At 36.4% G+C, this 72,089-nt stretch overlaps 1 protein-coding gene across 2 annotated transcripts; it reads right to left on the bottom strand.

The window, feature by feature from the left end:
• Window positions 1-25,407: 25,407 nt before the first annotated feature.
• PCDH10 (protocadherin 10) lies at window positions 25,408-65,240 on the bottom strand. 2 transcript variants are annotated; one of them, XM_027102837.1, is made up of 5 exons: window positions 61,826-65,240; window positions 60,144-60,202; window positions 59,478-59,584; window positions 51,181-51,486; window positions 25,408-26,877 (listed from the first exon to the last, which is right to left on the bottom strand). In XM_027102837.1, exons 1-5 carry the CDS (start codon window positions 64,439-64,441, stop codon window positions 26,858-26,860), a joined length of 3,108 nt encoding a protein of 1,035 aa, XP_026958638.1. In that variant the 5' UTR covers window positions 64,442-65,240; the 3' UTR covers window positions 25,408-26,857. The 2 variants fall into 2 exon arrangements, with proteins under 2 accessions (XP_026958638.1, XP_026958637.1); XM_027102836.1 differs by lacking the exon at window positions 25,408-26,877 and adding an exon at window positions 45,502-45,612 and having other exon boundaries at window positions 61,826-65,167.
• Window positions 65,241-72,089: the final 6,849 nt, after the last annotated feature.

Below are 72,089 nucleotides of genomic sequence, written 5' to 3'. Positions count from 1 at the left end.
CATCTAAACATATATAACATACGACAGTAAAAAGTAATATGGATCTTATACTTATTGTATGTTATGTTTAATAATATAAATTTCATATGAATTAAAGCATGGAATGTGCCAACAATCCAGTGTGGAAAGTTAAATCATTAGCTGCATATTGCAAAGAAGAAAGTCATAGTACAGATTAGTTAAGTGATTTTTCAAAAAATCACACAGATTTAAAGTATTATAAAATGGATTTTACCCCAGACCATCTAATTTCATAACCTGATTTGACATGTGTATAAAAGGCACTGCCTGTGGATTTCTGCTACTAGTTTGCTATACGACTTTAATTCACACTCCTCAGGGCTTAATTTTCCTCATCTGCAAAATATGTAACATGGTAAATCAACATTTCCCAAAGTACGTGCCTCTAAACTCTCCTTTTGAAATACTAATTTTGTGGGAAAAAAAGATATTCATAGTCAATGGTTAGGAATACTAGGCTGAATGTCCATTTGAAAATGAAGATTCCTATACTTCTCCCTTTTCCCCCACCCTCAATCTAAGTGAGGGTTCATGGAACGTAATTTAGTAATTTTAGATAAGGGGATCTCAAATCCTATTTTACTCCAATGTACTCTACTGTACGCTATTCTATATTATTTTATTTATTTTCAATATTGTGACCATCCAGTCCCTATCTCATTTTACACACGCACACATATACGCCCACACATATTTAATGTAGTGTGAGATATACTATTACAGCTTGAAGATGTAAGAAAAAGCATACAACCTGCAAGTTAAATCTTAAAGTCTTTTTATCATTTCTGATGCTCGGACCATAAGCTTTGTTTAAACCACAAGGCTTTGTGGTTTAAATGTGAGAGGAATTTATAGTTTCTCTTTAAAATTCAGTATGTAATAGATCTATTTTGTACATTTCTAATGAAACATTATTTGCTTAATTGCTTCATTTTATTTTATCTTTTCCCCATACTATTTAAGGTAGTTAACAGCAGGGGTCCTTCAGGCAGCCGTTATCTCCCAGCTCCAACACTCCGTAGCCTTATAATTAAGAAATAGTCAAGTACATAAGCTTTTCATAGTTTCATCATCTGTAAATGGGTTAAAAATGTCATCTTTTTCATGTAAGTGTTGTGATAACAAGCACAGTACTTGTCACGGATGGAACACTCAGTAAGCATTAGCTTTTACTGTAACTTCAGAACTACCTTAGTTTTGATTTTAAGGAGAGTCCTCTATGCTTATCTTGGTTTGTGCTACAGTTGGGAATTGTATAAAAATTCATGGTAGAGACATTTTTTGTCATCTTTGTCAAGAAAAGTTTTCTTGCAACACCTGCCAGTTTAACTTAGAAGCTACTATTCCCCATCCCTAGTAGCAAGAAACATTTTAGTAGACTGTTCAGAATGTTGTTGGCAGGGTGTTGTTTGTTTTTTATTTCTACCCAGAACTTCCACTGAACAGGAAAAGTCATGTGAATGTACGGGATGAGTATGTCTCCGTCCCCAGATCATAAAAGATTCTCCTTATAAAATGGAGGCTGTTTTGTCTGACATCATTTCCAACTATACTTCGATTCGTGACCCTCTTTAGCTATGAGAACTGATTTGAGTCTCCAAATTAACTGCAAAACTTTACCAAGGTCACATCATTTTAAGTAGTAGAACTAGAATAAAATCCATTTTGGAATAATTTCAGAGACGTCATGCTGTCCTTTATGCGTTGTCTATATATTTCCTACAGCATCAAAGTTAATGGAGAGCAGTACTCACCTAATGAATACATTGAGTTATTTGTTTAAAGCCTTTGATTTTTTTCAAATCCATGCTGATTATTTCAGAAAAGAAACATTTTAGATTTTTTAAATTGCAGTGTCAGAGCTAATTAACAATTATGTTTTTCTCAACTACTACTTGTTTTATCATCGTTTCCTTTCATATATACTTTGCAAATTAATAAGTGGTTCGCTTTGCAAAGTGCCAAACATGGCAAAATTTCCTAGACTAGGCTGAATATGTAAGTATTACATGCATCACCTACTCAATTCGACTTGAATCAGTATTAGTTTCAAAGTGTATATTTTGTTAAAAAAAGTTTTATCCCCCTCTTGTTCTGATTTCAATTATACTTAATATCTGCACATTCAAAAACACCAGAATTTTAGGGCATTTTTATCTTCAATTTTAAGACATATTCCTTTCTACTTGACAAACCCAGATGAGGTGGATATTCCATTCTTTTGTTTGCATTATAATTTTAGGAGAGGATATACACTTTAAGTAGGAAAAAAAAATCTTTATTCATGGTGGATACAAAGGGACAATTCTAAGAGTTACTTTTACTTAACTCATAGCAGTCAGGATATTAAATGTTCACAGGACATACTCTTTCAGCATAAAGTTAGGTTTTTCTTAGAATCTGTTTTTAAATAAAGGCAGTGTTGGTTTCAAGATTTTAAACATTCAAACATCCACTGTGTTTCTTTTATCTTCTTGCTGGTGATAAGTAAGAATGTGGGTGCTTTAAATCCTTTTGACGCGTCTGTCACTAGCACAATAAACTCTCCTCCTGTGCTGAAGAGGCCCTTGTCTGTCGCTGGGATCCCTCTGGAGGTGAAGATTGCCATGTGGGTTTTCTATCGACTTCCCAAAATGTAACCTCCTCATCTAGGCTGCCATCTCTAGCGTGACAGATTGGGTAGATGATTCCATCATCGGATCACACTGTGTTTTACCATTTGCAGCCAGGTGTCATCTTTGGAGAAGAGAGTTAAGCTTTTGTCAGAGAGTATTTCTCTTGTTTCACTTAACATCGACTCACCTTTTGGTTTGAAAGAATAAAAAATACAAACTGATAAGGCTATCCCCAGGCAGAGTTTTCATCCTACTCAAGGCAGTCGCAGCAGTTATAAAGATCCTTCAATAATCTGTCAAAAACTGACATCACTGTGTAAAGAGCTGTTCATTTCTATATCTCATTTTGGATTGATGTACGTGCAGTTTTATATCCTTCGGTTCGATATAATATTTGGCCTTTCATGTTCTCAGTTTCAGCTACAGGGAATTCAAAGCTATTTCAAAGCATAATTATACCAATCTGCATATAAAAGGCTATATGTCCTACAGAGGGTTGGATGGAAAAGTAAACTCTTTCAAAGAAGAAAATTAGAAGTATTTCCCACAACTAAAATTCACTACAGTTAATACATTTTTTATCTGATAAGAAGTTTTTTGGGTTTTTTTTTTAAGCCAATAGAAGATTAATCCAGAAAATGATGGGGACTTTTTTGTGAGGTAGGGAGGAGAAGAGGAATGGAGACCTGAAAATTGAGGAGGAAAGCAAAGGAATGGTACAAGTACATTATACAAATCATTTGTGAAAATGGTCACATCGCACAAGAAAAATCAGTACTTACAATCCTGTAGCAGACAATAGGATTCTCACTTATATATTGTATTAGTTATCTATTGCTGCATAACAATATACCCCAAAACATATTATTATATCATAATTGGTGTGGTTCAAAATCCTTGGTGCAGCTTACCTGGCTGGCTCTGGCTATGGTCTCTCTTGAGATCCACAGTCAAACTCTTGGCAGGAGACATGGTCGGTTGCCTTTGAAGATGCAACTTAGGCAGAGGGTCTGCTTCCAAGCTCACTCACATGATGGTTGATAGACCTCATTCTCTTGCCACCTGTGTCTTACCTCAGAGCTGCCTCTATGACATCTCCACAAGCAATCCAAAAGAGAATGAGAAAGGAAACAAGAAGGTCCCCAAGATGGAAACCATCGCCTTTTTATAACTAACGTCAGAAGTGACATCTCCTCACTCCACCACATTCTACTTCTTAGAAGTGGGTTACTCTATCCCACCCACCTTCAAGGGAAGAGGACTACTCAAGCATGTGAATACCAGGAGGTAGAAATCATTATGGACCATCCCAGAGGCTGCCTACCCCACATAGATATACTCATATTAAGTTGCTTCGGGTACTTTTTGACACTACAAAAGACTTTTCAAATTTCAAGCCCTGTAAATGAAACTGAAAGTAATTGCTATTACACAACTTTTGCAGTTTTATTTTGTTCCAATTATTTGCTCTCCAATTATAATCTTGCTAGTTATAGAAAGTTTCATAACTTGAAAATGATGAGTACAGTTACTTAAATCTTTAAAATAATTGTTTTTATCTTTTTTTACCATGAAAAAATTGAGATTAAATAAACCTCACAGGGCTTCCCTGGTGGCGCAGTGGTTAAGAATCTGCCTGCTAATGCAGGGAACACGGGTTCGGGCCCTGGTCTGGGAAGATCCCCCATGCCGTGGAGCAACTAGGCCCGTGAGCCACAACTACTGAGCCTGCGCGTCTGGAGCCTGTGCTCCGCAACAAGAGAGGCCGCGATAGTGAGAGGCCTGTGCACCGCGATGAACAGTGGCCCCCGCTTGCCACAACTAGAGAAAACCCTTGCACAGAAACGAAGACCCAACACAGCCAAAACTAAAAAATAAAATTAATTTAAAAACTGCAAAAAAACCTCACAAACATAATTGTGTAAATTCTGGAGCTAACAAGATACTTAGCACCGAAGTTATGTAGCATATGGTTATCCTAGTCCCAAACAGTAAAATGTGTCTGTATGTGCCAGCTCTTAATTACCAGCTCCTTAACACTCAGGTGTCAATTGCTGGTGGCAAAGGCAATACCCAAATGGCCTAGTTTCTGTCATGCACAGTGTAATTAAATTGACCTCAAGTACTGAAGCTTGCAAGTTGCCTGATACTATTTGGACACTAATTTCAGGCACTATTCAAAGTAGAGTAATATGGTGAATAAACCAATGTAATGAAAGAAAAGCTCTATTGGGGTTTAAAGTGTATTTTCATATGTAATTAATCTTTCAGACAATTGTATAAATAATCACCATTCTAATCTATGTCAAATATAACAATGCATATCACATATTTGATATTAACCTTATTGAACTAAAACTCCACTCAATCTCAAGATAAGGATAAATTTGTTACCCATCAAAGTGAAAAATAAATTACTATAATAGTTGCATTTGGGGAAAATGGAATTACATATGATATTTTGTGATCTCATTTATTGATTTGTAATGAGAGAAATGAATTATTTATATTTGTATTTAGATTATCAATTTCCAAATATGATCCAACATGAAACATATAAGTGATATAGCCTTAACAACAACAAAAATATGCTAGCAATATTATATATTATAGTATAGTATATTATATATACTATACAAACTCCCACGGATCTAATGAATCTTCGTGACATTCTCTGTCATACTTTGCTCATGAGCCCAAAGCTCATTTTCAAGCTTCCAGTTAAAGATAGAAAGAAAGTGAATCCATGCACTAACCTTCACTCTTCCCAAAACTTCACTAAATCAAAAGAAAAATTTAAAGGTAAAACCTACAAAAACAAATAAAAGACAAATAAAAAAGTGAAGAAAACAACTGTGACAATATTTTGGAAGTTCGGAAGTAGATCAATACATTATAATTGGGCTTCCCTGGTGGCCCAGTGGTTGGGAGTCCGCCTGCCAACGGAGGGGACGCGGGTTCGTGTCCCGGTCCAGGAAGATCCCACATGCCGCGGAGCGGCTGGGCCCGTAAGCCATGGCCGCTGAGCCTGCGCGTCCGGAGCCTGTGCTCTGCAACGGGAGAGGCCACAACAGTGAGAGGCCTGCATACCGCAAAAAAAAAAAAATAAAAAAAATAAAAAATAAATTATAATTGACTCTGTGGTTTTGAAAATATTTAATCTTTAGCTGGAATTTTAGAGTATGAAGAAGAAATCTGATTTATCCCACAGAAAATTCCAAAGGCTCAGGAATTGAGAGAACAAATTATTTATGAAGTGAGAGTGAATATAAAAATAAAAAGAACGATAAAAAATGTCATTAAGAAGCAATTAGACCTCCAAGTTGCCCTCATGGACAGTGCACATATAGGTGATCAATTATCCCCTCTGGTTAGAAGACAGGAGATTTATTCTTTAAGGAGGTTAAAAGAGAGATTCCTAGATTGGAAGGCAGCAGGCACTGTTTAATGTGAGATCATCATACCAAGAAAACTTTGGATCTTGCATCTTTTCTCAATTAGCTTTCAGAATGCAAATGCCCAAGCTTATACCTCCATGCAGAAGCCACCAAGACATTTATCTTGGTGCTTAAACCAAGAAAAAATATACCTAACATATTGATATTGGCGATTCCTTAATTATATGGTCCAGCCAGATCACCCTACAAAAAAAGATATGTCACAAGCCCTCCAAAGAAGCACAGAGCTGTCAGGATTTTCTGAGTACTGTTCTTAATTCTGAGAAGACAGCCAAGTACCACAGGACATTTGCAAAAAATCTCTACCATATTCCTGGAAACACTATTCAGGGAAAATAAAATGTAATACGAACCATCATCAACACCCTGAGATGAATAAGAGAATATATTTCATACCTGAAAAAGTTCAAAATAGCTTAAAAGAGAAATATTCAGAAAACAAAAGGAACTCTTAGATTTAAAATAATAATAAAATAATTAAATAACAAGCTTAATAGAATGTTGGAAGAGAACCTGAGAAAATCTCCCAGAAAGTAGATTTTAAAAATACAGAAAATATGGAAGAAAAAGTGATGAAAATTTGTAGGTCAGTGGAGGAGTTTCAACTTACAAATAAGGAATTGAAAGAGATGCAGAAAATAGGAAATGAAAGGAATAATTCAGAAAAATTCCCCAAAACTGAAAGTCTTCAGTTTAAAGATCAAGCTACTAAGTACCTGCAATGTGGTTGAAAATGATGATGTCTTGATTACTATAGCTTTGTAGTATAGTCTGAAGTCAAGGAGCCTGATTCCTCCAGCTCCATTTTTCTTTCTCAAGATTGCTTTGGCTGTTTGAGGTCTTTTGTGTTTCCATACAAATTGTGAAATTTTTTGTTCTAGTTCTGTGAAAAATGCCATTGGTAGTTTGATACGGATTGCATTGAATCTGTAGACTGCATTGGGTGATATAGTCGTTTTCACAATGTTGATTCTTCCAATTCAAGAACATGGTATATCTCTCCATCTGTTTGTATCATCTTTAATTTCTTTCATCAGTGTCTTATAGTTTCTTGAATACAGGGCTTTTGTCTCCTTAGGTAGGTTTATTCCTAGGTATTTTATTCCTTTTGTTGCAGTGGTAAATGGGAGTGTTTCCTTAATTTCACTTTCAGAATTTTCAACATTAGTGTATAGGAATGCAAGAGATTTCTGTGCATTAATTTTGTATCTGCAATCCTACCAAATTCATTGATTAGATCTAGTAGTTTTCTGGTAACATCTTTAGGATTCTCTATGTATAGTATCATGTCATCTGCAAACAGTGACAGTTTTGCTTCTTCTTTTCCGATTTGGATTCCTTTTATTTCTTTTTCTTCTCTGATTGTTGTGGCTAAAACTTCCAAAGCTATGTTGAATAATAATGGTGGCAGTGGGCAACCTTGTCTTGTACCTGATCTCAGAGGAAATGGTTTCAGTTTTTCACCATGGAGAACGATGTTGGCTGTGGGTTTGTGACATATGGCCTTTATTATGTTAAGGTAAGTTCCCTCTATGCCTACTTTCTGGAGAGTTTTTATCATAAATTGGTGTTGAATTTTGTTGAAAGCTTTATCTGTATCTATTGAGTTGATTATATGGTTTTTATCCTTCAATTTGTTAATATGGTGTATCACATTGATTGATTTGCATATATTGAAGAATCCTTGCATTCCTGGGATAAACCCCACTTATAGTGTACAATCCCATTAATATGCTGTTGGATTCTGTTTGCTAGTATTTTGTTGACGACTTTTGCATCTATGTTCATCAGTGATATTGGCCTGTAGTTTTCTTTTTTTGCCTGGTTTTGGTATCAGGGTGATGGTGGCCTCATAGAATGAGTTTGGGAGTGTTCCCCCTCTGCTATATTTTAGAAGAGTTTGAGAAGGATAAGTGTTAGTGCTTCTCTAAATGTGTGATAGATTTCGCCTATGAAGCCATCTGGTCCTCAGCGTTATTTTGTTGGAAGATTTTTAATCACAGTTTCAATTTCAGTGCCTGTGATTGGTCTGTTTTTATTTTCTATTTCTTCCTGGTTCAGTCTTGGAAGGTTGTGCTTTTCTAATAATTTGTCCACTTCTTCCAGGTTGTCCATTTTATTGGCATATAGTTGCTCGTAGTAATCTCTCATGATCCTTTGTGTTTCCGCAGTATCAGTTGTTATTTCTCCTTTTTCATTTCTATTGATTTGAGTCTTCTCCCTTTTTTTCTTGATGAGTCTGGTTAATGATTTATCAATTTTGTTTATCTTCTCAAAGAAATAGCTTTTAGTTTTATTGATCTTTGCTATCGTTTCCTTCTTTTTTTTTTTTTTTTTGCGGTACGCGGGCTTCTCACTGCTGTGGCCTCTCCCGTTGTGGAGCACAGGCTCCGGACGCACAGGCTCAGCGGCCATGGCTCACGGGCCCAGCCGCTTCGCTGCACGCGGGATCCTCCCGGACCGGGGCACGAACCCATGTCCCCCTCATCAGCAGGCGGACTCTCAACCACTGCGCCACCAGGGAAGCCCCCTTCATTTTTTTTCATTTATTTCTGATCTGATCTTTATGATTTCTTTCCTTCTGCTAACTTCGGGGGTTGTTTTGTTCTACTTTCTCTAATTGCTTTAGGTGTAACGTTAGGTTGTTTATTTTAGATTTTTCTTGTTTCTTGAGGTAGGATTGTATTGCTATAAACTTCCCTCTTACAACTGCTTTTGCTGCATCCCATAGGTTTTGGGTTGTCGTGTTTTCATTGTCAATTTTTTCTAGGTATTTTTTGATTTCTTCAGTGATCTCTTGGTTATTTAGTAGCATATTGTTTAGCTGCCATGTGTTTGTATATTTTATAGTTTTTTTTCCTGTAATTGATATTTAGTCTCATAGCGTTGTGGTCAGAAAAGATACTTGATACCATTTCAATTTTTTTAAATTTACCAAGGCTTGATTTGTGACCCAAGATATGATCTATCCTGGAGAATGTTCCATAAGCACTTGAGAAGAAAATGCATTCTGTTGTTTTTGGATGGAATGTCCTATAAGTATCAATTAAGTCCATCTTGTTTAATATATCATTTAAAGCTTGTGTTTCCTTATTTATTTTCATTTTGGATGATCTATCCATTGATGAAAGTGGGGTGTTAAAGTCCCCTACTATGATTGTGTTACTGTCGATTTCCCCTTTTATGGCTGTTAGCATTTGCCTTATGTATTGAGGTGCTCCTGTGTTGGATGCATAAATATTTACAATTGTGATACCTTCTTCTTGGATTGATCCCTTGATCATTATGTAGCATCTTTCTTTGTCCTTGTAATAGTCTTTATTTTAAAGTCTATTCTGTCTGATATGAGAATTGCTACTCCGTCTTTCTTTGATTTCTATTTGCCTGGAATATCTTTTTCCATCCCCTCACTTTCAGTCTGTATGTGTCCCTTGGTCTGAAGTGGGTGTCTGGTAGACAGCATATATATGGGTCTTGTTTTTGTATCCATTCAGCCAGTCTACGTCTCTTGGTTGGAACATTTAATCCATTTACATTTAAGGTAATTATGGATATGTATGTTCCTATTACCATTTTCTTAATTGTTTTGAGTTTGTTTCTGTAGGTCTTTTCCTTCTCTTGTGTTTCCTGCCTAGAGAAGTTCCTTTAGCATTTGTTGTAAAGCTGGTTTGGTGGTGCTGAATTCTCTTAGCTTTTGCTTATCTGTAAAGGTTTTAATTTCTCCATCGAATCTGAATGAGATCCTTGCTGAGTAGAGTAATCTTGGTTGTAGGTTTTTCCCATTCATCGCTTTAAATATGTCCTGCCACTCCCTTCTGGCTTGCAGACTTTCTGCTGAAAGATCAGCTGTTAACCTTATGGGGATTCCCTTGTGTGTTTGTTATTTTTCCCTTGCTGCCTTTAATATGTTTTCTTTGTATCTAATTTTTGATAGTTTGATTAATATGTGTCTTGGCATGTTTCTCCTTGAATTTATCCTTTATGGGACTCTCTGCGCTTCCTGGACTTGATTGACTATTTCCTTTCCCATGTTAGGGAAGTTTTCAACTATAATCTCTTCAAATATTTTCTCAGACACTTTCTTTTTCTGTTCTTCTTCTGGAACCTCTATAATTCGAATGTTGGTGCATTTAATGTTGTCCCAGAGGTCTCTGAGACTGTCCTCGATTCTTTTCATTCTTTTTTCTTTATTCTGCTCTGTGGTAGTTATTTCCACTATTTTATCTTACAGGTCACTTATCCGTTCTTCTGCCTCAGTTATTCTGCTATTGGTTCCCTCTAGAGAATTTTTAATTTCATTTATTGTGTTGTTCATCACTGTTTGTTTCATCTTTAGTTCTTCTAGATCCTTTTTAAACGTTTCTTGTGTTTTCTCCATTCTATTTCCAAGATTTTGTATCATCTTTATTATCATTACTCTGAATTCTTCTTCAGGTAGACTGCCTATTTCCTCTTCATTTGTTTGGTCTGGTGGGTTTTTACCTTGCTCCTTCATCTGCTGTGTGCTTCTCTGTCTTCTCATTTTGTTTAACTTACTGTGTTTGGGGTCTCCTTTTCACAGGCTGCAGGTTTGTAGCTCCTCTTGCTTTTGGTGTGTGCTCCCAGTGGGTAAGGTTGGTTCAGTGGCTTGTGTAGGCTTCCTGGTGGAAGGGTCTGGTGCCTGTGTTCTGATGGGCAGGGCTGGATCTTGTCTTTCTGGTGGGCAGGGCCACGTCCAGTGGTGGGCTTGGGGGTGTCTGTGAACATAGTATGAATTTAGGCAGCCTCTCTGCTAATGGGTGGGGCTGTGTTCCTGTCTTGCTAGTTGTTTGGCATTGGGTGTCCAGCACTGGAATCACTGGCCGTTGGCCGGTGGGCTGTTGGGTCTTAGCGTTGAGATGGAGATCTCTGGGAGAGCTCTTGCCAATTGATATTACTTGGGGCTGGGAGGTCTCTGATGGTCCAATGTCCTGATCTTGGCTCTCTCACCTCAGAGGCTCTGGCCTGACACCAGGCCAGAGCACCAAGACCCTTTCAGCCACATTTCTCAGAAGAAAAGGGAGGAAAAAAAGAAAGAAAATAAATAAATTAATAAAGAAAAAAAAAATTATCAAAAATAATAATAAAAAGAAGAGAACAATCAAACCAATAAACAAATCCACCAATGTTAAGAAGAGCTAAACATGAAACTAAGATAAATATGAATATCAGAAACAAATCAGTCTCAGACAGCAAACTCCAAGTCTACAGTTGCTCCCAAAGTCCACCACCATAATTTTGGGATGATTTGTTGTCTATTCAGGTATTCCACAGATGCAGGGTACGTCAATTGACTGTGGGGATTTAATCTGCTGCTCCTGTGGCTGCTGAGAGAGGTTTCCCTTTCTCGTCTTTGTTCGCACAGCTCCCGGGGTTCAGCTTTGGATTTGGCCCCGCCTCTGCGTGTGCGTCGCCCTCAGGCATCTGTTTCCGCCCAGACAGGAGGGTGTTAAAGCAGCGGCTGATTAGGGGGCTCTTGCTTATTCAGGCCAGGGGAGGGAGGGGTACAGTAGTTATTATTGGAATGCAGGTTGAGCCTGCGGTGACAGAGGCCTGTGTGACGTTGCACCAGCCTGAGACGCGCCGTGCGTTCTCCCAGGGTAGTTGTCCCTGGATCACAGGACCCTGGCAGTGCCGGGCTGCACAGTCTCCCAGGGGGGTGGTATGGATAGTCACCTGTGCTTGCACACAGGATTTTGGTGGCTGCAGGAGCAGCCTTAGCATCTCATGCCCATCTCTGTGGTCTGAGCTGATAGCCATGGCTCGAGCCCATCCTGTGAACCTCGTTTAGGCGGTGTCTGAATCCCCCCTCCTCGCGCACCCTGAAACAATGGTCTCTTGCCTTTTCGGCAGGTCCAGACCTTTTCCTGGACTCCCTCCTGGCTAGCTGTGGCGCACTAGCCCCCTTCAGGCTGTGTTCACGCAGCCAACCCCAGTCCTCTCCCTGGGATCTGATCTCCGAAGCCCAAACCTCAGCTCCCAGCCCCCACCCGCCCCAGCGGGTGAGCAGACAAGCCTCTCGGGCTGGTGAGTGCTGGTCGGCACCGATCCTCTGTGCGGGAATCTCTCCGCTTTGCCCTCCGCACCCCTGTTGCTGCGCTCTCCTCCGTGGCTCCGAAGCTACACCCCATTCGCGCCAGTGAGGGGTCTTCCTAGTGTGTGGAAACCTTTCCTCCTTCACAGCTCCCTCCCAGAGGTACAGGTCCCGTCTCTATTCTTTTGTCTGTCTTTTCTTTTTACTTTTGCCCTACCCAGGTATGTGGGGAGTTTCTTGCCTTTTGGGAAGTCTGAGGTCTTCTGCCAGCATTCCGTAGGTGTTCTGTAGGAGTTATTCCACATGTAGGTGTATTTTTGATGTATTTGTGGGGAGGAAGGTGATCTCCACGTCTTATTCCTCCACCATCTTGAAGGTCCACCCCCCAACTTGGAAGTATTTTTGATACCAGGTTTTTTTTTATATATATATTTAGTTAGTTAGTTAGTTGCACCAGGTCTTAGTTGTGGCAGGTAGGCTCCTTAGTTGCGGCTCACCAGCTCCTTAGTTGTGGCATGCGAACTCTTAGTTGCAGCATGCATGTGGGATCTACTTCCTTGACCAGGGATCGATCCCAGGCCCCTACATTGGGAGTGTGGAATTTTATCCACTGTGCCACCAGGGAAGTCCCCTGAAAATGCTTTTGTTCTCAAGAGAACAACAATTGTTGTTAGCTGACTATACCTATGCACGATGTTCTGTGACGTTCAGTCTGTCTTTGGCAGATGGTCTCTGGGACTTCTGCCTTTAAAAAAAGAGGCAACATAGCCCCTTAACTGGTCATTTGGTGCTTGAGTCCCCCTTACCATGGATAAGCTAGAGCTTTCTCGCCACTGAGTCTAACTTGGTAACCATCACTAGCTGCTTGGGGCCGGCATATAGACATTATTTGTGATTGTACACCCTTAGGAGGAACCCAGGGATGGCTCACTGTAAATTTTGTGGAAAAGGAGATCACCACCGAAGGGAGATTTAAGAATGACACCCAAATCACCTAACAAGAATTATTTAGGCAAGGTAGCTACCTGTGCTACTGCTTCCCTTGCTGCTGTCCTGTGTATTTTCCTGACCCCCAGGGGTATCCAGGTACATATCTGTGGAAACCTGTGGCCCAGGCACTGATAAAAAACCATAATAATAATGAGAAGTGGAAAGAGCATTGGGTACCAGCCCCTTCCAAAACAATGGAGGCAATGACACAGCTGTTCTTCCAATCAAAGGCCGTGCCTGGTCTCAGTGTTGCTGGTTATCAGTAGGCCAAAGGGCTAATCTGATCCCAGCATTTGATTACCCAGCAAACACCTCAGACAAAATGACCTTCCTGGAGGTGGACCCTGACTGTGGACTTTGCCTGACACTCCCTGGAGGAGGAGATGGCTGTCTACAAGTGGGCAGCTTAGCCTCCAAACTCTTTCCTTTCAACAGCCCGTGAGGTCTGCTGCAAGGGTGATCTGATGTAGACAGAAACTGAAAGCCATGAGTACTTTACATGACTATAAATCCAAAATATTATGAGAAAATTGTACAGAGAGAAAAAGAAAAGGAAAAGGAGGAAGCCCATAGGAATATAGCAGAGGCTGATTTTGAGCAATTGACCCCTGGGTTTTGGGCCCAGAAGCCTTCTGCTATGCCACTCTTTTAGCTGCTTCTCTGTTTCAACAAAGATCTTAATTCTCAGGATTATAGGGAAAAACACCCGTGACATCCCTATGGCAGAGGAAGGGGATCCTTAAATTCTATAATACAGTCATTGCCTTGGGTGAGGCTACAATACTGATGATACTGAGTGGAGACTTTCTAGAATAAAGAAATTATAAATATGAGCAGGATAGAAAGAACCCCTCCCCCCATCACAACCACCACCACCAAGTGAATCCAGTGGCAAGGGAAAAAAATAAAAGGGGAAGGAAGGAAGTAGGAAGGAAGGAAGGAAGGAAGAGACAGAGGGCCTTCAAGTATTAAAACTTTATATAAGACCTAATAAGTGAAGGAGTGACTATCTCCCCTGCTTCTCCATTTAACAGTGCAAATTGGCCTGTTCTTAAACCTGGCAAGAATGAATGGCATCTCATGGTGGATTACCACAACCTTAATGCTGTGGTTCATTTCAAGAAGACTCCCACACTCAATGCCCAATATTTTTTTAAATTACTGATTCAATCCTATCAGCAGCCAGTACCAAATTTGCTATTATAGATTTGGCTACTATGTTCAATGCCTATTTCAACAACCTCTAAGCCACAGTTTGCCCTCACCTCCAAAGTAACACAATACACCTTTATCAGGCTACCCATGGGACCTCAGCAGCCTTGCTATCACACATGGTCTTTGCTGCTAAGATAAGAATTGCACGCACCCTTCTCCAGGAACACAGGTATTATATTACCTTGATGACATCTTCTGAGCAGATTTGTTAGACACATATGTTTAGGGCATACAAATTCTCACAAAATGGGTATGGGCCATTGCCCTCTACATAGTGGTAGGCCCTGTAACTTCTGTTAAATTCCTGAAAATCCTTTGGTAAACTGAGGACTGCTCCATCCTGACACTGAAAGAAACAGCAATTGATCCTTCTCAGCACATACAATGTTTATACAACCCAACATCTTTTAGATCTTTGGGAGATCTGGAGGCAACATATTACTGATTTACAAATTTTACTTAAGCCCATTTATGCAGTTACTTGCAAATTGCCCACCTTTATTGGGGAACCCTCAAACAAAATGGTCAAGAGTCTGTCCAATTTGAAATCCGCAGTTACTCCCTTAAGTGTATTCAGGGATTCCCAGGGATTCCTTCACTGTAGAGACTGTAGCAACCTCTTCTCATGGCTCCTGGAGTCTCTGGACCACCTATGAAGGCCATAAATTTCCTATGAATTCTCATACAGGAGGCTGCCCTTCTTGGCCTTGCGCTATATACCATTAGAGTGGTGACTGTTGGCCACGTGCTAAGCTCTTCTGAAAACAGTCTCTCACAAACCCTGGACATCTATGCTTCTACTCCAAGCTGGCCCTTATGCCTCAGGTTATGGAAGCAACCAGGAGTCTACCAGCTCTGTACAGTGACCATGGCCTCCTTTCTATAGGCTGGACCCAAACTCGGACCCTCTGACATATCCACCTGCAGGATGGGATAGCCTCACTTCTCCTCAGTCCCTTGTCAGATGTCACAGTGCTAGAGGAGGTCAACGAACTCCCAGACCCCTTGGCAACCTGGAGAGTCCCTTGGGAGCAACTGAGTGACCATTAATGGGACTTTATACACTTTACAGACCATATTGTTACCGTTACATATGATGGAGCTCAGTGGAATGTTGCTGCTTTCCATTCCTAATCCAGGATGTCCCTGATAAATTACAGGATGTAAGAGCCAGCACAGTTGCCCACACATCAGACAATCATCTTAACACCAGAGACCCAGGCCAGTAAATGACCCCATTTACTATACAGTACATTTTTATTAACTCTTACTTAAGAGTTGCCCTCTTTTTTTTTTTTTTTTTTTTTCTTTTGCGGTACGCGGGCCTCTCACTGTTGTGGCCTCTCCCGTTGCGGAGCACAGGCTCTGGACGTGCAGGCTCAGCGGCCATGGCTCACGGGCCCAGCCGCTCCGCGGCATTTGAGATCTTCCCAGACCAGGGCACGAACCCGTGTCCCCTACGTCGGCAGGTGGACTCTCAACTACTGTGCCACCAGGGAAGCCCATGAGTTGCCCTCTTTTTAAAAAATTTATTTATTTTTTAATTTCTTGGCCACAACACATAGCTTGCATGATCTCAGTTCTCCAACCAGAGACTGAACCTGGGCCATGGCAGTGAAAGCACAGAGTCCTAACCACTGGACCACCAGAGAACTTCCCTTTGAGATAAAGGACTCTGGGAATCTCTTGCCTCACAGAGACCTAAACTATAAATAAAGGTAGAGATGTCACCACCTGTACTAAGTCCCCAATTCAAGTCATCATCAGAACACTCCTTATCCCCTTCAGAATTCCAATGATCATAATAGATAGCAGCGAAGGCATTCATTTCACTTCTCAAAATTGACAAGTTGGGCTCTTGAAGAAGTTATTCAATGCACCTCCCATGTCCCCACTAAACCGCAGACAGTCAGTTTAATTGAGAGATATAATGCCCCCTTCCATGAGAGCAAATGGACCCCCTGCTATTGCCACAGGCATGGATTAGTCTGAAGCCACAAGCACTCCCTCTACAATGCCACAAAGATTCCTCAATTTCCCTTATTGGCTATAAAACGAACACCTCTAAAGTTCATGTTTTTGAAAACCACCTCACTATGTGGCCCTCTTCCTCCTCAAGTGCCTATTTCACATCCTAAAGAGGCATTTCTACTCCCTAGAAATCTCAATTCATCACCAACGTAAAAATCGATGGCAAGGCATCAAGGAGTCAGTCAATCATGGTCTAAGGGCTAAAATTAAGGCCAAATGTTATGTGCTGCCTTGACATCTGACATAACAAGGAGTAGCATTTCCTTGCCAGTCCCATTGAATTCAAACAGGCCAAGCACATCCTTCAGTAGGAACCAAGGAGAAACCCTCCCTTTTGATACCAGAAAAGCCTGCTTCTCGTAGCCCCTGGTTTTCATTCTGTCCCTGACTGTAACCCCACTGTGGCCCTGTGTTTTGTGTGGTGTCCTTCCCCCTCAAGCTGTGAGAATATGTGACTAATAGATTGTTGTCAATTTCACCTGTCTGTCCAGCTTCAGATGCCGTGTGTTCTCCATCCTATAACCCTAGGGTGGAAATCTCTCCCTCATCAATAGGGTGGATAGTTGATAATTAAAACTACCCTTTTCCTACCTTATTTATTTTTCAGTATTTGACGAAATTAGTTGAAGTAAGTTGAGCTACATTGCGTGAACTTATTGGGTGGGATGATGTGAATTTTGTAAAATTAGGTTATTCAGATGTATCCTTGGTGAAGCAGCAGTTTGTTAAATATGATTTCTCTGGGAGATGTATTCATGCTTGTTTGACTCCAGTTTTGCTTATTCGCTGCCCACATAACATGTTGTTAAGGTGAATAGAAATGCATCTATTAAAACAGCATTCTAAAACTAAATCACAAAAGGACAGTCAGAACTGACTTTAGTTTCTTAGTCCAAATTTCATGGTGTCTTATACACGAGAATCATCCTTACCGATGACCATGTGACAGGGAGAACATTGAAATTTTAAAACATAAATGAAGTTCTAGATGCTATAACTTATTTGTTTATTTTTAAGTATAGTTACTCCTAGGATTTCAAGTTAAAATATAACACAGAGACTGGAAGCATTTCCTGCCCTAGACCCAGAACTCAGAGTTAAGAGAAAGGGTCTGGATAAGAAGAGTTAGGTTTATGGTTAGGTTCTTACATCAGTTGGTCTGTATTTGTCTCATCTTCATAGGTAGGATAAGGGCCAGAATATTTTCAAGGTTCTGTTCTGCACTAAAATCCTATTATTCTTCAGGGCCCACTTATAAACAAACAAAACAGAAAATAAGATTAATTGCTAAGTGAGGTCAGATAATAGTTTATGAATATGGGCCAAAAACATGAAAGTGTTATAACTTTTTCAAAAATAGCTGCTAAAGGAAGATGCAAAAGGAAGATTAAAAAATAAGTATTATACACTTATTATGTCTTTTATTTATTTTTATTTACATGGCTTCCTCTTCATTATGTGTCATGTATGTGTCACAAAAAAGAGCCAGAGGGTTTGGTTTAATCTGTATCCTCTTTAAATTGGTCAAGCCCATTTTTGGCATATACAGTAGCCAAAGTTACACAAGAAAAAAAAAACTTTAAAAATATTTATAATTTACATATTATGTATTTTTAGAATGATTTCCAAATAAACATAATTAATGAAAAAATTAACTTAAGAAGTATAATTTAAATAGTAATAATAATCAATTATCACACAAAGAATAAAGTAGAATACAGTAGAGAGGCTTTCATGTGACATAAGGATAAAAGTCTAGAATTCTCTGGGAATGTTAATACATAAGGCAGATCAGGTCCCATTTGGATAACAAGCTTAATAAAGCTTGAATGATAAGGAGAAGGTTAACAAGCTCTTCTACAAATAAGATTACCTTCTCCCCAAACCTTTTTTTTTTCTTTTGTATTGTCTTGCTTAAAGGCAGCAAGATCCACTGAGGCAAAAAAAAAAAAATCTCATTGATAACTTCTCCCTCTCCCTCATCAGTCAGCTGACCATCTAATCTGAGAGGAAGTTCAATCCATCTATTATTTGACATGTCTCTCAATTCTGTCCTTCCCCCTCCATTTTTACTAGTCCAATCTGAAGTTAATTGTGCTCATTTGTTGTCTAGCTAGAGATTTACAACTTTCGGTCTGTCCTTATGAGTTATTTTACTAAATCTAAACAGGGTAATGCTTAGTAATTTGCAGCATTTATTTTTAGTCTTTCAATTGTTATACCTCATGTCTATCTCATAGACTCTTCTATTAAGAGTGTTAAAAGAAATGTTACATCTTAAACTAAAACTGTGTTAATATCTAAAATGCTAATATCTAAAGGCTAATATTTTAAAATGCCTACTATGTACACCTTGTTCACTCCACGTAACTGATTTGCAGTTGAAAACTTGCTTCCCACCTCAGCAGCAATACCCTGAAATGATAATCACAGTGGTACAGCCTTGTCGTATAGATTTATGAAATGTTATGACAGTGTCACATGATTCCACATGATTTGCTAATGGTATCGCCAATTCTTCCCTTGTTCTGGTTCCTATAATTACATTATCTTAGGATCATTGAGACATCTTTGAACTGAGTAATATTTGCAAACACTGGGCACATGAATCCATACATCTTTGTCAAAGAAACAATGGAAACAAAGGAAGCATCTCTTCAGGCATCTCAATGAAAGAGTTTGGTATTACTATATTTTGAAATAAAATTTATGTATTTCTTCTCTTTTTTACTACTTCCTAGGGCATACTGCATCACTTTATTTCATTCTTTGTCATATTTTAACAAGAATTACTCAACAATCATTTATTTTTATTACTTTTCTCCATGTTTTAACTTACATATGTATATGACTACACGGACTTCAGAAATCAAACCTGCTTCTCAGTCTCTTAAAACCACAGAATGAAGGAAGATGCTCATAGTCTCTTTCTTTCTCCCTCTCTCATTTCTCACTTTCTCTCTCTAATTCATCCTTACTCAGTGCATTTTATTATAACCACTGTGCTGTCTCTTTGTGGTATATGTAGCCCAGTAATAAATAAGGGTGGTTTTCACAAAATGTCAAAAAAAGTTGATCACTGATTGCCCAAGTGTGGAAAAGCCCAAGCCAGCTTGTTGACAATCAAATATTATTACCTTTCAACCAGGCATTTTGATATTCTAAACATTAATTAATGGAAGGGCACAGAATTTGTTTACCTATAATACAATTCTTTCTCTTCGTGTATTCACCCATATGAGTTTCTTTTGTTGTTGGTTAATACCTACCCATCACACACATACACACACATGGATATCAATTTTGAAAGAATTGCCAGAAAACTTTGAAAGTTGCCACTCACTCCGTTGTTAATTAGGAAACACAACTGAGAATGACAGTCTCACACTTTTAGAATAAAATTCAGAATTTCAGGTTTATGCAATTCACCCTGTCAACAATCATATTCTTCCCACTGTCATGATTAAGAGAAGAGTCACTCACACTGATAAGGGAAGGGGAGGGAATGGGAGTTGTGCTCCAGACTAGGTGATGGCAATGTTAATTAAATGGTCCTTACTCCTAAGTGGATTCCTTTATGTGTTGCCCAATGATTATCAACTGCTCTCAAAAGTACATAAGTTAAAAGGAAATAAGACAAAAAGTATCTTCATCTACACAATATTCTCAATAGAAATTTTCACGTGGATTAATAAATTTCCTTTAAAATATAAATGTTCCCTTAGAAACATTAACTTAGTCATAGTTGAATATGAACTGCCTTATTTTAACTGATAAATTTAAATCCCATTTTTATGACAAGGACATAAAACTTCCAGTTGATTAAAGAGAAAAAAGAAAAATGTTTAAACTTTTTGCACAGCCAAAGGACAGCTCTGGAGAACAGAGTCTGCCAGGCTAAGAAAGGACAAATTCAAGAAGTCTACAATCAGAACCATTAAAAAAGAAATGCAATTTCCACTGAGCAGATAGTAAATACTGCCCAAATTCATTTTATAATATTTATAATGTCATATGCAAAAAATGTGATTCTGTCAGATATGCAGTTAATTCCAACCCACATTTATTTGCATGGAAATAGAATGATATTCAGAAAGCACATTGGGATCAGGTCAAAAAATCAGGTAAATATGGCCTAGTGCAAACATACATATATATTTTTCTTTAGTAGGGATAGAGGGCAACTTGAGATTTGCAAAAAAGAGTTGAGGGAGATGACTAGAACTCAACAGCTGTGATTTTGACTTCCTGGACTCTGTACCACCAATAAATAGAGAGGCACACATGGGCTGAGCTGATGAGTGGATATCAAAATCAGGTCTCTTTTCATCTCGAGGTTTTGAAATTAGCACTGCTTAAATACAACTCTAAAGCAGTCTGGAATTTTGAGAAACGAATTATTTCCATTCTCAGACCATATTCCATACTTTAGGTAACCAAGAATAAAGTAATGGAAAACAATATTAATAATAAAATATGCCACTTAACGGTGCGTTAACATTGTGCTATGCATTTCACATGCATCAATTCACATAATTCTCACAAAAATTCTACAACTAAGTGTACTTCTCCATATTTTGCAAAGGTGAAGATTAAGATTCAGATGCGAAGTGACTTTTCAAAAAGATCTTGCCTGTCTTTTCACAGCATTCAAAAACTTTAAATTTGAAATAGAGATCATATGGTGCAATGCTTTTCTAACATTTAGGACAATGTTCACAGCAAGAAATACAGTTCACATGGTGACCTATTTCACACATGTATCTGAAAAATGTTTTACAAAGAATTATTGGCTTTTACTATGAGTAATGAGTTTTGATACTTTTCTATGCTATTTTTTCCTATTCCATTTACTTATTTTTGATTTAATGCTGTCGTCTTAAAATATTGAATTGCTCTCATGACCCACTGTTGGGTTTTGACCACAAATGTAATCACTTAATTATTTGCTTATTTTATTATTTAATATTATCCTCTTATTTCTTTCATTCCCAAAGCAGACTAGAATTTTCTTGAAGGCAGATATTACCATGTTACATCCCCTCATTGGTGAAACTTAATTTATGTTTGTAATATAATAAATTTAATTTTAGCTCTGAAAATTCATAATCTGGGTTAAATAGAAGAGTCCATGATATGATTCCCAGAAAGTATAATAATAAGGGGTAGGAGATACAGGTCTATAGGGGAACCAAAGCAACTTGTGGTTATAGCTGTTAACATTTCATTGAGAACTATCATTCCTGTATATTTTATTCAGTTCTTTCCCACCATAACGTTGGCATTATTAGTTGTTCAAATACCTAGTCTTCTCCTTCTTTGCTTCATAAAATGACCCTCTGTCCAGATATGTGTGGTTTGAACTCAAGAAAATAATTTATACAATCCACACGTGGGATTAAGAAGCATACATTTCTTCTATTACATTTTAGCTATTTCAGAATGTAAATTTCTATAAGATTCATTCAGATGTTTTCACATTACAGAAAAGTCTATTCCTTAATTCATATTTTTGTCTTGGGAAATGATACCCATATGATTTTTTTATGTTTCTATCAACTTTAAATATGAAATAGTTTGTTTCTAAATTTTAGATAAAGTGTTTTTTTCTTTTATTGCTTGAAGGCACTCATATCCTATATAAAACCTTTGTATTAATCTTTGTGGACCTTTGTATTACTACCACTTAAAAAATTAAAAAGAAATATAACATCAGGTGGAAATATATATATATATATATATATATATATATATGAAATATTCATTGTGGGTATCATGAGAATCATATGGAACTAAATGCCTACTTTCAAAGCTATAAATATAGTGAAATCCTTTAAACCTAGCATATGTTGCTTCAAATGAAACAGTTTTGAACAGATGTCCCCTTAGACCTGATATATTAAGACTAAAATTACTAAATCAGCATTAGTTGTTTTTAAACTTAGAGCCATATTTTGCCACTGATTTTTATCCAAAGCTCCCACAGGCGTAAGTGGAAGATCCATGCATGGAAAAATGGCATAATATGTATCCTAGTTTTATTTATTTCATATGTATACAGCAGTATAAAATAATATATTACATTTACACTCATTTTACTTAGGTATCATTATAGCATTCACAGTAACAAACACTATAGTTAAGACTTAAACTCATCTTTTGTTATAATACCCTGTTTTCACTCACAGATAACTGTCTCAAAAATGTGTTTAGAGCTGAAATTCCCTGCTTACTTTCAGCTCAAGGATGTATGGATGTATTGGAAGTCTGAGTTCTCTCATTCAGAAATTTTTGAGTCTCATGTGAAAATTCAATATTTTTGCATCATTAATGCATTATTTTCATGCAACTCAAAAACATCTGGAGTGTAAAACTTCAAACTGAGCATGTGACAAGTTTTCAAGAAATAAAAGCCATTTTTCTAATTTTACAAATACTTAAAAAATAGCAGTGGTTAGAAATACATGCATGCACACTAAAGGTATTAGAATTTTAGTCATATTATTGCCTGCAATACTCTGGCGGCACCCATCTACCAGCATTCTCAAAGAATGCTATAATCTAAAACCTATGCCAAGTTTTAGAAGAAAACAAAAATACTCTACCGAACAGTAGTTTCACAAATTACTGTCTAAGGATTTTTGTTTGACCTAGCAGAGGGATATTCCTTGAAATGCTAACAATATATAAAATAATTTTACTACTCCATGGCATAAAAAATATGGAATTTTGTCATTTTCTGTTTTTCCTTGTTAAAAAGGAACATAAAAAGGATGTTAAGTGCAAAGCCTTTACCACTACAAAATTAGAGTTGAAAAAGATAAATAACCCAAGAAATTGCACTATGAAAAATATAAGATTTTCAGAAAAATTATCAAGTATATCAATGTTTTCAGTATTTTTGAACTCCTTGGGTATTAAACACACACACAGAAATATAAAGGGGAGAAAAAAACCACATGCAATGACAAATAACAGTGCTATTATCAGTCAGTAACTTGAGTAATTTTCTTTATCCTACTTAACACTTGCAACATTCTGACTGAATAACTATATTAAAGATGAACTTTACGCCAGTAAATAACTTTTGGAAGGTAAAATGGTACAATTAATGCACAGTTATTAAAATTTATGTCAAAAATTGTGAGGATTTTCTTTCCACCTCTTACAGGAGATGCAGGAGGGTTTCTACATTACAAACGACCCAACAGCAAATTATAGCACTATTAAGAAATGAAACAGGAGAAAAAGTAATTAAAATCTTTAAATCTTCTACCATAGCACTTAATTTGCAATGTTTGATAAAGGCATTGCATTTAATATCTTCATAAAATAAAATATGCATATTCCCTTAGTATTTACCAAGAAAGATGATACTTATAATGATGCAGACATCATTATATCTGTAAAGTAATTCTGATGTGATATTTAAATATTTGATTTAAAATGATGTCACAAACTTATGTTCACAAGTTAAAAATTAGAATTTTACATACAGATGGAATATTTCTAAAAATTGTCATTTGACATACCTCTGAAACATCAAGACACTGTTTCCACAGAAAAATATTGACTTTTACTACTCTAAAACTAGCCATGTTAACAAGAAGTAAATGTCATGATTATTTTCTGAAATAATTCATTGATGAAATACTGTCTAATAATTTGGGTATTATTTTCCTTTGATATGTATACAATTATGGAAGATTGGATATTAGGATGACTAGATTAATTATAAAACTTATTCTAAAATTCCTTTTCATACAAATCTCATAAATGTTTGTTTGAAAAACTTCATTATTGATTGGTTGCATCCTTGCATCTCAAGGTTCCCCTCAGTGGGAGAAAACATTTTGATAAATGTTTAATAAAATCATATCTTTATTCTGTTGTAACTTCTGACTTATTCTGGATGCAATAGATACATTAATAGCTAATCTTTTACTGTTTTTTGTTTAAATAATCCTATTTATCCCACAGATTGGGTAAAAATTTTGTGTTTTTTTTTTTTGTAGATTGATGATAAAATTTAAGAACTAAATGCAAATTAGTATAACAGGTTACTATAATATATTAAAAAAACAAATAGACAAATATATGGTATGAGAAGTTGGTTCAAGGGAAATTATACACAACGATATAAAGGATTAAATAATTAAATAAAATTTCTTTAAGTCAAATGAATTAATATAGCTGTTACATAGGAAGTGAGTATAACCTTATTTTCAGTGCGTGTAATAAGGCAGATGGATATGAGTTTCCCCCATAACTGTAAAATGGTGAGTGAAAAGTTTTAATTAAAGCAGAGTGATTCAACAAGAAAATAATTTTCTTGTTTAAAAAGAAGTTACAACCAACAGACCTTTTTCTAGTTAAATTATATAAAAATGTTTCCTTACTAAAATAGTCTATCATTCAAAATATTAATGTAGTAATGCCAAAATTTTAAGAAAAGGTTACTGCTGGATCTAGTGAGTGTGTGTGCTTTATGTGTCGTATGTGACAAATTAGCTTCATTTATTTTTAAAGGGTCCCCAAAAGGCTGGAACATCACACACATTACTTTGATATATAAATTGGGATTATGACATATTAATGTCTAATCTGATAAGAAAAATGAGTGATACCAAGATATCACTCAAATATACACATCAAGGACTTAGGAATATATGTATGCATTTTAATGTCAAATCTAGGAAAGTATTCCCATTTAGATGACATAAAATTAGGTGGAAAACATTTGTTACGTGCTAAGTTTAGTCTGTTCTTTAATAACATAGCATGATTCAAACTATCATCGAACATAAGATCTGTTAAAATTAAGGGAAATATTTCAAAATCAGTCTGCAATTTGGGTTTGGCAAACATTTAGACATAATGTTGAGGGAGTTTTTAGAGGGGAACTGTGACAGATCTGGTTTTTGCTTAGAAGATTATCACATCCTCTGATTCTTCTCTTTCTTAATTGTACTTCAACAAGCAAGAAACAGTATAATAAAAGGAAAATATGTAAAAGAAAGGAAAATGCATCTTACTGAATTTAATAATTAACCTTGTTGACATAAACATAAAAAGCAAACTTCACTTTTCAAGGCCCACTCATGAAGAATTTTCTCATTAATAAAACACTGACTACATTTAAGCTATAAAATTTTCACATATAACACTAAGAGTAATGTACCATGTTTCTGTCTCCAAATTTATGTAATTTGTTTTAAATTTAGAGATCCTTTATATCTTATGGTTATTCTTTACCAGTTCAGATATTTATGTACCTCTATATATTCATATAGAGTTATAGATTTTATATGCATGTGTTATTAGAAGTCACAAAACTATGTAAAACTATGTAAAATAAAACTTTGTGTGAATTATATGATTGAAGAACTTCATTTAAAATAATAATTTTCAATTACATATTTTACACCACAGAATGTACAGACACACCCAGTGTTTTTTTTTTTTCCTAACAACAGATACAGGTGAATTTATAGATTCTTTATAAAATCTTTAAATGATTCTAAATTCAAAGCCATAGAAATAGAATCGAAATAATGTAGATTGTTAGATATTTTGATAGTACATGTTCAGTGCTCCTCTGATAACATCGACAGCTATATCTTTGGCATTGAAAATCAGTACGAGTTCTTGACAAAATTTTGCAGCTTAGAGCTTCATTTTCTTTTAAACAAGGAAAAACAGGGTTGAATAAGATACAAAAACTGGAAGGAACGATTAATGATTATTTTTTTCTTAGTAAGTTTATCTTTGGGACCCTGAATTACCTTTTACTTTATTATATGATGTGGACTGTATGAATCCATTTAAAAACCAACTAAGTTGTACCACATTTTAGGAAAATTATATAATATAATATATATATTTTATATTTATTTAGAAGCTTTGAAATAGTACAGTAAACACTTTGCAACACGGTGTATAAACTACAGAATGTCTTTGATATTTTGTGGGTCTTCAGAATACAACATTTTTTATAACCCACAGGTGAAAAGAACATAATCACAATCTCTCTTGTAAAGTTGGAATAGTTTGGGGAACACTTGATCACACAAAAATAATATAAAACAGTCAAGTTTAAAACAGTGATATTGCATTTATAATGCACAAATTTCCTTTATCTTTATAACTGGCTTCTCGTGGTGAATATAAACATCTAAAGGGCTCAGTGACATTTGGAGAGAGAAAGATATATAGTGCTGTAAACAGGCACACACTGATCGGAGAGGCAAAATCAGTTGCCTAAAGTTTCTACAGTTCTGCACATTTCAACTCATTTCTCAGGCCTGCTGAGAGCAATTAGGTCCTATAATTGGCCGTAATGACTCCGCTGGCAATCTAATACTCAGTTACACACAACTAACTGGATGGCCAAGATAATGAAGTTGAAAAGTTGATGCTTTTGTTGGTCGACTTTGTGCAAATCATGCTGCTTCAGGTAAGTCCTGTAGAATTGACTAGCATATCCTTTTCCGTGCTGTGAAAAAGAAAAGAAAAATACTCTAAGAGAAACAGCCTGACTGTTGGTGTTTAGAATTGCACAGTATTGTAAAAGAAGCAAATACAGCTGGAAACAAGTTGTATCCCCCTACCAGACCCAGGTAGTGGCAAGATATTTCTGTGTCACGTTGGCTTCTAATAGCCACAGTCATTCTGTTGTTTGGGTTTCTGAAAATGACAATTTTGACATTTATACAAATCAGTTTTGCATGGGAAACGTGAGCTTTATATACCAACCCTCAATTATGCGATTAACTTTTTCAAGTTATCTACAAAACAATCCCTACTTCACTATTTATGCACAATCAGAATAGAGGAAAAAATTGTGGTCCTTACATTTCTAGAACAAGTCTTTAGAATATCTATGATAAGTGGTTATATATTTAATTTAACAAGCTCTAAGTGACATGTATTCAATCTACATATAATAGGAGAAAACTGTACCAGGAAGTGTTCATGTAGTTAAAAATTAAAGGATGATTCACATTTTGGAGGTTTATTTTATCTAATTTTTTTAGAATTATATAAAAACCAAATCTTTTTATGGCCTATAATTTTGTAAGGTAAATTTATCCCCTGAAAGGAATCAGTTTTCTTCTAAGGTGGGAATAGGCGAAGGGGAGAAAAAGATATTATTGAATGTGGCCCAGTCTTATAAAATGAATTATGAAGCAGGATGTCCAGATTCAATCATTCAGAATTTATGATCTTAAGTATTTAATTTATAATGATAAAGGATACTTCTTCCCATTTATTCATAATCTTTGTGATATCTGACCATGAGCACAATGAGAACAGAGACTGCATCTCCTAGATCAGTATCTGGGACATAAGAGATGTATAATAAAAATGAGCTAAAAATCAAGATGGTTCAATTGTGATTAAAAAACACATATATGTGTATCTCATTAAAAAATAAGTACAACATTAAGTAGCATAACTGAATTGTTTCAAACTGGTGAAAAGTTACTTTTTTTGTTGTTTTCTACGAATGTAAGAACATGCTGATGAGTTCACTTCCTCTCCTACGGTATTTCCACTCATTTCAAGTAGATTTTCTAGTTATATATTTTCTTAATTTATTTTCCCTGATTCTCTCATTTATTTTTCCTCACAAACTCAGTTTCTGACCAGACCATCAAGCATTTCTTCATTAGTTCACCTTTTAGCAAAAATACATCAATTAAAATTGTAAAAATCAGGTACCACCACTGACAGAAATCAAAGTGAAAATGGTAGCTATTATAACTTACCTGGTCATAATGCTACAAAGAGTATTCTATTATATAAGCAAATAGAAACTTCACTCTTTTAAAAGAATCGAATCTTATTTTCCTATGCCTTTGAATTCAAATTCTCTGCTTCGTGATAAACTTGATAAATATGAATGATTTACATTTTGTTTATATCAATCAGGATTTAAAATTCTCAAGTAAATTAAAATATTTAGCCATCACGGAAACTCGGGTTTATAAAATGAATTGGAACAAATAATTATAGTGATCAAATAACGTATTGTCTAAACTGCACAATTGTGTAGCTGAAAGGGAGCATTATTAATAACTACACAAAGTGTAATCTTGCACTTTTCTGGACAACCCAGAAAATATCATCATCTTACAAATAATATAATTTTTTTCAAAATAAGTTGGAGATATTACTTACAGTTTGAAGTTTTTCTTAAACAGTATAAATCAGAAACTACTGATTTTTAGGAAACATTCTACTAGTTCAAAATAAAAAAGAAACTCAGTAATGACCTATACTCAACCTATAAACTAACTCATTATGTGAAAAAAATGAATACACTGAAAAGCTACTTCTTAGTGTAAATGCAGAGATTAGTCAACCTAACACACGTTTAAATGAGTAAAATATTTCTAATTAGGTTAAAAGATTACTTATAGGGGGCTTCCCTGGTGGCGCAGTGGTTGAGAGTCCGCCTGCTGATGCAGGGGACACAGGTTCGTGCCCTGGTCCGGGAAGATCCCACATGCCGCGGAGCGGCTGGGCCCGTGAGCCATGGCCGCTGAGCCTGCGCGTCCGGAGCCTGTGCTCCGCAACGGGAGAGGCCACAACAGTGAGAGGCCCGCGTACCACAAAAAAAAAAAAAAAAGATAAGTTATTGGCCTAGATATTATACGTTCATTTGATTTAATTAGGATACAGAAAGAAATCGTGTTATTAAAGTGGTTCACTCTTACAAGAACACAGATGTTTAGCATATAATATACTCAATATCTGAAATATAAACACAAGCTTAAAAGGTATATTTTATTACTGCTTAGGCTTACATGTGTGCTGCTTTTATTTAAATTGCACCTATTTCAGTAGTTCTCCGAATAATATAATCACCTTTCGTTACATTTACCTCTTCCCATCTATCTGTTAATTCAGGAATGCAAATCTGAATAGGACAAGTGTAAGGGCTGAAGTTGAAGGTCAGAACAAATTAGAATAGAGAGGGAAGATTTCCTTTATTTCAAAAGCTAATTTCCCGAATGTTAAGGATTGCTAGACAAGCTAGAGAAGATAAAATATATTATTACTAAAGTTACAGTCATATACATTTTGTTTCAAGGCTTTTTTTTTTTTTTTTTTTGTCCCACAGGCCTAGCCATTCCGCGGCTTCCCGGACCGGGGCACGAACGCGTGTCCCCTACATCAACAGGCAGACTCTCAACCACTGCACCACCAGGGAAGCCCCCTGTTTCAAGGCTTTTAAAAGGTGAGTCTGAATACTGAAAAATCATTGTTCTTTGGGGGATATATGGGTTAATGTTGGAAGCAGGACACGTATATAAGAGACAAATTGACGCTATTACATTTTAGAGTCCGTACCAAGGACAATTATTCCACAGTGTTAACGATTATGGTCATGCATTTGTTAAGCATTTCAGGCTAGAGAGTATGGGTCAAATACATTGAATCTTCATGCTTTCTGATGTATTCTGTGTATGTTTTGGAATTATCAAAGCATAGTTGGAGAATTTCTGCTTTTTCTTTTCATTTCGCAGATGCATTTTTCCTTAGCTATTCATCAGCATGTATAGGGATTTGGTTACTTGATATGAATAAAATATTTTATTTTAATTCAAGTCAAAAATAATAGAAAAAGGACTATTAGCATTCCTTTTTTTATAACTATGTCAATTCTTCCTTAATTATATGTTTTAAAAAAGCTGTACTTATAAGTATTTACAAAATATATATATTTTGTAGAATTACACATATTTACTTTAAAAATTCAAAAATAAAATAAAATTCATTAAAAATTTAAAATTCAAACAGCACGGAAAAAGCCAAATAAGAATAAAAGCACTCAAAAGTACCCAAAAAATGATAACTGCTGCTAACAACTTTGTGACTATCTTTCCAGATACTGTGATTCCAGATTACTGGAATTTTAATTAATTAATTAATTTGTTTGTTTGTTTGTTTTTACCTCTATTTATTCATTCACTGCATTTATTCTTCAAAGTGAGTCATATAAATGTTACATTTAACACATTTATCTTACTGCCTGAACTACAGATGAAAAATTACTATTAATGGAGAAGAGATTCAAATATCTACCTTTTATAATTTAGCATATATATGTGTGTATATATTTAACATGTATATGTATGTATATTTTCAGCACGTACATACTATTTTAATGAAAGTTCCATGATGCATATTTTTCCTTATACTGTGGAGTCGTGTTACTGCCTTTGGTAATTTGTAAAATCTGATATTAAACTGTTGGACATTTAAAAATTCTGATGAATGACTTAAGAAGACTGCCTGTAAATATGTATGTTGCAAAATAAAATTGAAAAACATCACCAGCGATATTCTATTTCTTCAACATACTATAGTTTACTAAAAATCTGGTGAAAAATAATATTGTATAATATATTAAAATGACAATTTAATCATTTGAATATTCACATTCCTCTACTCGCGTAGCAGGAAGCATAATACTCTTTATACTTTATGACAGCGTAAATCACAGAAGCTAAAGTAATAAATAAAGCTTATGAAGTGATCTAATCTATTTCTGCCACTGAAAGAAAGAACAGCCTTCAAATATCCCAGATGATGGAGACTCTCCACTACAGTGAAAAACTTCTAGAAGCTGAGATCAGTAAGCTACTCGGGAAGTCATTCAAATGTTTCCTGAGCCTCAGGGTCAGAACACTTCTTTATGTATAAAGTGAACCTACGGTACAAGAGTTTAAGCCCGTTACCCCTTGTAGGAGTCAGAAACATCTACTCTCTGTGCCCTGTGTGAAAGCACATCATAAACTGAAAGATCATTTAAAAGTAAGCCCCATTAGAGATCTGTCCAGCAAATAATCAGTTCTTTTAACTTTCCTCTGTCTTATTCTTGAACCATTTTTGAAGATTCTCTTCAAAAATGTCTCTAAAGAGTTTTTTTCTGTTTAACCCTAAAGTTCTAAGATGAGCATAGTTGTGTTAACTATTAAAATGGGTCGCTGCTTTGTCTTCCCACTGGAACACCCTTATATTTGCTTTTATTTTTTTAATATAGTTGTATCTTGTTCATATTGTAAAGGTTTTCCTCCTCTCAAAAAATTACAAAAATATTTGAAATTAAATATGTATATAATTTAAAAATTACATGCTATGGTTTATTATGAATTATAAAGACTGAAAGCCTTCTGTTAGTATAATATAGATTGTCTTTCTGTCTAATAATTGTAGCTCAGAGCAATATAAACTTGCATTCTTATATTTATTTCATAATGTTCACAGCATCCTCATGTTAAATTTCCTTTCATCAAACAATATGCCTTTTTATTCTAGTTTGACAGAGTTAAGAGATTATAGAATATATCTAGAAAGCAAGAGTTCATTTGGAGGAGGTGATTCCCATTTGTAAACTTGATTAGTTTTTTAGAAAGGAAACTTTTTGAAATAAATGACTCAAATAAGACTTCAGACCACTCACCTAAGAAATACATCGTAAAGCCAAGTGTTTATTTTTACTTTAGTCTATATATGCACGCAATGCCTACAACATAATTTGCAATTATTAAATGCCTATTAAATTAAAAGATAAATCCATGGGTATTTTAAGGGATAAGAAATCGGTAAGTGTAGTTTTGTGGATTAGAAATGTACATCAATAAATGCATCCTTTCTAAGATAGGAGACAAACATATTGAGCATAATATTCTCTTTATAGACATTTTAGCTCTAGAAATTCTGGCACCCCTAAGTGCCAGAACCTAGTTACCAAAACTGCTATTTTTTAGTTGCGATAGAGACTGTATATGAACTTGAGGTCACAAAAGAGAAATGAATTGGACTTCATTTGCTTACTAAGAATGGTGTGGGCAAAGACAGAATTAATTTCATAAGCTGCAAGTTACCCTTGAGATCAAGCAGTGTTCATGCACTGTGCAAAGCCCTATATGTACCACCTGTGAAAATTACAGTATTTAGTATTACAAATGGAGCTTATTTTTAAACCACATTTTGTTGTTAGTTAAAAGACTTCATAGCCTTGAAAATAGGGGCTTCTATCTGTCTACAAGTAGAATCCAAAAGTATGGCAGAATACCATTACCTTCACATAGCTTTGTTTGAGCAAGTGAGTCTCCCAAAACATCATGAATTTCTTGTAGATAGAAAATCCATAGGCTTTTAGAAATTTCTATATACTTGTATGTGTTTGTGTGTAGGTGAATATGTGTGATTTAAAACTACCTTCTTATTAAGGCAATAGTACATTCACCAAGAAATATCTACTCTATGGGTTACTGCAACCTTGTCAACTACCATTAATATATATATATTTAACATTTTTATTGGAGTATAATTGCTTTACAGTGTTGTGTTAGTTTCTGCTGTATAACAAAGTGAATCAGCTATATGTGTACATATATCCCCATATCCCCTCCCTCTTGCATCTCCCTCCCACCCTCCCTATCCCACCCCTCTATGTGGTCACAAAGCACTGAGCTGATCTCCCTGTGCTATGTATTAACAGGGTAGGTGTAATTACAGTAACTCAATTTTGTTTGGTTTAAAAATCTTTGTCTCTAATTAATTACTTTAATTAAGAGTGCTTTAAAATCTACAACAAAAACCAGTGATAGTATATTAACTCCTTTAATTAGACAATATACTTTGATTATTATCATTACCTGAATTGATTTAAGCAAGATATCAAAAAACACATGGTAATCATCTAGACACAAAAATTGTCAATATTCTAAATATCTTTTTAAATGCTAAAGAAATAAACTTTATATTAAAATATTTTTTTAAAAAAACTTAGCATGACAATGTACTTGCATTTTATAGATTGAATGGATGTATTCCAAACTTACCTAGAAATGTCAAAAATTATGCCTTGAAAGCTTAACAAATTTTTCCTGAGGGTGAAAAAAGTAATAGGACATGACCCTACCAAGAACTTTTTGGTCACCATCCAGGCTCTCTTTGACAAACAAAACCCCCTTGCCTGAATGGTATCTTAAAATCAAGTCTGGAGACTGAATTCTTTTTAAATGCTCCGCCCCTACATTGGCATATATTTAGGAAATGGAACTCTCTAACACATATTGCTCTCCATGTTTATAATATCATTGAAAAAATTTCTGGAATTCTTTACCATAATGCACTAAAATGTGGAAACTTATTTTTTCCACAACTATTTGAAAATTGCATTCTTTACCTGGCAATAAAGAAATACCCTTGAAACTTCTTTTGAAGAAAATCCACTCAATTAACTCTTACTTTAATAATGACAAAAGATCTTTCATTTAACTTAGACAAATACCTTGATTATGTGTCTCTACATTCTAACAAGACATCCATATGCTTCTTTAAAGAATAAATGGTTCCTTTTTTTTTTCTTTGAGAATTATGGAACTGATATTTACTGACATTTAGATACTTATATTTCTAGTAGTTTCCTTCAAAACAATATTATAAGGAGATCAAATTAGTTACTTCCCTGTAAGGTTGAAATTAGCATTAATTTTCCAAGTAAAGGTTTGGAAAATTCCTGCAAGGCATTAGTTATTCCTCTAAGTATAGGGATGTTATACCTGTTTAGACTTATTTGCAACAAACAACATCACTGTATCACAATATTAAACCAACTAATAGTGACATGCACAACTTTGTCTTCTATATGAAAACCAAGCAGAGAAATTCCAGCAATGAAAGATAGGGAAAACTTAAGAATAAATACATAAGATCTTCATTTAAAAAATACATAGCCATGTATCTAATTTATTAACCACTAATAGCCTACTTAAATAGTGATAAGATTTCAAAATAATTCAACTAACACTTTAGATAACTAAGCCATGAAAATAAGTGGAAAATCTTCTGGGCTGGTAAATAAAATACTAATAGTACAATTTTTACAAGGTTATTTTCAAAAAAGAGACACAACACACATGACTTAGAAACGGTGTGTAGAAGTATGGCTATTTATTTAATATACTTGATGATCTGACTTCCCCTAACATCATTCAGTTGCTTCTATGTCAAAGCAAATAGCAGATTAATAACAGGAACTGCAGGCTCAGAAGGGTTGAAATCTGACTCACTGAAAAGTGAAAGCTAACCACTGGTTTTCTGTATCTAGAAAAACATCCCCACACTAAACAGGTTAGGAACCCAAGACTACAGGTGCCAATAACTTCTTAAGCAGAGTTGCCAGATAAAATACAGGGTGTCCAGTTACAGCTGAATTTCAGATAAACAGTGAATAATTAGTTAGTATACATACCCCCCATGCAACATTTGGGTGTCATGTATTTTTATTTGTTAGATCTGGCAACCATATCCTCAAGATATCAGCTACATGATAGCACAGATGATACTAGTTACCACTGAGGAGAATGTTATGCTGTTTTTCCTAGAAAAATATTACACTATATTCTCTAATTAATTTGTAGAACTGTAGTTCATATATTTTGTACATATTTCCATGTAAGATGATTTTAAAATTAAGATGTAAGAATTCAAAAGGAGATAAAATATAAAAAATCAGTTATCTATTATCATAGATGAACACAATCTTGTTATTTAAATTTTTTGTATTATAATTAAATTTTAACCTTGATTTCAATTGAAGTATTTGTTTTTGTGAGGTAGATACAGCATATTTGATAAAATGTCCTTTCTTCTTTGCATAAGAACCATAATTTTTAATTATTTATTCTAAAATTTAAATCTAAATATACATTCTAATTTTAGTTCTATTCTAGAAACTAATTAAACTACCTCCCTCTTGGCCCTTCAATTTAATCTAGAATCAGATAATTAGAGATTTGAAAACCAATAAGCAGTGAATCAAACTCAGATTTAAAAACATCACAAAAATGCAAATTTGTTAAAGTAAGATCACTACCATGCTTGTTAAACATTAAAAATCATTTTAGTTATGTTCTAATTAAATGACAAGAGTTAAATCCTTACACAGTTATATTACATTCCATAACTTCAAACTTTGTGTTTGATTAGGGTTTTTCCTAATTACTGCAAATATTTAACCACCTAATAAAGTCAATAAAAGTCATGTTATACATTTACTATTTATGAAAAGTATCACAATAAATCTAGGAAAAAGTTCAAATTTTAAATAATTAACCTTTGTTAAGGCCAGTATTTGTTTAAATAATTAACCAGGTTAAATAGTATTGACAATGTATATTTATATATAACATATCTACATCATTATTAAAATATGACTAAAGTACAAATGTACCTACATGTCTCGTAATAAAATTCTCACAGAACAAAATAAAAATGTTGTATCCCCGTTTTAAAAAAAGTATCTGAGATACTCTTTAGTTGCCACAATGCCATAAAGAAAAATCTGAAAATAACTTGTGCAATACTGATGATAAACAAACATACCAAAGGCTTAAAAACTGTTACATGAAAACCCCAGAAACCCAAAGGAAAGCCAGATAAATTACCTCTAGCCCTGGTTATCCCGTATTACAACAGTCTCCTGCTTATACTCATATCTACAGTGGATCCCACTTTATGTTCATGTATAAGATTACCTCATTTTTACTTAATGTTTATGTATATGTTTGCGAATTATATGCGACAGACAACTGAAAAGAAATAGACTTTGAAATTAGCAGTTGGTGATATTGAAATATGAGGATTAAGGAGTTATTAAAGAGAAAACAATCATTCAGAAAAAAATAAATAAATAAAAAATAAAAGAGCTAGTAGCAGTATATGTAAGGCCAGAATAAAAGAACATGAAAATCAAGGAAGGCTGAAAAATGATGAAATCCAGGAGAGTGTATGTTAGGAGTGGAAATGGTTAGGTTTTGGGGGGTTGTTTGTTTGTTTGTTTTGCCATTCAGAGATTACTATAATTATATTAATTTATGTAAATTGGGAAGATGCCTAAATAACTAAGGAGAAAAAGAAATGCACTCGCTTCCTTGGTTTCGGGATGGTTCATTTATTGATTAATTGATGTAGTCTAATATGGCTTTATGAGTATTTACTTTGCTCCAGACAAAGTTCTGGGATTTGAGACTGTAAAATGAATACACATGGATTCTTCTCTAAAAGATCTACCAGTCCAATAGGCTAACAATTGTTTTATAGGATAGTTTAACAATAGCAATTACATATAAAATCTATAAGAAGTTACAAGAAGATTGTGTATATCTCTTTGTCTGGGAAGGCTTCCCATTAAAGGTAAAAGGAGTTGAATCTTGATGGATGAGTAGATGGCCAAGCAGCCGGGGTGGGAGTGGTTTTTCCAATGAGAGAGCATTCCAGAGGGAGAATGGAATGTCAAAGTGCAAGGGCCTGGGAAAAACAGTGTATCAAGAAGCCTACAATCACTGAATGGCATGAAACTAAAAAATGTAGGCAGGGTTTAAACAAAAAACTTTTAAAGCTAATAACAGCGTGAACGTTATTGCAGCCGAAACAGAAAGCCTCTCAAGATTTTTAAAGAGGAACATATTAAAGTCAAATGTCTGTGAATATAAATAAATTCTCTAATTATTTGACAGTGGAAAGCCAGACAGAGAAGTAGAGGGGTTTTCATTAATTTTTGTGAATTAGGAAGAAATGACTGGGTTCGGGGAATGCAAAAAAGAAAGTACGCCTGTGTCTTCTCACAGAGCCCAGCCGAGGATCCAGGGTTTATACTTTACACATCTGGAAATAGTTTGCATTCCATCACCCTAAATCTTCCAAAAGTGACAAAGTGTTCTGCAGTTAAAACGACTGCCTGGATGTTTTGTGGTTGATAACTCAATTCTAAGATAATTGTGACAGAAAAAAAGCAGTGATATGAGCTGCTCAAGGAAGTGATTCTATCCCATTGTCTCAAGCCTCAGGTTCTGTCAGCAGCAATTAAAGCCAGGAACCCGTAGAAAAGATGGGACATTTTTTTCCACAGATTTTAACAAAGAAAAATAAGGCATATAATGATCACAAATATTAAATACACTGTATAAGATTTATATATGATTTATGTAAGATTTTTATATGAATCTTTTTTTTAAAATAAAATACTGCTTCAGGGTTTATTTTTTTCACAGAGAGACCCTCACAAGTAAATCTCACCCTAGGAACATCTGGTCTGCAACTCACAGAAATGGTGAAGACACAGGGACAAATTTAATCATGGCAGTTAAAATAACGTATTTAAAGTGATTAAATGTCACATACATTTGATCAAATCTTTCCTATCCAAAAATAACTCCCGTTGTATCTCGATCTACTAGTATTTTCAGTTATCATCTTCCCTAGTATCTACTTTTCACTTCTAAAAATCTTAATTTAAAAAAGAAAGCATACTTGTTTTCTACACTGTCTCACAATTAATTGTGAGATTGGGGATGCAGTCTTCTCCCAATCATGCAGTCTCAAGACCTGAGAACCATCCTTGATAACTACTTTCTTTGCCTTTTATTCTTACATTTATAATTCTAATACTATAATTTTTTTTCAGAATGTCTCTGATCCTTCCCCTATCATTCTCTGTCGGGCCTTTATTACCACAAAGATTGACAATGGCAGTAATGCTCTGCTAGTAAACCAGAAACAAAAATTAAACCCCATGTAACAAATCCTTACTGACTTTCTTCTAAATAGTCATAAAGATAAAAAGAAATAAGCACATATAATGCATGGAACTGGGCACTGGAACTTCGTTGTTAGGCCTCTTGTTTTCTAGGCAAAATCATGATACCTATGCAGAACTGATGGGAAGGTAGAAGACAGAAAACAGAGAATCATAAAATCAAGAGAATTACACCTGAGAGAGTTCAATGAATAAGGCATAAACAAAAAAGTAAAGTTTGGGCAGTTTTTCAGGCGTTTCTCAAAAGGGCTTGTGACATCATTTGCTAGTTCTTTCTGACTGTGAAAGACAAAAGTATAAAAATATAAATATAAGGGTAACTGAAAGAGTTTATCAGATAATAGGGTTTTAGGGAAGAAAAAGGAGGCAGGAAAATCTTTGGGCTTCTCTGTGTAAAGACTGATTTATGGCAGACATAGATATCTTTGGTATATCTTATAGAAAAACCCAATTTTCCACACTAATAGACTCTTTACATTTGCTTTTTGTGATAATTTTAGGGCATTTGTGTCTCTCACACAGGGATATCAGAACTCTTTGGAGTAACAATATCTTGCCTAAGGCCAGAATTTATCTAAAGGGTTAGTACAATTGTCAAAATGTAGATTAAGTCAAATTGGATATGGACATCTATTTGTATCACTTTAAAAAATTTTTGACCTGAAGAAATAGTCTTTATTTTTCTACAATCATCAAATATAATATGCTGCTTTCTATATGAAATAAAAATCAGTTGTTTCAAAAAAGAGTATTCTTTATCAGTTTATTTTTACTGTTTATTGCTCATAATCAAATATCTCCACTCATTGGACAAGTAAAATAATGAGAATACAAAATGTTTAAAGTTATAATCATGCTTCGTGACTAACATCTTATAAAACAAATAAAGCTTAGTCTTTACTGGGCATTATAACTTTGGTTCTCATCTATCCATTTCATTGGTTTCACAGATGAGAAAGAAAAATAGGGATACTGTACTTTTAAAGCATATGTATTATGTGAAAGGATATACACTGCAGATGTAAAATAGTGATATATCATGAAAAGAACATTTGGAGTCTGATTTTTCTCTGGGAGTAAAAGAAAGCATAATTAGTTCTATTTAAACCCAGAATTTAAATTTTCTCCATACTCAGGCTGATGTCATTGTTCCAATTTTAACTGAATATATGGTTGCCCTGAACACCTAATGAGTGCTTCCTTTGGGCCAAGCACTCACTGCTTTAAATATGTTAAATAATTTAATCTCCACAATGAGCTTTTGAGGATCTATGTCACAGATAAGGAAAATGAGTTACAGGAAGATTAAAGAAATTACAGAGGTCACACAGCTAGTAACTGGCTGGATCATTATTTGAACCATGGCAGATTGGCAGATTGGCTCTATAACTGGAGCGCTTAACTACACATCACTTCTCTGATGTGAGGACCAGTATAGAGACCCACTCTTGTAATTCTGTAGCAGGCTATGTGTCCAAAGGAAGTACATGCATACTTTGAGAACAAAATCAGAAAATGATGTCTTGTGAAATTAAATGTTCCAAGCTATCGTAAAGTCAAAATGAATAAAATTAGTGATGCTTAGGAAAACCTATCCTGAAAATAATGACTAGAGTCTTTTTTAAATATTTACTAAGGACACCACAATCCAAGTAGGTGAGCAGGTTGTACTCCACATACATCGTAAAGGAAGAGGAAAACTTTTCACTGGTATTGTAATATGTCCGAGGTTGGTTTCTTCATTTTTTTCAAAACCACTTCAAAGGAAGTTTATATGAGGTATTATGAGGTATGGAGTGGAGCGATATCAATAATTGAAAATGCTTTTGCATGTTTCTAGCACGGCCCAGAGCAGATGACACTGAGATGACTTGATCCGAGTTGATTTGATCTGTGCAGGAGGTATAGTATCCTTATAGGATGAGGATGCCTGAGGCTTTGATCACTAGTAATGAAGTTGATCTGATGTCCTTTACACCTTCTCAACCAGAGTTCTCATAGTATTTCTATTTTTCCCCTGGATATCTCCAGGAGTATTTCAGTTGATTGTTATTACATCTGTATTTTAAATTAAGATATTGATCCTATTTTCACATCAGTCTGTGATAAGAATCATTTTCCTATATGGCTGGCCTTGAGAACATTTACATAATCTAGATCTACGGCAAACAAAACTGAAGGCCACCATGTTACAATATAGTATGTCTTCAATAATAAGTTTTCTTGAATGTGGGTCACACTGTTTTTGTCAGTAGCTTGGGAAGGTCAGTTTAAAACAGCTGGTTAAAAACCTTTTTACAGTTTCAAACTACCATAGCACTACTTTACAATAAAGAATAGTGTTATAAACAATAGGGCCTATTGATATCTACCCCTCAGAATTAGAAAGTAGTTGAAATGTGAAAAACTTTAATAGATTTTTTAAAAGACATAGATTTAAAATTAATTTCAAAACAATATAATATACCCTTTGTAAATTATGTTAAATGCTTTTATTTAAAGCAAAGGTAATATTCCCCCATATTGGATTTTTTAGCACACCTTTTATAAGCATTAAGAAATCACAGTTCCTATGAAGAATTCCTACAAGGCAAGCAATTTAAGTTCTTAAGGATTATGTTTCTAGATTTCAAGGTCAATTTTAAGTCTGAGAGACGAAAATAAAATTATTCAATGTCAAGTATTTGCCTAAAAACAATTCTAAAGTAAGCCTGCATTAAAAAAAAAAAAAAAAACCTTTCCCAGTCACATTTCAATAGAGTCAATGTTTTGTTGTTATAATTTGAGAAATAATTGTCTTCCCACCGTTTCATAATATAATTTAAAAATATAGATTTCTCAAATCCTTAGTTTTAATTCAACTTCAAAGGAGTTAAAATTCACTCCAGTTTATCAATAAAAGGCATTTCTACATTGCCTACTACCAAAAACCACTTTGCCTATATAAAATTGAGTATATTTATATAATCATAAAATATTCTCAAACATTTCTAAAATTATTTACTATAATCTGAAATTCATAGAGCTTATTTCATGACCCTTAATTGATGAGAAGAACTATCACTTTGTAACACTGGTTGTATATTTATGAAATTGTAGTGTGTCATTTCATCTTCTCATGCCTATAAAATAGGCACTCAGTAGTAGCTACTACTGTTCTTAAATCAAGCATTAATGTTTATCTAACACCATTCCCCCATTTGACTATTTTCCCTTTCTTAGTGCATGATTTATTCATGCCTCCACCCTTACCAAGCTAATGCTACATTTTAATTTACTCTCCAAAATATCAATCCAAGATATAATGATCATATATAGCCTATTTGCTATATCCTCCAAAATAATTAAGAAAGCACGTATCATCACCAGGTTTAAGGAAAGTAGGCCACTTGACCCTGAGTCACTAATGATAGCTGCTACATTTTTATTTGTAAGTCATTCCACAGTAACTGACACCAAGGATTTTCCTTAAAATTCAGCAGAGGATAATATGATACCAAAATGGAAAATTCTTATTATAAGAGAAATAAGCCAACTCAATAAAGAGAAGATTCAATATTTGATGAATATATTTAAAATATTTAAAATATCTTCATATAGATATTAAAATCTATATAAAATCTTTTATAAATTATTATATATAATATGAAGTCTTAAATCTTTAAGTTGTAATGCATACTTTTAATAGACATACTCTATGGTACTTATTGCATATATAAAATATACTAGACTTTTTCATACTCAGCTTTTGCACTATATATATTTTCCCAAATTTCCTTCTAAAACTAGGATTTTTAAATTTCTGTTCCTAGACATTTAATCATCCATTGCAATTCAGTGTGTGAGAGGGAAAAAAAGGATTTAGGAAGCCAAATGTTTCCTTCCCCAAATTCCAAAATATGAAAGATAAGAAGTCATCTGTGTAGAAACAGGAAGGAAAGGAAATATATAAAAATCCAAGCTTTCTCAATTGCCTTTCCTTTTCCCCTAGTAAAACTGAGCCCCATCCTTCACTCCTTTAAACCAGACCCAGTATTAGAAAAGCATTCTGTGGGAATACATCACAGGGCTAGAAAGTGCTATTCCGCCAAATTACAATTGGCGTATGCATACGTTTGTAGTTTGTAAAGCTTTCTAGGTAATGTGCTTCCATTTCTCTTAGGAGCAAATACCAATGTCAAGGTCAGAATATTTATCTGTGAAATATTTGTTTAAACACTTAACATTTGTTTGGTCACCTCTCCCCTTTTCTTCTTAATTCACAGTCCCTCAATCCTTTAGAGTCTCTTCAGATAGGTTATTTTCCACAATGTTAATCTCTTTATTCAGAGTCTCCTTTAAGCACCATAGTCTCCAGTTTGCCACAATCCTCTAATCTAGGCTCAAAGAAATGCGAAATAGACGCATTTCAATTTTTCTACTCTTTTGTTATAATCTGGTATTCAAATCAACATATTTAAGTATTTGTTTCTGTAAAACACCACTAAGTTAACAGAAGATTATGTTTCAATCAAAGAGAAGATATAATGACAAGTATCAAGCATTTCTGAAATACTAGACATGATAAGAACTCCAAAGATAGTAACAGAAATCATATCCAAGGAGAAACATCCTAACTAAATTATCTTTTTAAGCTTACACAGTGATATGTTTTAGCTATGATATTTGCTTTCCCTATACTATCAGAGAGACTAACCAGCTATTACATTTTAGTTAAACTCAAATATATTGCATTAGTTCATTTATTCAAACTATATAAATTTTAAAAACCAGAAAAATTAATCTCTGGTTAGAGCCCAGGACAGTGGTAACACTTTGGGTGGTAGTAACTGAAAGGGAACAGAATGGTGGACTTTTTGAGATACTAGTAATGTTTTGGCTACTGGACACAGTACCCAGTTAGTGTGGTCACTGATTACACAGGTGTGCTCCTTTTGTGAAAATTTCTTGAGTTATACGTTTGTGATTTTTGTACTTGTCTATATGCATACTGTACATTAATCAAAAGTTTTAAAATAAAAGTGCGTTGCTATCAACAAACCTTATTTTAATCATGAATCAAATTAATTGTAAATGTAAATAATAGTTATGAGAAAATTATGGAAATTTGAACAACAGCCAATCAACGATAGCAAGAAAATTTTTTTAGGAGGAATATTATTCCTGTGGTTATGTTCAACTTTATCTTTAATAAATATGCTGAAATATTAATGAATTAAACAGTAGGGTTTCTGGGTTTGCTTTAAAAATATGAAAGAAGAGGAAGTGTATTAGGTTTTGGATGAAACAAATTTGTCAAGAATTGATAATTGTTTAAGTGGAGAGTTTAGTAAACTATTCTCTTTTTTGAATAAGCTTGAAATTATCCATCATTTAAAAAATGTTTAAAAATATAACTTAGTAGAATGTATGTGCTGTACATAACATCATTCCCTATTCCCATTGTTCTTACCAAAAAGATTGAGGTAATTCAAGAATCAATATATATTCACCAAAACAGATCTAGATTTCATGACCTCCGATGTAATCATCTGATGAATAATTATATGGCAAGTAAACCTTAAAACCACACTACTAGTGACTAGCAAGGGGATTGGTTCTGGCATCAGATTTATTAATAGTGAAAGAAAAAGGTACAATTATCTTATACTAATTTTACAGGTCAGTTTCAAGGTTTTCTATATATTTTTTTAAGAATAAAATGATAGCAACTGTCAAACTATAATTTTAACTCTCCTATCTATGGACCTATTACTCCTACCACCATTTTGATTAAACCTACATGTGAAGTATTATATTTTAAACACACCATCAGGTGTACATCATCAAGACAACTTATTACATTTACTTTATCTACTGTTGCCATTTTTGACTCAGAACTTTTTACCAATATGTTGCCCTTTGAGACAAAGCCCAGTGATGTTTAGTTAGGTATGAGAGAAGCTTTCTGCCCTGGCTATTTATTTATCCAGGGTGATTCAAAATTTAACCCAGGAAATATATGTTTGATATTGATTTTATTTATGTATTACTTCTCGGCTTAGGACTTTTATATTTTTCCAAACACTTATTTTGACAAAAACATTTACAGATATGCTTTTTATGGAATAACGTAGTAATTATCCAATTTTCAGCTGAAACATAGTTATTGGCATAAATATGAACCTTGGAACACTTGATGACAAACTAATGTCAATTTTCCAGTTTGTGTAAAATATACAATTAAATATCCAACACAAGTAATATTAGAATCTTGTGTAGGATTCCAGCTAACACCAACATTAAAAGAGAAAAAAAAGCCCTACTGATTACAACATTTTTACAAGCAGTAAAAATAATGTCTTCCTCATAATACAGAGATCTATTTCCTCTACAGTGTCATGGTTAATTTTGTTATATTATGCAATATGAACTCATCCTCAAAAAGTACAACCAGGACCCCAAAAAATAAAGGAACAACCAAAATTGATTGTATCACTTATCTGTTTCTCAAAAAGCACCATATTATCATGTTAACAGCTTCCGATAATGAAATAGCCGTTAGTTAAATAAATTTACTCTTATGTTAAGCATAATCTCTGTCTGTTCTTTCTCTGGTAATTGATAGATATAATTAAAAATTAAACTAAATTAAAAACATAATGCTTCTCTATGGGTTGCAAATATGCACAACTCAATCCATACAACAGAATCATTAAAATAGAACACAGAAAATATATTTATAATCACTTGTTGAACTCAATGATTTAAAAACTCTTTGATAATTTAGACAACACTTAAGAGGACAGGTTATAAAAATTTTATTGAAATAAATTTCACATATAATCTTTTCAATCCCTACAGTTAAAAGAAATGAATCTCTAGGAAAAAGAATATGGTTAAGTGCCTAGACATAATGTATAAATATAATGTCATATACTATATCAATTAAAAAATCAGAAATAAAATCCTGATTTTTATCTGTAAATTTTCCAGCTTACAATTTGTTTTTATCCATGTCCTGTTGTATGTAATTATATTTTGGGGTTCAATCTTTCAAATCTTCTATACTGTCCCCACCTAAACTGATGTAGTTAATTAGAAATCACTAACACAGTAATTAGGGAGTCTTATTAGACCTAGATATAAAACTTCCAAGATTTTTATTATAATTTAGGAAACATTAAATGGACTCACATTATGCTGAGTTTAGTCCTGATTCAGTAGTATTATTTAATCTTGAACAATGAACCTTATAGTCCAAAACAGTTTCCAAGCTATATTGTCTAAATGATACTAATTCCTATTAAAAGGATTTCAGAAGACTCAGACTCACTCAAAAAAAGTCTGGCACGTTGAGTATTGAACAATGTTTAATAATATTTATAAGCAATTGCATTTGTATATTCCAGACTTATTTACAATATCTTTATAATTTGATGCATTTAAATTTTGACCCAAAATCTTCAGTATGATGAGGCAGGAAAAATTCCCAAGTAGATATTCCTTTTCACTGAATAATTCTATTTATATTTTAATTGATAATCTTCCTTTGTTAGGCTCACATGATGCACAAATGCTTATATGGATTTACTTCCAATGTACAAAATAAGAAAGAATGAAAATGGTCTGTAATATAAAATGAGGTATATAAATATATTAATGTGCTAAGTGTTGATTCAATAAAATGCAAAGTGTGCACAAAATAAACTGCTTTATGTAGATGAAGAATCATTTACTAAGCAGTGTAAAACACTGAAAAAGATATAAATTACTTTAACCAATTGTCTTCTCTATATGACCTTAAATGTTTTAACCATGTATCCATGAACTCAAAAATGTAATTAATAACATGTAAATAAATAACTCCTACCTGGGAACTAAATAAGAAATATAAGTGACCATAATGAAGAAAATGTATATATGTATATACATTAGCTTTATAAAAATGTGAAGGATGAGAGCTAAAGTATGAAAGCTTTATTAGTAAATAAAACATGTAAAAGATTGTTTTACAGACCTGGTAAGAAAGGGGGGCAATTAATATTCTAAGAGTGTTAAGAAATTAAAAAAAAAATTAATTCCCCCTTAGAATATGAGGTAAGACCCTTGAATAAATCAAAAGAAGTTTAAAATCTTAAAGTACTGAAAAACACCATCATATTTCACAAAACATCTTGGTTAGGTGTATTTCAATATTTTGAATGAGTTCAATATCTATCTTCCCTCATAAAATCTTGTAGGTACTATCTAGAGAGAAATACAACTAATTTAAAACATGTTTTTTTAATTGGAAGAAAAGAAGAGAGTTTGCCTAGAGATATCAAAAGCTGTGTGTAGATGTGTGTGTAAAGTAAAGTATGATGACAGTATTAAAGAAAGTTTGGGTGCTTTAAAAACACTCATTCGTCCATTAATTCATTTCTTATCACATAATTATTTTGCGTTTATAATATGCATGGCTGGGTAATGAGTCTAAATATGCCAAGGGAGTATTGGATATTAACTAGTTTCAATGCACCCAAAGGCACACATTTTAAATGATATGTGATAAGTCACAGAGAAGCACTGCTGTCTGAATAAGTAAAACACAAATTGCCTACAGAAATTGCCAGATGTATAGATGTAAAATGAACAGTTCTGTTTCATATCTGCACCTCAGAAAGACTTTTATAGCTTTCATTTAAATCCTATTAGTTGAGGCAGACCATTGCTCAACAACTAAAGGAGAAGAAACAAGATAGTCTTATGATATCTCATTTATCTAGAGTATACAAAGGTTCCAGTCAGCTGCTGCACCATTTAACTGGAGTAATCCCATAAATTGTGAATAGATTACCATTTTTCAAAGAAGTGAAATATTGTAAAATTCAGTGAACATTTAATTCTAACAGTAGATATATGGAGAATATGAACTGGGGTCAGGTTTTTTCTGATCCTGAGTTGTCATTTGTTTCTTGCTCACAGAGTTGATGTGAGTAAACTATTTTGATTATGAGAGATTAATTCATAATTACAGAATAAAAGAATTTAATGGAAAAATAGAAATACTGGTGTGATTCAAAAACCAGAGATTTGTCACAAAGAGATAAACTAAAAAAGTAAGAAAATTAGTTAGACTCACAAATCTAGAGGTATTCTTATAAAGACAAGTGAGAGAACAAAAATCTCAGAAATAGGATATTATTTAAAAAAAAAAAGTAGCACAACTTGGAGAAAAAGTGAACAGAAACAAACATATCTATTAAAAAAGGAAAAATTACTGAAAAAGATGTCCATTCATTTAGTAACATATGGACCTAACAGACAAAAATGTCAAAAGGCCACCTATAAAAATACTTTCTGTGGAATTTAATATTTGATAAAGTGATGCTATGCTTATGACATTAGAGGAATATACGAATTCCGGAGAAAACACTACACAGGGGTACATAAGTATGAGGGTAATCTGTACCAGTAAGAAAAGTCATTTTATTTTGAATACTGTATATGCTCCTATATATATCTCATAATTCGTTTGACTTCAACAAATTATGAAAACTTAGAGGGCCGACTAAGATAATGAAGGAATTGGAAGACGTGTGACTCAACAAAACACACTCTACGACTTCAAAAAAGTAAAAACTTGAAGTGTTAGGTAGAAATAATATAGATGCCAAAAAGAATGTTCCTAAAATGAGGGTTACTGAAAAGAAGTCAAAGTGTCAGCAGCATTTTAAATGCAACGTTTCAAAGTTCTGACATCTTTTCTTACGTTATGATATGTATGAGTTGGGTTGAAATTTCAAAAGGGCTCAAAAGTAGGCAAAAACAAAGTGAGGTCACGAGACAGCTGCTTTTTTGACACACCTGGACTAGTCTAAATGTTGTATGCTATGAAAGCAGAATCAATTGTAACACTTTTCAATAAATGGTTTCCTACAGTCCTATGATTGTAGAAAATTTCATGGATTTAGGATTTAAAAATCATGATGTCCATGTAGGTTTTTTTCACTTTATTCAATATAATTTATTATTGTATGACCCTTTAAACAAATGAAAGAAAGATTTCACACATACATTTTAGATGAAATTTCATTGGCCATTTATCTTATGATTGTTTTCAATTCTTAGGGAATGACTAAGTTTTTGACAAGAAATCAACAGGTTTCCAAATAACAAATCCTCATACCTTTAGTACTGTATTGTTTAGGCGGATTTAAACTGAAAGATATGCTTGTTTCCAGACAAAAATAATCTGAAGAGATAATGTTCAAAATGTGAAACCAAAATCATAAGCAAGAATGATTACAAAAATAATATTAAACATGCTGTTTTAACTTTTGGGCTTTTCTAAATTACATTAATGCTATAACTTTTACCAGTTATATTCTTGAACTTGAATTATTTTTATGATCTTTATTTTTTCAGACTATCTAGATGTTTTATGTATAACTTACTGTGTCAGTTGAAAGACTCAGCAATTTTAAATAACATGTCAGTAATTTTAAAGAAATTCTTGAATCCTGTATGAAAAATATAACTAGTTTTAAACTCCAGAGAATATTTTTATTTCATTTTAATAAGTGTTGAAAACAATTATTGATTTTTATTAAGACAAAGTATTTTCATATTTTTTATTACTTTAATAAAAATTAAAGCTAAGCTAAAATTTATTAACATTTTAAGATAAATCTAAACACTATATTTTGACAATATGACCATGTTTAAATTTATTTCCTCCATCTTTCAGTGTATCCCTTTGGTCCTTATCAGAGTATTAGCAATATACAACATTATGACAAAAATAAGAGGAGGCATGCTTGTAAAGAGCTCATGACTAATGAGACAAGGTTTAAGAGATATGCTGAAAATTTCTCCTGATTAAAAAAATAAGTTCCATTTCATTAAATGCATTATGTATAGTCTTCATGGATCTTTTCTTATACATTAAAAAAAGAAGAAATATAATTGTATATAGGTATTTTTTTAGAAACACAAAGTACATTGTTTTTAATGTGCATACATGCACTTTTGTGTAAAAGTTGTTTTCTTACAATTTTTAAGTTTAACTTTAGCAATCAGAGGTGTAGAAATGGAAAGTTCTTGGGTGTAGACAATGATCTCATTTGTATTATTAAGCGTATCACCATTTCCCTGTCATCATTTTATAAATGACAGTGGTAGCCTGATTAGGCTTTTGTTAGGGCTTTACAAAAATAACTAAATATACAGTTACTTTTCTTAACATCAAAATGTTCATTATGTTCATTAAAAAACAAAATGCATGTTTAGCAAAAGAAAAACTGCTTCCTCAATAATTATTTAAACATTCTGATTTTAAATAAAGGTAATTAGTGCTAATTTTTAGCTTCTTTAATTACATAAGGGACGTGCTTTTCAATTTAGAAGATGAGAATATTTCCATTCCTGATGATAAATGATACACGTATTAACAACTACCACCATGTGAATTTGGGGGGCAAAATTGTCAGGAATGGAGGGTTTTGGTTTAGCTTATACAGTTAGATTAACCATAAAATTGACTATGCCTATTAAATCAGAGCTAGGAAGTAATTTTAAAGATAACTGTGTGAGACTAAGATGACATTAAACACTAGAAGTTAAAAAAAAATTCAGACATGATTAAAGTTATATGAAGAACTGAGGAGAGTATAAATAAAAACAACAAAATGCTATTTTTCTGCTTCTTTTTCATCCCGTCCACACTTTATCCCAAACCCTAAATTTTGAGCAGTATGAGCTGAGCTGGCTAAAACAGAAGACGGAAATTGTTATTCAAAATTAATTAATTATAATACACATCGGGAATAATATGCAAACAAATCTTAATTTTCTTGGTAAAATAATAGATGCATTCTTTGATTTCTAGCAGCACATATATCTGATAACACATTTTATAATCCCTGAAATCAGGGATCTAAATGAAATACTAGATTATTAAAACGTAGAGAAATTTGCGTTAAAATATATGTAGCATTAATATTTTTATCAACAAAAATTGTTACCATGATTCTTAAAATTAAACAGAAAAACTAGTCAGTAGAGAAAAGACATTTGTAGATGTTCAAAATTTCAGTTCTGTAATGTAAGTGAAATTTCCTCAAGGTTGGTACTCACTAAGAGTTAGAGGTTGAACTGATTTTTCACTATATTTGATGTAGATTTACCGGTTAATATATGCTAACAGGAAATATTTGTATTTATTTAGAAATACAAATTTGAATTACTCTGAATCATATGCCCTTTGAATTTTTACCTTGTAATTATTGATAATGTACTTCTATAATGTATATTATTACTTTAAGTGAAACACTACTGAGAATATGTTGTGTAAAATTTGGAAAAGCTTGGTTTTTGATAATAAGTAAAACTTTAAATCCAGAAAGAATGAATAAAATTTTAAATCCAGAATTTAGTTTGAGGGACAAAGACTGAACCATAGTCCTTATTTATTAAAATTTGATTTTTAGGCTACTTTAATAAATATATGCTAAAGAATCTCAAAGCATTGTTGTTTTTCAGAGTGGTTGTATAAGGTTATCCACTTCGAGACTATGGTCCCAAGATCGAAAGAGCTGACTACAATTATCAATGTCTCAATGTTAGAAGAAGCTACTATTTTAAATAAATGAATAATATTGCTGTGTTGATATGCTTTCATCGTGTAGTTCCTCTGATTCGGATAAGCAACGTGTATCCATGCCAACATATTACTAAATCACGTAGAATGATCAAACTGATGGCTGCAATGATTTCTGAATTTAGCTTGTGTTTAATGTCATTGTGGGAAAAGGATGATTAAGTGATAATGCTGGTAAGCAATAAGAAAACGAGATCTCTCAGTGACTTAACTGTGAAGAGATGTTTTTCCACCTTAAGCCCTTCAAAACACATGGAAATCAAGTCAGCAGGTGAGCAGTATTCAAAGGAAATAGGAAGATCATTTGAAAAATGTTTTCAACAACATCAAAAATTATCCTTGATTGTAGCCAACCACCATGTCCTAACCCAGGAATTTGTCTTCTTGTTAAGTATATCCATTTTTCGATTGTAAAGTGCTGTCTGCATCCAAGAGTCACTTTTATCCTTGTTTCTGAAAACAACCTGAACTCTATTTTTACTAAGAAGAATGGCATGTTGAACTTTATTTCCTGAAAGGGAATACTTTGCTACAGCCTTTTACGGAATACTTACTCAAATATGGTGGTTTGTAAGGCGCTCGTGTATTAGACAGCAGTCCATCCAGCTCTTTCCTCTCCAGGGTGCTGTGAAGGGCCTTCTCTTTGCCGAAGGTGGAGAAGGACCTCTCCAACCCAGGCTGGGCTTCTGGAGTTTCAAACACCTCAGTGTCTGGAACAGAGTCCATGCCAGGAACATGCAGATTGCTACGATAATCAGCAGCCTGGCGTCCATCAGAAGGGACAAATGAAGGCATCCAGCACCGATCTGAGTGGCCCAGGGCTTTACATTCCTCGGTGCAGTTGGAGAAGAGATCCATACCTGCGAGCAGAAAACACAGAAGCTATGAGGGAGCCTTCACCAACATGACCAGCTACTTAGAAGTGAAAAGTTACAGGCAGCATAAAGAGCAATGGGTGAAGGTATCTTGACTAATTTTTCTTGTTTTAACCTGAAAGGAGCCAAAAATCGCTTTACATTATTTTATAAAGGGTAAGACTCTTGGCAAAGAGGCCTCTGAGATAGATGTTTCTAAACTACTCAGGATATCGGGGGGGGGGGAAATGTTGGCTCTAAATTATTTAAATAACTAGAAAATAGTGAGAATGAATATTTTAAAAAATCTCTCGTGAAGTTCATAACAGAGAAAAAACCGAAGTGGAAAACCTTCGTTATCCATAATCTCTAATGATGTTAAGTCATCTGATATTTTTTTTCTTAGAGACAAAAAGGGAAGAAATATGGGAAGTACTAGTGATGACATTTAGATTATAAAATCTGGACATGAAATAAAAAGTGAAATTCAACAGAAACATGGCATACATACTGATACATCAGTAAATAACAAGAATAAAATAAGATTACGTGAGCGGCCAAGAGCATGCTTTCTTAGGTTCCTAGAAAATGACTTCCTAAAAGTTATTTTTCAGTGACACTCTCGTAGTCCATAATACTACAAACCACTTATCATTTACCACCTTAGACAAGCCCAGAACAAATGACTGTAATTAGTGAAACCAAGGTAACAAGTGCAATGTGAGTCAGCTGCAGATGCTATTGACAAATACTTTATTACTTGTTCTATATTGGAAAACACTTGTCCTAGACAACACAGAGCTGTTTGCTTACTAATCCTAGATAGAATACTAAGATTTCAAACGACATCTTCAAGTTTCATTGTCTCCCATAGATTGACAAGAATATTAAACACGTTATTTATGACTCAAGAAATCTCACTCACTTTCTTAAGAAAACATAACAATTTGGGGGCACTATAGAATACCATTTGTTATTCATTTTGATAACTAGCAGTAGGTGAAAAAATAAGTACATAAACAAAATCACATTTTAACGTGTTTCTAAACAGAGCAACGCATTTATTAAATATGTTTAAAAACAGGATCAATTTGAAATAACCAAAGTGTGATTAGTCCGTACGTCAGAAAGTCTCAAATGCATGAAATGCCTGGTGTGGAAAAAGTAGGGATTATTTTTTTGACCAACAGAGTAATATTTATGTCATGAACACACTTGATTTTTTTTCTTTAAATGTTATGAGTGATTTGAGCTCTTGAACAAGTTTTAGTTTGCAAATTCCTAACGGTATTCTACTAGTACTAATTTACTTTTTTGTGTATATATTTTAACATCTCTCTATATCATATAAAGAAATCAATTTTTCACAATTATTAACCCTCCAGATTATCCTCAAGTATTTTGGAGTTAAGAACAGCTAATTACATGTATTATGTTTTAAGAAATAACACCAAGCTTCTTATCATATATTAATCTCACTTTATAATGACTTTTTTATTTTAAATTAAACTATGTATAATGCTAAGTCTGACTTCAAGTCTAACATTCCATTGATAATTGATGCATAAGCCTGGAAGTAAATTACTGATCAGTAAACTGTTGAGGAACGTAAACATGAGCTGAAGCCAAGATAAGGAATCAGACTAAGAACAGCATGTAAAACATGTCAATTTTTCTGTAGACACCAGGGAAGTTCAGTTATCCTATGCCTGTAAGGAGATAGGTATTTAAAAAAAAAAAGAGGAAGGGAAGGAGAATATCCCTGATGCACACTGACATACGAGCTAGGTAGAAGTTAGAGAACCAGAGACATCTCTTTTTGAGGCACTGTACTCTAAATGCTCCCTATTTATAGTGTGATAACGAATAAAAGGCCTTTTTGATAGGTGGAACTACCATTAATAGTAAATTATGAGCAATTATATATTTTAAAAATATATTCATGTCATTAAATTTTACGTTGATGGAAAAAATTCAAATTTTAAGACAGAATTGTTTTATTGGATCCTGATAAAGATGGGTACTAATGTAAAATTTGATATTAATACAGTTTTTCATCACATAACTGATCAAACCCTTTCAAATATATCTCATGAGACCATTAACAATCTTTCACATCTGTTTGAGCACTGTACCCAAGTATTCTTATAATTTTGAAAATGATAATCACAGAGAAAAATTTTAATAATCTAGTCTCTCAACATTATCATTAAGATGTTTGCCTATGTTAGAGGGTACTTTTAGTAGAATTTGTTTTTATGGGTAGTTTATATTCAGTTGTGCCCATTTTCTTCTCTCGAAGTATATGTTTTTCTGCCTCTTTGACTTATTAGAGGCTAGTTAAAATTCCCTTAGATGATGAAGTAAAGTTCTCATGAATTGAGAACCTGTAAAACAAAACGTATCATGTGCATAACAAGAAAAGTGAGGAATATGATAAAGTTTTCTGTTGGAAGAACACTGTTACTTGCCTGAAAGGGGAACACTTGTAAATAATGTTCTTAACAAATTTATGAGCTACTCCTTTTGAAGTGGGGTCCCCATAGTGATAACACAGCTTTATATAACTACAAGGAAAGGGAATATGGCACACATTCTGCCTGTAGATGTTTCACCAGTTTTACTGATAAAACAAGTATACTAATTTCTCATGAGGAAAATATCAGGCACAGAAACAATTTTTTAAAATCATATAAATAGTACATCAATCAATTTCAAATAAGTTTTAGAAACATTCACTGAAAATGTTTTTTTTCATTTGTCTTAGATATATAGTTTGAGAACCAAATACATCTTGCCCATTTACTGGTCCTCACCTTAGGGAGCCATTGACTAAAATTATTTTTAAATTATTTTATCTTTTTTCATATATCACTAATCCCATTAAATATATATATATATATATATATATATATTTTTTTTTTTTTTTTTTCGGTACGCGTGCCTCTCACTGTTGTGGCCTCTCCCGTTGCGGAGCACAGGCTCTGGACGCACAGGCTTAGCGGCCGTGGCTCATGGGACCAGCCACTCAGCGGCATGTGGGATCCTCCTGGACCAGGGCACGAACCCGTGTCCCCTGCATCGGCAGGCGGACTCTCAACCACTGTGCCACCAGGGAAGCCCTAAATATATTATTTTAATAACCAGATAAGCAGAGGTATATTTAAGTTTTGTGGTGGTAAATGACTGCACAAAGGACAGGAATGTCAGTTATTTCAGTACATGGGACATTTAAAAATGCATACCTTTCACATTGCTTTCAGAATATTTTAACAGCTCAAACTGAAGTCCCAAGAGAAAATAAGTTTAACTTCTTTTTTTTTTTTTCTTCTTGTTCACATGCCCTTACTTTAGAACCTGTGGGATTTGTATAGCAGACAAATACAGGCCAAGCCTGAGTTTTGAAGTTCTGGTAATTCCTAAGAAGCATTTCAACATACATATTTTATTTACAATTTCTTATCCTATTTATTTATTTTTTTCCACTTCTCAGGAATGTCTGTTCTGCAAGGCATGACAGCTGAAGTAATAGACTGCCTGTTATGCAAAGATATATTCAGACAAATTTTAAAATACATCTTTTTTAACTAGCAAGTAACTTGATCCCTTACAGTCAGAGGCAGTGATATTACCACTGAGAACAAACTGATTCCAAAAAGGTATCTGTATTCAATTTGTGCTGTTTTCTGATGAATGTAATACTATAAAATTACATGCTCATTTCTCTCTCACGTACCAAGCCTTCAGAAAATATGTGGGGTTTTTTCCCCAAATATGATAAATAATTTAAAAAATCAACACTCAAGTTTTGGAGGAAATTTCAAGTCTTCCTTTAATTATTTAACACTGGAGAAATTACAGATATTAACTCTAACCATAAAAATTGCTATAAGTTTTAGAAAAATTTGATTTGAGAGCAGAGATTTAACAACATAATTCACCCATGAAAGAAATCAGAACATGCACATCAAAATTTTCTCCTTACTTATCTTGCAAAAAGTTTATATTTTTCTCTGTTTTCTCTTAACATTGGTCTTATATTTTTTCCAATTGTAAATGTCTCCTCATTATCAAGTTGTAGCTCACATTTTCACCAGAAACCTTAACAGAAAGTTTTTGCTTATTCAGGCAATGGTATGAATTCACTTTATTTATAAAGCCAGAAACTAATTGCCATTATCTAAATTCTTATTGGAGTCAGGAAAGGGGAATTTGTATTTTATGACAAACCAAGAATTCTCTTATTGACATTGTAGTAGTGCAGTGGCTTAATGCATTTCATGATATACTTTTATCTACTAGTATGAAAATACCAATAATACGAATCACTTAATTTTTTAAATTTATAGCCAAGTTTTGACCATGTGTCATGTATAAATCTCATGATAATTAGGTAAGAAATTGACACATTTAGAAGCTAAGTTCCCTTTATAGCTAAAAGAAAAATTTACAAGAAGAGAAATTTGAAAATTTTCAGGTAAATATAACAAGTAACATTAACTGAATCATCACTTACTAGTGTTTTCTTCTTCAATACATATTTCAAGAAGGCACAATTATTAAAAATAAACTCATAATTAATCCTAGTATGTACATGGTAAGTATTTAATAAATGGAAAAAAATTTCTCACAATTAAATAGATTGCCTTAGATCTACCTCCAATAATATTAAAATGTTTAAGAATATACAACTAAAAATGTTGTATCAGTATTTAAATTAGACAAAAGTTCTATCTTTTAATCTAATGGTATTATAAAATTGAAAATATATTGGTTTTAAATTCATTTTATTGTTTTTTTTATCTTTTTTTTTTTTTTTTTGCTATTTAAGCTGTGATTAATCAGTTTCTCCCCTTGTGATGGTTTATGTAAGCGTTTACCACATCTCCTTGGACTTCTGCCATATCTAACCAATACATCAATACTGCACTGAAAAAAACGGAAAGCACCTTGACAAGGCTATAGAAAGTAAGTGCCACAGAGCAGTGGTCAAGCCGAAGAATTTCACACATGGAGCCAGGTGCAGTGGAAAACTGAAAAAGCTTATGTGATTCTCTGTGCAGCTGCCTCCGTGTTTAAAGCCCTTCTATGAACAAGATTGGTGACTGCAAATGGCTTAGAAAGGAGAAAAGCAAGGGGGGGAGGGAGGAGAAAGAACAAAAAGGAAAACTATTCATAGAAGAATAAATAGAAGGAATATCCAAATAAATAAATACAAGCTAATGTTAACATAGAAAAAGAAAGTGGGAATAAATAAAAACTTAGGAAGTTTAAACAGGTGAAGCACTAAGCTAAACAGTGTATATAATGTAATATGAAATGAGGTACAAACTAAAGAATTCAGAATCTATTTCTTTTCAGTGCTGTTTTTCCTTGATAGTCTAACTTTCCCCCTTTATAACCTAGCTCAGTGGGATCTGCTTATTAGCACAAAAGTTTTTCATATTCTAAACCTGGAAATGTATGTGCTATGAAGAATATTCTCTAAATATTGCAAAATTGGAAGACCATCAATACTTGGTTTTAGAAGGTAATAAAACAGATGTACTTATTTACCTGAAATAGGCTTAACTTTTTGGAAATACTGTAGCTACTTGGTGTAAAGTTTATAGTACACAACAAAGAATGGACAGGAAAAAGTCATTAACATCTTAATTCTCTGCATTTAGGGTTTCATACTTTACAAGGTAAACACTTCAAAATCATTTTTACAATAAAATTAGACATATTAAATCTGACTTAAATTCAGCACACGAAGGTATAATTACTTCTTAATACGAGTGTGTTATTACAATTTAAAACAGCTATCATTGTGCCCAGTATGTGGTGGCAGCTCTATAACTGCTAATGAAGTAGATTGTTAATTCTGTAATACTTTTACATGTTTAAGAACTTAAAGATAGAAAAAAGAATTTGCCATTTTGATAAGAAAAACTGCCTGCTTTTAAATATGTTTTCCTTACACAATTTAGCATTTAAAATTTCCTTTTAATGTTTTGACATCTCAAATAATTTAAAAGAAACATTACCGAAATGGCAACATTGAGCGCCTGTGAAATGAAAGAGCTAGTGGGAAGGCGCACTGATAAGAATGTATTCCCATCCATGTTCCAAATTTAACACTTTTTGCAGATGTTTATTCATTTCTCTTTTTTCGGTTAAGTTATCATGGCTCATTATGTCTGAGAGGACTAAACTAATTGAAATGTTCATTGAGGTTGGAGTGCTACAGAAAAAAACCCAAAAAACTAAAAAAACAAAGTAGGGGGGAGTGGGAAAGGAATAAAGTGCACCCAAGGAACCATGCAGCAGTGGATACTCTTTTTTTTTGTTTTTAATATTAAGCATTTTGTTTCCAAAGTTTTAAAAGGCAGACTATTAAATTAGAAACTCTGAAAAAGGAATAGGAATGAGCAATTCTAAACATATACCTTTTAAAAGATAACAATAAATCATATGTCATATATAGGCCAAAAATGAAAGGGACTTTGTACTCAAATATAAACTTCTGGCAAGATCTGGTTTGTTGTCAGGTTCCCAGACACTAAATAGATGCTCTGTTCACTTAGCGTGAAGGCCCGCAAGGGGCAGGGACCTCCGGGAATTCTTGGCAGTTCTCAAGTCTCATTAGGTCTGCATATTAATGACTTGCAGCAATATAAAGAGACCCTTGAGCAGTCTTTTTTTCCCCTCCTCCTGCCTGCGTTTCCCAAGGCTAAGGCAGCCTCAGACACGGCACACATAAGCCAAGTGAGAGGCTTGCAGCCACCACTGCTGCCAGGCGACCGTGGGGCTGATACTGCCCTTTGGCACACTGCGTCAGCACCGTTCAGAGGCCCAGGGAGCGTGTTAAGGAATGGGTGCTCTCGAGGATCAATGGTACCTTGAAAATGAGAACCCTATCACCCTACACTTAATCACTAACCAAAATAAAGCTCAAAGCTCAAGTGAATGAAGTTGGACCTTGAGACAGTCCAGTGATGGGCATCTTAGAAGTTATAAAAGTTAGCTTGCCTTTGCCTTTCTTTATGTGTCAGATAAACACAAAACTCAACTGAAAAAGCAAAAGCAAAAAAAAAAAAAAATCAACAAGCACCCTTCATAGTTGAAATGCAAATTAAGTGGAAAGAAAACCCAAACCTTGTGAAATTGTTTTCATCATTTTAAGGTACATATTTTATTTCTTTTAAGTGTTTTCTTTAATTATTAGTAGTTAGAGTTATCAGGATCCTATAAAACTTAAAGGGTAAATTTATATAGAAAAAGTAAAGGAAGATAAAGTAAAACAAAGTAAAAAATACGTATCACATTGCAACCTCCATCAGTGAATACCATTAAGCCCGCATACAAATATACCTAGAGTTCAACTTTTGAACATGGATCCAATGAAAATATGAGGGAACCTAGGAGATGCTTCAGAAAATACACATTATCAAATGTTAACTAGTGTCCTGAAGCCTAAGAACCCGGGATTGGAAATCCTGCTTTCAACCTATTCATGATTTTAATCACCATTCCTTCTCTCATTCAATATTCGTTGACATGTAAAATGCATTGCTCTGGAAATGGAGAAATTTGGATTCTGGTCCCCAATCATCCACTCATCCTCTTGTGACCTTGTGCAGGTCAACCAATTTCATTCATCTTCAGTTACCTCATCCGTAAGCAAGTCTAATAATATCGTAATTGACTGAAGACTGAGGACTGGACCACGCGAGAAATCTCTGGCTTTTGTATGCAGTATAATTCCAGGAAAGAACATTACATAAAAAAGAAACGTTTCATAGTCTAACATATTCCACAATGAATTTCTAGCTTTCGTTCTCTGAAGGAACAGTAAATATTACAATCCTCTTCGAGTATACAATTGTCGACATAGGATGGCACCATTCTTCTGTAGATTTACTAACACTAAAAATTACCTAGAACATCATCCTTTCAGGATTGATTTTTTAAAAAGACTATAAAAGTCAGCATTGCCCTTTGATCACACTTACCAGCTGACTGGCCGCGGTTGGTGGCATCGTGATCACTATCTCCCTGTTCGCTGTCTCCATGGCCACTGTCCTTAGAGCTTACTATGTCGGCTTCCTGGAATGCAGAACTAGAAGTACAAAAATGTGAATATTAGAATAAAAAAGGTGAAGAAACACAGAAAACATTCTTCTGCCACCACATGGTCACTGATGGTGCTGCAGATGCCTAGAGCTCTCAGGTGGCTTTATTTCTGCTTAAAGCTAGTTTTCATAACCTTAAGCCTAACTCTCTAAAATTAAACATTAGCAGTTAGTTGGAGCTGTTAAGGCATGTAAAGTTTAGCCATTATTCTGTGATTGGAACTAAGCATATGTTTATATCATTTTCATAGAAGATATATATATGTATATATCTGGAACAGCTAGGAAGATTATTAGAAGCAGTGTAGGAGTGTAAACTGACAAAATAGTCAAGTATACTTAGTGGTTATATGTAAATGAAACACACCAATATTTTTAAAGTTTATTGTCTAGGAAACCTAACGTAATCAGTATTTATGTCCTGCCCTAATTGGAAATACTTTATCATTTTCTATTTTGATATTGAATAATATACCTAATTCCTACTTTTAGTAGGTAGTAATTTGTCCATACACCAAGGTAGGAAAAAAAAAAAGGAGTCCATACCTGTTAACTCGGCGAGGTCTGTCAACTAGATAGCTGAGCTCTGCTCGCTGGTGTTTAGTCTAGAAAAAAAATAAATAAATCAAGAGCATTTGAATGCTAAGGGTTTAACTAACAAGTCTGCTTTTGAAGTTAGGAACTAATTCTAGCTTAAGTAATTGTGTACATTTTTATGAATTTCTAAGCTGTCCTAAAACCTCAGACTAGTGATTGCTGGGTAAAGGCAAGAAGATATGCAGAGACACTTCAATCTAGATTTTCAGTAAAGGTTAAAAAAAAAATGCAGAGATAAAAGGCCAATTTTAAGTGTGTGTGTGTGTGTGTGTGTGTGTGTGTGTGTGTGTGTGTGTGTTAAGGAGAGAATGCAAATGACCTCATAGCTGGGGCTCATAAACTATTGTCTCCAATAGGGTCAACCTAGTTATATATGCTGCAGTCTTTCTGTTTCAGTGGCCTAAAAACAGTGTTTAGGTGCATATACTGGTTGACACAAGAAAAACAGCACGCTCAATAAGAAAAAGTTTGGATATTTTATGGAATTATTTTGTTGTTTATTTTCAAAATGTGCTTAAGATACAAATGAGCTGTACAAATATTCATGAAAGTCAATGAATAATATCTAAGACTCAAAATAAATGAAATAACCTGCCAAGAAAGGAGTTCATAATCCTCCCTTCCCTCCTGGCCCCAATTCTTTTTCCCCTCCAAACACCCCTTGCCTTCTCCTCCCCGCCTCCAGCACCCACACGCCTTTTCCGGTCCAAACTTTCTTTTACAGAAATCAACTCCGTTCTCCCCCCCTCCCTCCCTCCTTTCAACTTCGCTACTTCTCCATCTTATAAAAAGAAATCGGAATTGACAAGCCAAATTCTTGGATGAAGAAAGCCAACAGCAGTGAGTTATCCAAAACGGTGGCAAGAAGGTAATTATTAGCTAAAAGATATACTCAAGACAACAATTGTTTAAGCCTTCCGTTAGTTTACGCTTACAGGGGTTTGTGCCAAAGCAACTTCATTCAAATTCACACTGTGTGGGCGTTCGGCTTCAAGAGCGTCTGTAAATGCTGTCCAGAGCAGAACTGAAGGCTTTCTTTGCAACCCGAGTTCAAACGACAAGGATCTGATAACTCATTCACTAAAACATGCATTCAAGTTTAGACAACTGTGCAAAGTTAAACAATCTATAGCTTACTTTTACACGCGACTGAAAGCATCGATAAACAAAGCAAAACAATGAACTTTATTAACGCCTGGGACAAATGCAAAGAGAAAAAAAAACACCTTTGCCAGCGCCAGAAGGTCCCTCCACCGCATTTCCCTCTCCCCACAGCGCACTTTCCCCTTTACCCCCAGATTTCTAAGAAGGGAAAAGACTGAGAGGGGGGTTGGGATTTTAAAGGAAAGATGCCAGAGGGAAGAGGGAAGGTCCAAGGTGGCAAAGCACCAAAGGAGGGGAATGAAAATAAACGTGGAGGGGTGGAGCGCAGAAAATTAGGGACAACACGAAGTTTAAGTTATACACGAAAGTGTGGGAGAGGTGACTCCCCATTCCTGCCTCCACAAAGATACAAGTGAGCTAATATCCTAAAAATAAATACACAGTGCACCAGAGATACAAGGGCCGGGCTAGAGGAGGCTTTCGGATGGAGGAGATGAGAGATGGTGGTCCTGGCGCTTCAGCCTTACCTCGTTGGACAAAATGCTTCCGTTGGAGATGATGTCGGGCTGCTGGTCTGTGTAGCCGGTGACGATGGCCCCGCAAGGGTTGTGCTCAGTGTCCGTACTCCGCGAAGGGCTGCAGGGTTTAAGGAACATCAGGTCGGTCTTGGCGGACTCGGGGGTCAGGCAGACCTGGTAGCAGTAATTCTGGTTGTGGTGATGGGAGCCAAAGCCCCCGGACTCCTCCACCGGCACTTGGGCCGGGTTACTGGGTACGTTGGAGCTTTGCACCAGCATGATGTCCGACTTGCTGAGTTTCTTCTTGCGCGCCCGGGCTTGGCGGCCGCAGCAGGTCGAACCGCCACCGCTGCAGCAGCAGCAGCAGAGGCAGCAGTCGCTGGCCAGACACGTGTAGATGTTGAGCTTCTTCTCTTTTTGGCAACGCACGGCAAGCACGATCATGGCCAGCAGGAAGATGAAGGACACCGAGCCCAGCGCGATGATGAGGATGAGGGTGAGGTCCAGCGAGGTCTCCCCGCCGCCGGAGCGGCTGGGGCGCTGGTGCTCCCCTGACCCCCCGCCCCCGCCCCCGCCCCCGCCCTGGGGCTCGACAGCGCCATCCACCAGCTGCACCACCAGGGTGGCGGTGGAGGACAGGGGAGGTTGCCCGTGGTCGCGCACCTCGATCACCAGCTCGTAAGGCCGCTGGGGGTCGCGCTTGGCCGGCACCCGGCGCGCCGTGCGGAGCTCCCCGGTGCGCCAATCCATGCGGAAGAGGTTCATTTCGTTACCCCGCACAATGCTGTAGGTGAGCCGGGCGTTCTCGCCGTCGTCCGCGTCCACCGCGGCTACGCGGGTCAGCAGGTAACCGGGCTCCGCCGAGCGGGGCAGCACCTCGCGCGCCGGAGTCCCGTTGCGCCCCGGAAGGGGCGCCACTATGGCAGGGGCGTTGTCGTTCTGATCCACGATGAGGATGTTGACAGTGGCGTTGCCAGCCAGCGCCTGGGGGCTGCCGGCGTCCCGGGCTTCCACCTGGAAGCTGAAGTCCTTGAGCTGCTCGTGGTCGAAGGAGCGCAGGGCGTACAAGTAGCCGTTCTCGGAGTTGATGGATACGTAAGTGAAGACGCTCATGCCCTGGATCTGGCACTCGAGGATAGAGTAGGCTAGCTGGGCGTTGGCGCCCTCGTCACGGTCTGTGGCGCTCACCGCGTAGATGTAGGCGCCCGGCACATTGTTTTCGGTCACATACACGTCGTAGACCGGCTGGCTGAATCGCGGTGCGTTGTCGTTCACATCGGACACCTGCACCTGGATCGACTTGCTGGTGGAGAGCGCAGGCTCGCCCTGGTCCCGAGCCACCACGGTCAGGGTGTAGGAGTCCCCCGCCTCTCGGTCCAGAGGGGCCTCGGTCACGATGGTATAGTAGTTTTTGAAGGAAGACTTGAGGCGGAACGGCACATCCCCCAGCAGCTCGCACTGCACCTGCCCATTCTCCTCTGAGTCGCGGTCGGTCACGCTGAACAAGGCCACCACCGTGCCGGGCGCCGCGCCCTCGCTCACCGCCTCCTTCACGGTGCTGAAGCTGATCTCCGGCGCGTTGTCGTTAGCATCCAGCACTCTCACGATCACCTTGCAGTGCGCGGGCACGGCGTTGGGGCCCAGGTCCTTGGCTTGTACGTACACTTGGTACACCGGGCTCTCTTCGTAGTCCAGCTCGCCGCTCACCTCCAGTCGGCCAGTGCGAGGAGAGAGTCCGAAGAGCTCCCGCGCCCGGGGCGAAATGTGGCTGCTGAAGGAATACACGACCTCGCCATTCTGGCCCTCATCTGGGTCCGTGGCGTTAAGCTGGATCACGAGCGTGCCCGGCGGCGAGTTCTCTGGGAGGGACACAGTGTAGACGGGTTGGTCGAAGGCGGGCACATTGTCGTTGGAGTCCAGCACTCGGATGGTGAGTAGGGCCGTGCCGGTGCGCTGCTGTTGGGGGAGCAGGCCCCCTCCCGCTCCGCCTCCTCCGGCCCCTCCTCCCCCGTCCACCGCGGTCAGCACGTAGCGGTGCACCGCTTGCTGCTCTCGGTCCAGCGGCTTCTCCAGCACCAGCTCGGCGAATCGGTTGCCATCCCCCTGGGTCTGCACGTCCAGGGAGAAGTAGCTGTTGGGGGTGATCTCGTAGTCGCGCAAGGAATTGGTGCCCACGTCTGGGTCGAATGCGCTCTCCAAGGGGAAGCGGGTGCCCGGCGTGGCGCTCTCAGAGATCTCCACGGTCAGGTCCGGCTCCGGGAAGGAGGGGGGGTTGTCATTGATGTCCAACACCTCGATCTCCACCCGGAACAGCTCCAGGGGGTTTTCCAGGAAGACCTCCAGGTGCAGGACGCAGGAGGGGCTCTGCTTGCAGATTTGCTCGCGGTCAATCTTCTCGTTCACGTACAGCACCCCGGTCTCCAGGTTGAGGTCCAAGTAAGGGGTCCGAGAGTTGGGCGCCGTTTGAAACCCGCGAGCCGAAAGTTTTGTAATGTCCAAGCCCAGATCTTCAGCGATATTCCCCACGAAAGTGCCATGTTCCTGCTCCTCCTGGACCGTGTAGTGAAGCTGGGAAAAGACTCCTTCCACCATCCAGAGCAAGGCGAAGAATAATAGCACAATCATCTCCAAAGGGAAAGGAAGCAGCTTCCCGCAGCCAGCCAGCCACCCAATCGCCTCCCCAGCCACCACGAAAAAAAAAAAAAAAATCTCAAATAAAAGTGCGCTCTGTGTGTGTGTGGGGTGGGGGGGCTGTCTTGTGGCTTTCTGTCCTTAAAAATCGAATTCCTTTTGCCTCATTTTAGGGTTTCCCCCAGTTCAGCCTAATTTTTCAATCTTAGCGCAGGAAGGGTGACAGGCGTCCCCTTTCCTCATCTGTAATCTTCCCACTGACCAATTAATAAAATAATAACAATAGTCAGCGTCCTTTATTCCGACAGTCTTGGCGCAACGCGGTGCTGGCAAAACCCAAGGGGGAAATTTTGATATTTCAAGACTGTCCTCGGTTTGTCTTCTTGCTGATGGGAGGAGAAGAATGAGGTGGAAGAGGAAGAGGAAGAGGAGATGCTGTTGGCACCGCTGAACATGCCTCTTAACGTCAACGGCTGGCAAATGCAGAAGAGCTTAAAAACGGCGAGAGAATTTTGTGCCGAAAAAGCATAGAACGGTTCTGCAGCATAAAACTTTCATTCTCTTCATTTCTCCGGATGGATGTGCTTTTTGGCATTTTTTCCTCTTTCACTCTATTTGTAGTTTTTGGCTTTCATAGTCTTACTCTCTGTCCTCATCTCCACCGTCGTTTGCCTCTCTGGAAGTGTGAAGAGCAGTTTCTTTCTTGCTGTTTCCTTCCCAAGCCTCTTCTTCCCTCTAACCTATCTCTCTTCTTTCCAGTCCTTCCCTCCTCCTGCCTCAGCCCCAGAGCCTGCGATCTCGGCTGGCAGTTTCTGAGCTCCGAGCGCTCCGCTTCTCTGTTTTTGCGCAGCGCCCTCATTCTGCCAACCAATCACTGAGGAGCACCACCCACCGAGCCACCGCTAATTGGCCAACCTGACCGTCAAGCAGGCGCGTCACGCAAGCAACCGGGCCGGGCTGCCGGGGTGAGTGTGAGTGTGAGCGCGACCACAGCCCGGCAGGTCCCGAGGCGCTAGCTGGGACTCTGCCACGGAAAGTTCCCAGTCCCCGGCCGCAGGTAATGGCGAGGGAATAGAGAGGTTCCCCTGTTTGCATCAGCAAATGCGAAAACATAATAGCAGCAGCGGTATCCTCTCCCAGGAGCGGGGTTTCCAATGACGCTAGCATTCTTTTTCCTTTAAGGTATTTTCCTTGCTACTGTTCGTGGAAATAAGTCACCGAGAACAGGAAAAAGTTGCAGAGGGGCCACTAATTGGCAGGGGTTACCTAATTAAGGGACTCTGGTGGAGATTGGCAGGACTTTTAAAAAACAGATACGATAAGGACTGTGTTAAACTAAGTGTGAGGGTCTGAAGGGGCCGTGTAGGAAGGGTTGAAGCTTAGGTGGGTCCTGAAAAGCCGCGGGATTCAAGCCCAGGGTTGAGGGCTGGCGGCTCCTATAGACGTGCGGCCGCGTTAGACTTACCTCTTCCCTTCCTAAACGTACATCCACAATATTCTTACCAAATAGATTAATGCGCTTGGGGACCCGGGTTGAGCTGTGAACCCTTCGGTCAGTGACTGAGGAGTTTCATCTGAGCTCCGCTTTGGAGCCCGCCCGCCTAACGCCGGCCTCGCGGGCCTCTGGCTTGTTCGCTGCAAGGCGCCGCGGATATCCCTGCGCGTCCCCCCGGCCAAGTGCGACGCCACGGCGGCGCGCACAGGCTTTTTTCTGCTTATTCTGACAATTGGAGAGCTCCCCGCTCCGCCCTCTGCTAGACCGGAGCACCGATTCTTGCCCAGCTTGGGGCAAGACCGCTGGATGAGGGCAGCTGGGCGGCGGCGAACGCGGACGCGGGCGGAGGCGGGGGTGGGTGCATGGGCTGGGTCGCTGCACACGCGGGGCCAGAGTGTGTGCCGCTGCGGGTATCTGCGAACGTGCTTGCACATTCACGGTGCTCGCATCCATCCTTCCTGGTCCAACGCACAGCTCTGTGTAAGCCCCAACGGAGCCCCCTCCACCCCTCCTCCCGGGTCGCGAAGGATGCGCTTGACGAGCTCCGAGGGCTCACTCCTGAGGCGCGGGGGCAAAGCGGCGCGTAAACGCACCCAGTTCCTGTGAAGTTGAAATAGAGCGCGAACTCTTCAATGCGAGAGAGTGGATTGAATGTTAATTCTCCAAGAAAAGATTAAAAAAAAAACCCAGAAAACATAATTGTGTATTAATTAGTGGGCTGTAAGGGGTTGTTTATTCAAACGCAAGCCGCCCTTGTTCAGTTTCCTTCTTATGCCACAGGATGGGAAGGTCCCTTGGGGCTTCCTGGTAATGAATGACCTGAGAGCAACACCGCCACAACCTGCGGGAAAAGGAGAGTCGTTTCCCCGACCCCGAGGTACGTTGCCATTCCCTCCTGGCGGGGAATTAAGGAGGGCGAGTGGCCATGGGCGTGATTATAGACTGAGGCATGCCCCTGCGAGTGCGTGTCTGCTGCCCTAGCCCCCCGCCCCCCTTGGCTCTTTCATGGAGATGGGTCCTGCATTTGAGCGGTTAGAAGGAAAGGATGCCAGCAAAAATGGCTAATCCTTTTCCAGCTGCAGTAAATTGACGATTGGCCAAAGCCAAGCGAAAACCGCTGCAGTTGAAATGATTTTAACATCACGTCTGCGGCTGCGAATGGAGCGTCAGTTTATAAAAGGACCTGTGGATCAATGAAAAGGAGATTATAGTGTATCTGAATATTAATAACGGCATTGCATCTGTACTTTCTACCCCTCCCCCTCCCTGTTTTTTCTTTAGATCTGAAGGATTGAAATGACACGTTTTGAGGTCTTCAAGCTGACTCATCAGAATCCTGGAGCATTTTTTAAATGACGGTAATTTTCTAATATTTCATTTGTACATACGGAAACACTTGTGTGTGTGCCCGTGTGCGCGCGTGTTTGCGTGTGAGAGACATGCGGCTGAATGACAATGCAGATCCGGAAATTGTTTGCGGGAGACGGTTTGTGCTCTCAAGATGTAGATGAAATTTGAACCGACTTTGGACGTTCGCTGAGAGCCAGAGTGCTTCCCGAGGTGGAGATGAGAAGATGGCCAGATTTGCCTGTAAATAATCACTACATCCACTGTTAACGCTTGAGCTGCATTTTTTTTTTTTTTTTTTCTTTTTGGTAGCAGTTGTGTTTGAAAGGGGAACTCTCGCCGCAAACGTGGGTTACAGGCGTCTCCTAGCGGCGAAAGCAACACAGGGCATGCCGGAGAATTTCGCTTTGGAGCTCTCATTCGACAGGGCTGGCCTGTTGGGGGCTCTTTAGGATTTCTTGGGTCGCAGAGGCCTGCATTCACGCCGGCGACGCCGGCCGGGGTCCTGTAGAGGTCTCGCCTCTGACTTCTAGTCTCCGAGGCGCCGTGGTATCGGCGGGGTGACGACGGAGTCTTCCGCCTGGGAGAGCAGACGCGAGCCTGGCCGTCCGCCTCCGTCTGGGTAGCTCCGGCCAAGGGCGATTGTAAGAGTATTTTGTCCCGGGCCAAGATTCAAACGTTGGCATCAGCACCCTTACTGACTTACTTGCCTCCTTACTCTGGAACCTTAAACAGACCCCCCTCGCCCCGTCACCCACGAAACAAAACCACACTTTAAATCTGCCTTTTAAAAATGCTTTTGAAATGAAACCCGTGTACTTTTTTCCTTGCTGTGTCAATCCAGCAGATTCCCCCCCCTCCTTCTTTTTCACTCGGCGGACCCCAGAATGTAGTGAGGCCGTGATTACATAGATAACAGCTTCGGCGGGGGGGGTGGGGCGGGGGGCTGGACGACCTCTTTGAAGTGCAGAATACAGTTCAATGCAGCGTCCTTCGACCCCTCCCCCCCAATTATTGAAACCGGCCGGGAGAACCAATTCCTAATGTAACCCTCCCCCAAACCCCACGCCCCCTCCAGGAGCGCCAACCATCTGGGCCCAGACAAATCGTATCCTAAAGCAGATGGGGAAAGTAGCTATTATTATTTGGAGGGGGTTTATCAAAATCAATTTTCATAAAAAATCCTGATAGGTGTGTGAGTGATTATGCACCCTCGTCTACTTCATTGTCCTCTAAGGGCAGCCGAATGGGGAGGGGGGCGCTAAGGATCTCACCGTCGCGTTTTATGTACATAGTTACAAACTTTGAAAGCAGCTAACCGGGCTGCTTTCTTCCCTACCCTTTTCTGTAAAAGGCGGGAGGGAAACAAGTTTGTTAACCAGCGTTTGGATGAATGAGTGTTTGCAGTGATTTAATTTGACTTGAAAGCAATTTGTTTCTAAATCCTCTTATTATTGCAGTGTGCCCAGGGCTTTGAGAGAAAAAAAATTTTTTTTTAAGAAATGGAAGAAAAAATATTTAAATTGTCAATAAGGAGTCTTTCAAATGCCAGGCCCCTTGCCAGGGTTGAGCTGAGTGGTTCCTGACACTTGTCATTCCCAGCGAGCACAGTGCAGAGAGGAAATGCAAAGTACCTGGAGTGTATAGCATCTCGAATGGGTAACCATGAAATCAGTTTATTTGTAGTAATGTAACCTAACTTAAGAGGTGGGAAGGCAAGGCTTCGGAGCCAATGCCACACTGGTCGTTCTTGTTCATCTACAGTAGAGTGAGTGTTGACTAGAGTTTCTGGAAAAGATTTATAGCATATACATGCTATTGTAAGCATTCAGGTAACTCTTTTGTTACTGTGTTCTAATCCTTTGGACCCAACAGAACAAACCAACCCGGTTTCGCGGGCTGAGAATACCAGCTCTTAAGTGTTACTTGATATTTGAAGTAGAACCGTTCTTCTCCATTTTGTTTAACCTTGTTAATATTGGTGTGGCTTCACATTTCAGTGTCTTTTCGGTTATCAGACAGGGCCAGCGTTTTGTTAAACTCTACAGAGAATTAAAAGCACTGATGAGCTGAAGCAGCCCTTTAATGCAAAATGACAAATTGCACTTAAGCAATACATGAACAAGAAAATGATTTATGGATTTTTACAGTGGTCTGAGCAAATGAAAGCAACATGAATTATACATCCTAAATGCTCACGATATCATTTTCTAATAATACTGTTTCAGTTCAGATGCTCTATACTCTTATCCTTTCTATAAGAGATATTGATCAGTAGGAAGTCCAGGAGTATTTTTAAATTAGACAGCGGTGTTTGATACTGGTTCCAAATACATATATGTTTCCTGCGTGTGGGGAGGGTGATCAACATTGACACAGTAACATTCTTGTCGGCTCCCTCACGTATTGTGTCTTTTAGTGACAAATAGGTAGTCCTTTGGAAACTTATGTTTTGTTCCACACCTTCTTTCAAAATGTAAATAAAGAGATCTGATACAGAATGACAATCTTTATTACATCATGACCTCTTTTTCTGAAAATCAAAATGCATTACCTCATCTTATCCTTTTCTTAAAAATTGCTTTGGATAGTGAAATATCTGATTTCTCCAAAATGTCTCTTATCCTCTTCATATTGGTTTATCCTGTCTTTTTTTTTAGAACATTGTTTAATTCCTTAGTGTGTTAAAGACACACCTGAGTGAGTAAAAATGTCACGTGCCTTAGTATTTTGGCATTAGTAGACAAAATAGATCTATGGCTGTCTTAAATTACAGAAAAATACTCAATCAGGTAAAATTTTGTGTGGTGCCTGTCTGAAAAAAAAAATTAGTTACTTCTGTGTTATGATGAGTGACTACTCCTAGCATTTTTATTTAATCATTTGTGGCTTATATAACTAAATATTTTAGAATTTTAAGTGAAGACATTGTCCTTACTGTATTACATACTCAACCAGAGGAAACTTCTAATTACCCAGAGGCCTCTAGAGTCACATTATTAGGCTTAATCTTAATGATCCAGGTTTATTAAAAAAAAAAAAGAAAAAATTGAATCCCAGCCTCTGCTTTTGACAGCATTAATAATTACTCTTACTGAAGATTACTGAAATCAATGATGTGATTAGGATTGTAAATAAGAACTACAAGACATCACATTTAAAAAGCCAGCTGCTTTGCTAACAGGGACGATGTATGGGTTTTACTGATGGGGCCCAGAGGTAGAAATGAAGCTTTAAACATTAAGGTCGATATAGAACAATCTCAAAAATTAATTGCAAGCCCTGATTAAGTTTATATGAGTAAGAGAAAAGATGTCTAGAAATCTCTCTTTTTTCTTCCCCAGGGAGTTTGCTTCTTATTTGACAGTGATACAGTCAACACAATACTAGTGTTTGTCTGGAAAGTATAAATTGTTTTCTTAAGGGGAAGCCCCTTGATTTTATGAATACAGAATGAGATTACTCAAATCGTGATTAGCGTTACAAGTTATAGCATTATTTTCTGAAGGGTTTGAAAAACGTTATTGGAGACAGGCACCATGGAAAGAATATGAAACGTAGAGTGAGAATTACATTAGTGATTAGAATTATAATAGTAAACAGAACAAATAGTAAAGCAGATACTTCAATTAAAAAAGGTATCTCTCTCAGTTTGGCTAGTTACTATAACTGTATAAGAAACTTGATTTCTATGATGTCTTATTTAAGTAGACTTGCAATGCTATACTTAAAATGCTTTATTTGATTGCAGTTTCTCGGGGTTTTTTAGGTGAAAGTGACGCCTGTTTTTTAAACAGCTAGTATATGCCAAGCATTCTTAGATAAGTTGTGGTATTTCCCCCCATGTCTACAGGTCATATCATCCCAACATTATAGGTAAGGATACTAGGATGCTCAGAATTTAAATATCTCACCAAATTAATACAAAATGCAGATCTGGGCCTTTTGATGCTCAGGTTGAGTCTCGTTTTACTACACTATGATGTTTTCCTAGTCTATCTGATGGAATTTACTTAGGAGGTAAAACAAAAAATGAATTAATTTAGAGATTAAAGATGGAGTTCAGGGCTTCCCTGGTGGCGCAGTGGTTGAGAGTCCGCCTGCCGATGCGGGGGACACGGGTTCGTGCTCCGGTCCGGGAAGATCCCACATGCCGTGGAGCGGCTGGGCCCGTGAGCCATGGCCGCTGAGCCTGCGCGTCCGGAGCCTGTGCTCCGCAACGGGAGAGGCCACGATGATTATGGAATCTTATCTACTTACTGTAAGTAAAATATGTATTATGGTTTTGGTAATAAGTACTGACAGAAGAGAAATATCATATTTCTTCTAGAAGTGTGCCCAATTATTCAGAATATGTGTAAGGTAGGCCCTGTAAGGTAGGTTCTATATCTGACTAATTTCTGAAGGCACCCAACTGTGGCAGGTGATGATACATTAAATTATGACGAATTAAAGCAAATTGGGCTCAAATCCCTGCTTCTCCAAATATTTGAACTTGGCCAAATTACTTAACTCCTTTGAAACACTGTCAAAGTGTGTTAAACACTCTAAACATCTGTTAGAATATGATGATATATTTACCTTGTTGAGTCATTGTGAGGCTTAAACTGAAATGATATATGTAAAATTCTCAGCCCATAGTAGACTTTCAATAAATATTAACTATTATCATAGCAAGATTTTTTTGAATGAGATAGTCCGTAACTAAGATATTTATTGAGAATAATTAGTATTGATTTTCCTGGTGGTTTTATTATCTTCATGAAACCCAAACTAAAGTATTTACTTTGAGGACAACTT

The sequence above is a fragment of the Aethalodelphis obliquidens genome, unplaced genomic scaffold (assembly GCF_003676395.1).
Source record: "Aethalodelphis obliquidens isolate GAN/ISIS:26980383/991018 unplaced genomic scaffold, ASM367639v1 scaffold6, whole genome shotgun sequence".
In the NCBI taxonomy this organism is placed as follows: Eukaryota; Metazoa; Chordata; class Mammalia; order Artiodactyla; family Delphinidae; genus Aethalodelphis; species Aethalodelphis obliquidens.
This window is presented reverse-complemented; position numbering and strand designations above follow the sequence as displayed.

Bases quoted from the DNA above. Each gene is read 5' to 3' on its own strand.
- PCDH10 (XM_027102836.1), bottom strand. From the start codon at position 64,441: ATGATTGTGCTATTATTCTTCGCCTTGCTCTGGATGGTGGAAGGAGTC. The intron at 59,585-60,143 runs GTATGGACTCCT...TTGTACTTCTAG, and splicing joins AGACCTCGCCGAGTTAACAG to TTCTGCATTCCAGGAAGCCG. The intron at 51,487-59,477 runs GTAAGTGTGATC...TTCTGCTCGCAG, and splicing joins CAACCGCGGCCAGTCAGCTG to GTATGGATCTCTTCTCCAAC.